This window comes from Microtus pennsylvanicus, chromosome 17, assembly GCF_037038515.1.
Source record: "Microtus pennsylvanicus isolate mMicPen1 chromosome 17, mMicPen1.hap1, whole genome shotgun sequence".
In the NCBI taxonomy this organism is placed as follows: Eukaryota; Metazoa; Chordata; class Mammalia; order Rodentia; family Cricetidae; genus Microtus; species Microtus pennsylvanicus.
This window is the reverse complement of record NC_134595.1, coordinates 2,288,983-2,361,071: the sequence shown is the minus strand read 5'-3', so window position 1 is coordinate 2,361,071 and position 72,089 is coordinate 2,288,983. Positions and strand designations below refer to the sequence as shown.

Here is a 72,089-nt window from a genome sequence, read left to right as displayed (position 1 = left end):
TTATCCGCTACTTCACGTGGATGTGGAAACTAAACTCTAGTCCTTTGCAAGACCTGCATGCGCCCTTAGCCACCGAGTCTTCTTCCCAGGCCTTCCTAAATACACATTTGTGGAAAAATGCACATAACATAAAGTTTATAAAAGTAATTAATTTTTAGTGTCCCACTTAGTGGCACTAGGCACACTCAAATATTGTGGAGCCATCACTACTGTATATGTCTACCTGAACAAGAAACTTTTTAGCCATTATACACTAATTCCGTGTCTCCCCATTTCCAGCTCTGAGAATCTCCATTACACTCTGGATAAAAGTGTCTGCCTTCATCCAGTAACTGATGGAATTAGATGCAGAGATCCACAGCCAAGCACTAGGCCGAGCTCTGGGAGACCAGTCGAAAAGAAGGAGGAGAGATTATATAAGCAAGGGGGTGTTGGAGGTCCTTCTGTCTATGTGTTGCTTCTGTTGGTTAATGAATAAAGAAACTCCTTGGCCTGTGATAGGGCAGAGTAGAGCTAGGCGGGGAAAACTAAACTGAATGCTGGGAGAAGGAAGGTGGAATCACAGAGATACCATGGAGCAGCCAGAGGAGAAAGACATAAGCCGTCAGCCAGAACCTTGCTGTAGGCCACAAGCCTCGTGTGGAATAATAGAATAATAATGGAAATAGGTTAATCTATATAATAGCTAGCTAGCAATACACTTAAGCTATTGATCAAGCAGTTTTAATTAATAAAGTTTCTAAGTGATTATTTGGGGAGTCTGGGCAGCTGGGAAATGAACAAGGGGTGTCAAGATCATGACGGGAACCCACAGAGACAGCTGACCTGAGCTAGTGGGAGCTCACAGACTCTCTGGATCGACAGCTAGGGAGCCTACGTGGGACTGACCTATGAGTCCTGCATGTGGTGATAGCTGTGTATCTTGGTCTGTGGGGCCGACTGGCAGTGGGATCATGGGGGCATGAACTGACTTTTTGGAACTTTTTCCCATAAAGGGATGCCTTGCCCAGCCTTGACGCAGGGGGAGGAACTTAGTCCTTCCTTAACTTGATATGCTATGCTTTGTTGACTCCCATGGGAGGCCTACCCCTTTCTGAATGGAGGAGGAGTGGATGGGGGGGGGCAGCAGGTAGACAGGAAGTGAGAAGAATGAACAGGAAGAGGAAGGGGAAACTGTGGTTGGTATTTAAAAAAATATATAAAAAATTAATTAGAAAGAAGTACCTGCTTTAGCTACCTTACATAAGTGAAACCACACAGTTTTTGTCCTTTTGTATATGGCTTATTTCACTTATCACAGAGTTTTTAGGTTCATCCATGCCTTAGAACATAATACAATTCCATTCCGTTTTGTAGTTGGGTAATAGTCTGCCATCTGCATGAACTTTGTTCATCCATTCATTTACTGGTGTGCTTTGAGTAGCTTCCATCTTTTGATAACATAATAAATGAATGTGCTTTGAATATCTACTCTGCTTATTGACTAGAATAACACGGGGACATTAGGAAATCGGTGCTACGTGGACCTTAAGTCAACCAAATTGGGCTCTCAGAAAATGTTCAAAAAGTTCTGCCAAATGATTCTGATTGAGCAGCCAGAAGTAACCTGCTATTATGCCAGTACAGGTTAAGGCACAGGTGAATTCCTTTCATGGTGAATTCCTTTAAGGATTAGTGTATAACAACTGTCACAGTGAGAATTGCTGTGAAATAGTGTCTTCTGAGAAGTGATAGGACCGCTGCACACACGAACCCATCACATCTGTAGTTGCCTGCATGAGAAAAAGCTGGAATCAGCATAGACTGGGGAGGGACTCGCAAGGCTCCATCCTTAGCTAAGGAGCTCTTGGCGGTTGATGGCTACAGCAGGAGGAAGAATTTTCTTGAAGGGTGTGGGCCCTTCTATGTTGCCCATGCTCCAGTGTATGGCCCTGCACCCATGCACTTATAGCAGCACTGACTTGCTCAATGTGTTATTTAAAAAAAAATGGAAGAGGAGGGATAGAAGTGGAGTTGGAAGATGAATGTGGTAATGATGGGATCCAAGAAGAATTGGAAAGAGGGGGAGTGGAGAGATACAACCACAATACACTGTACACCTGTGTAAAACTGCCTAAGAATAAAACATGGGTGTTTGCTGTTGTTGGTTTTTAAGATCTAGAATACAGAACAATCACTTGGAAATCATGTTGCAGAAGCCTACTAGATACCATTCTCAGTCTGGAGGAGTCGAATTTAATGAGATTTTTGTTAGGAGGCTGATATAAGTAGCCTAGAACTGGGCTTTGAAAGATATCGACTTCAGAACTGTCCAGGCTCTCACAGTAATATCGCGCATCTTTGGCTCATTTTTGAGAACCACATTTGAAATTAAGACTTCAAGAGGCATTTGCCACGGGTGAAACTGAGGAAGATCATGGAGGTGACTGAGAAAATTTGTTCTCTGTAATGGAGAAACAACAGAGACTGATGGAAACACCACATTGCATATGCTTGATAAATAGTCTTGTCTGTGTCGTCAGAGAATACTGGGACTCCCATCATGCTGTTATTTTTCTTGCTGCATTAATTTGGAATAATATTTGGAAATTATTACATCTACCAATGACTTCAAAGAAAGACTCAAAGATGATTAAGCACAAACCCTTAAGAAAACCTTTACCATGGCACTCTATGTCATCTGTGTGAGAACGCATGCCCTATAGTGGAGGCTCACTAAGCTGATGTTTGTTTTACAAGGTAATATTCTTCAGATCATGATATCTTAACCCTGAAACATGGATGTTTAACTTTTTGATAATTCATGTGTTTCTTTTTGTTATACTTTCAGGAGTGTTGATCATTTATTCCACACCTAAGTGTGTACGTAATGAAGTGGCAATCTATTTGTCAAATCCTCATGCTCACTATGATAAGCAAGCTTTTAGGCTCATCCAACCTTCTTCTGTGTTGTTGCACACAAGGTTGTTGGTATTTGATGTGTCCAAAATGAAGGAAATTCTATGTCTTCCCAAGTATGAATAAGAATGCATGTTACTTAATTAAAATTATGAATGATACAATTTTGTACTCAAACTTCAATTGCTATAATTCTTTTGATTAACATGCCCTGCTTCTTGTTTACTTATGCCTGGAAGACTTCTTTGTCCATAAGAATAAACAGAATTTTGCTATGTGTGCTCTGAAAAGGAAATAAATGTTGGCAGTTACAATATATTTTCTTATTTTTATTGCCCTATAAGTTTAACTCTTGTATTTTGACAGCTTTTAAAAGTCCCATGACATTGTTATACTCCCAGAATGACAGGGCCATGGGGGATTTTGTCTTGTACATGTTGCACAAGGACATGGATCCCCTTTCAAGAACCTATTGGTAGAAAAGCAGTCACGTGTCAACTTTGGCTATCTATACAGTGAGACAGTCATTTCTTTGGGGGTCCTATACTTGATGTACCCTATAGTGAAGATCTCAGTGTCCAGTCTTGGTTTGCGAATCCATAGCTCTACTTAGATGCTCGTGGATAGCTTAAAATATGTTAGCCATATTTGGGAATTAATACTAAATCAAAAATAGAATGGCACTCTTAGAGCATCTTCTAGGCATATCTTAAGCCAAAGCCAGATAGAATCTAAAAACCATCTCCTAAAAGGACAACTGACACATGGATGTTTAACCTAGAGGGAGAACTACTCCTGGGAGATCTGCCAGCTGTCTTTGAAGGTGTGAAAGAATGCCAGGTCTTGTTTATGTGCAGTAAGAACAGTCCCGTAACTCCTCAGCCCCTTGAGCTAATTTTTATTACCCAAAACTGAGTCCTTTCCCACTGTTTGAAGATCAGAGTTAACATTCAACAATTTCTCTGGAGGTCCACTGCCATTTTTTTTAATTTATTTTTTTAAATCAACACAGTTCTTTTATTGGTTCTTTGGGGATTTCATATTATGCACGCTCATCCCATTCACTTCCCAGTCCTTCTATGTCTGCCCTCCACCCTTGTAGCTTCCCCCACAAAACAGAAAAACAAAAACAAACATTTGCTCCTCTGTTTATCTTGCACATGTTTATCTTGCAATGGCTTTGGTAGCTGTGGTGTGCCATGAAGTATATCCTTTCTGTTCAACAGCTGTACTTGCAAATGTTCATTGCAAAGAGTTGTTAGTTTTGTTCAAGGTCTCAGATATCTGGTACACCAACAATACTGGATCCTCCCTGAAACTCCGGGAGTCATGGAGATCCTGTGGCTATGGTTCCCCACGACCAGTCCCTTCATGCACTCAAGCAGATCACAGATAGTAGAGATGTTGGGGTGGGCCAACTGAAAGCCCTGGATGTGGGCCTGGGTGGTAGCTGAGTTGGTCAGTCAGGGTTTTCACGGGGATCACCCATCTCAGGCTCTCCATCCCCCACACCGCTGGGGCCAGTTCTCCTGGAGAGGAGGGTACAGTTCTCCTGCTGAGGCAGGTAGCAAAAGGCATGGCCATCTCTCAGGTGCCCAGGCTACTCACCAGAGCCAGCTTTCCCATTGCCGCCAGTGGTAACATGAGCCATAGACATCAACATAAGACCAGAAACCCAGACAATGGCCCTAGGCTACAGCGCGGGCTGCGCGTCATCATTGCCTCCAATGGCAGTACAGGCCACTCAGATTAGTATGGCCCTAGTGGCAGTGTGGCCCTCAGACACCGGTGTGGCCTCAGGTGGCTTCCCATACCACAGGCATGCTCACAGCTTTTGGTGGTAACACGAGCCACGGGCATCATCACAGACCGTAACTGCAGCAGGGCCTTGGACCCAGATAAAGCTTTCGGTAGCATCGCAGGCCTGGACTTCACATAGCCGTAGCCCATATCAGCCTGTCCTCACTGCTGGACCATCTCCAGTTCCGCTTCTCTCCACACTGAATCAACCACTCTGCTTCTCCTTTGCTCCCATGTCTCCACACACACCTGTTCATCACAGTGGTGCCTGCCTGCCCAGGCTGCAGGGCGCTGGGCCTACAAGTCTAGCTGCAAGTTGTGACCCAACTCTGACGTCATTGTTCTGACATTTGTCTCAAACGATAGAATTCTGTGTGTGTGGGGGGGGGGGGATTATAGCTTAGAGAAAGAGGATCTTTTCTAATGGAAGCTTCTTGTAAAAGCAATGAATTCAGAAATATTATTAAATATTAAACTAATAAGACCAGGCGAAACATATCTGCCCCGTGGGGGTTCCCAACAGGAGTCTCTGAGAAGGATTTCTCACTGTTCCCAGCAAGTCTCTAGCAGATTCACTGACCTTTTGCTGGACTCTGACAACCCACGGGGTGCTTTCTGGATATTTATACTACCATGCTTATCAAATTATTGTCACTCACTGAACATAATGGATAATGCACAAAATAAATTATTTAAGTAGTATAAATAGAGCAAAAGGCGATATACATATTTTGTGGCTACAATATCGTTACTGAAATAAGCAGTTCCCTTAAGCCGCAGCAAATGTCAATAGTAAGGCCCTGGATGCATGTCTCTATGCATTTATTTAGTTCTCGGCCTGAAAGATAATATTGCACGGCCTCAGCCTTTTGTTAGTGTGCAGCCGTCATAACCTGCAGGACTCGAGACTAACAATAAACTCACCTCCTTTGCCTCTGCAGAGGTTCCATTTCACGAGTAAGTTCCTCCAGGGAATGCCTACTGCTTGCTCTAGTTTTTTTTTTTCCTCATCTGATGCAAAGCCCGCCCATGGATGGGGCATCTTGATGGATTTCTTCTATCGAAAGCCAGCACTGAATTTCAGTTCTGCAATATTCCTCAGAAAGAACCACACTGATCAGGCTCAACAAAATTATGCAGACACCAAATTAATCTTTCTTTCTTTCTTTCTTTCTTTTTTTCTTTCTTTCTTGTATCAAAGTACCTTCTTAAGATAGTCATTTCCTCAGATTATATACCTTGTTCCGTTAGACAAATCTACAAAGAAAGATGTTTGATAGTCAGAAGATCACATTCGCCACTTTGTCATCAGAGCATGGGGGTGTTAGTGATTAACGACATCCAGAAGTCATAGCTAACATTTATCGAGTACTTAATTATGTATTATTCACATCCTACAGGCATTTCTTGCCTTTATCTCCTGGCATCCTTCTGAGAGAGGCAGTTTGTTCTGAGTTTTTCTATATATCCACTTAATTTTGTTATCTATGAAATCAATGCCATTTTCACAATCTCATTTTATATAAGACAGGAAATAAGGCCAAAGGAATCGTGTGTTTTGACTGAATTCACCCATGGGTGGTAATGCTGAGAATGGATCCTAGGTTCAACTAGGTGTTTATATATCTTGGCTGCTACTTGCAGATAAAAAAAAAAAGTGCTTGCAAATACAGATTGATGGAACACTCCTCCCACAAGACTAAAACGGACTCCAAAAATGTTGCTTCTCAAATTCCTTTTCCAGATTTTTTTCTTGACTTAGACTGAGTATCCTATATTGCTAGCATATTCTTTTCTTTAAATATGTTAACTCCAGGGCTGAGGAGATGGCTCAGTGGTTAAGAGTACTTGCTGCTCTTTCAGAGGACCCAGATTTGGTTCTCAGCATTCATTTGGCAACTCACAATGACCTGTAACTCCAGTTCCAGAGGATCCAGTGCCTTTCTCTGGTCTTCATATGGTACAAATAAATGCACAAAGGTATACATACATACTGTAAAAATAAATAAATAATTTGAAAAGAATATGTTAACCCTATCTATTGACTAGTCATTGCTAGAGCTTAAATTTCCTTCCTATGCTGTGTCTCTTAAGGCAACTTTTCTATGTGTCTGATCTCACCCAACATATGCTCAGCCATCATGTCTTAGTGATAAATACGAAGTTATCACTAAGGGCCAGATGGTAAAGACTGCCACAAAAGCCTGGAAGACCTAAGTTAGATCTCAGAACCCAGACAAGAGTGAAAGGAGAGAACCAATTCCACAATTTGCCCTCTGACTTCCTCATGCATGCCATGGCACACATACTTCCCTCTCTCTACATACATGATGCATACACACCCATAACAATAATAAATATTAGAACAAGATGAATAAAATGGAACACATGTTTGAAAGTTAAAAAGTGTGAGGCATAATAGTGAAAATATGATGAGTGAAGTCACATCATTCTTTACATCGCTTATCTCTGGACTATGTACTATGGCGTGCCTCTCTTATTATTTATGTTTTCTAAGCACTGTGATTACTGACACGTAACTAGTAAGAAGCAGTAACTTATATTCTATCACATTATATTTATTTGTGTACATGTGGTTAGGAATCAGGAGGCTGTTCTCTATCTATCTACCTATCTATCTTTCTTTATCTATCTATCATATCTATCTATCTATCTATCTATCATCTAGCTATCATCTATCTATCATCTATCTGTCTGTCTGTCTATCTATCTATCTATCTATCTATCTATCTATCTATCTATCTATCTATCTATCTATCTATCTATCATCTCTCTATCTATATCTATCATCTCTCCCTATATCTATCTATCTATCTATCTATCTATCTATCTATCTATCTATCTATCATCTATCTCTCAATCTATCATCTCTATCACTCTACCATTCAGATTCTGGGAATTGAAATCAGGTTTGGCAGTAGGCACCATTACTTACTGAGCCATTTAAGCGAAGTCAAGAAATTGAAATTTGATATAAGTCTCATTAGGAGATAGAAGAATGAAGGGGATATGAAGCATTCATGGTAATAGAGAAAACTTAAATTATTCCTTCGTTACTCTGAGAGAAACAGTTGTACAGAATGGGTACTTGCTGTGGTGGAATCTTGTCAATAGCCGTGAGTGGATTGGTTCCTTTCGTTCTTGAATGCACCACTGATACCCAGAAGTTGCATCTGTGCCTAGATAATGGCATTCATCCTAAGCATCCTGGGATTTCCTAACATCTCAATATTTATTGTAATGCTGCGGGGAGTGGGGGAGTTATATTTACTGAAATATAAGGAAGCACAGGCTTCCTTATATTTCAGTAAAAGCAGTTTGTATTGTAAAGGCACTATTTGAATCGCTATCTCATGGCTCCTACAATTTGTATACATACATTACATTACATTACTCAATTTGAAGTTTCTAAAATAACCTTAATTGTATTTATTCCTGGCAATACCTTGACATTATCATTATCAGTACAAACTCAAGAATCACACTGAGATTCTTTATTGCACAAAGTAGTGAGGTTTGTAGGGCCATTTCTATTCATATGTATCATCTACTTTGATTGTATTCAGTCACCATTACTGCCCTGTACTCCTCTCTCACCTCCCTCTCCTTCATTTCTTCTTTCCAAGTAGACTATTTTTATGTTGTGTGCGTGTGCATGTGTGTATGTACGTATGGGTGTGTGTGTATAGTCTGGTTTCACATATGAAATACACCATGTAATGCTTGTCTTTTGCATTTAGCTTACATTACTTCACATGGTGAAGCAAAGTAATATGATTTGTTTTCCTGCAAGTGACATAATTTTGTTCTTCCTTATAATGGAGTAAAACTCCATTGACTATACATGCCACATTTTCTTTATCTTTTCATTAATCTGTTGATGGGTATCTATGTGCTTTTCTAACCTGTTTATTGTAAATAGTACCGCAGTGAACATGGAGAAACATGTGTCTCTGTGGTGTGCCAACAGTGAGAGCTTGGTGTATACATCCAGGCATAGTATATACCCCTGGATTATATGATTGATCAGCTTTGATGGGGAGCGTTTTCACTGGTTTATTGTCCTGTCAGCAGTGTATAAAAGACCAATTTTTCCATACAACTCTTTCAGAATTTGTTTCTATTTAATTATTTTTTATTTCTAAATTTATTTATTTCTATATGTCTGTTGCACAAAGTGTTGGGTTTCGGAAAGACAATTTCTTCACAGATACCATATATTTTCAATTTCTCCCTTCTTTCCTTCCTGCTAGTCTCATTCCTTTCTTCCGTCTCCCATTTCCATGTCACCTATATACATCAGTGGTTTTACATGTCTTCAAACATTCTAGGACCACAAATTAGAAGTCTTTCTGAGGTTGGTTTATTTCACTTAATACAATGAGTTTTATCTGTGTTACTTTTCTAGGAAATGAAATAATTTCATGCTTCTTTATGATTGAATAAAATTTCCTTGTGGATTGCATTCTCTTCCTTCTTCCCTCCCTCCTTCCCTCTCCTTCTCCCCTTTCTGGGGTGTGTGTGTGTGTGTGTGTGTGTGTGTGTGTGTGTGTGTGTGTTTCAAAGCCTAGAAAACTCATAGATGTTAGAATTGAGACTTTACTGATGCTGTTTGCCTCTTTTTTAGTCTTCTGCTACTTACACTGTCACGGCTTGCTCTCCTGTGTATGACAAAACAAAGGAAATCAACAAGGGAATGTATTTCAGAAACGGATGTTTCTTCTAAATGGAATTACACGATACGTCTCCAACACAACCCTGTGTGGAACTGCCTGGAAACACCATCTGAGAGCAAACACCAGGCCAAGATGCACAAGGCAAGAAGGAGAAGTCAATGCACATAAGGTCAGGAAACATCGCCGGAGCATTCATCATACTTGGCTGAGACGCGCTTAGAAAGCAGCCCCACCCATAGCCAGCCACAAATGGCCTGCCAAATGAAAAAGCCAAGTCGCAGCATATGCTGGAAATGTTGCTGTTTTCGTGATATGCAGAAAGACATTTTCTTTGATATATTCCCTTCTTTTTACGACTGAGAACTCAGCCTGCCATTTGCTGTGATTTCTCTCAGACTTTTTCTGGGCAAATTTTCCATTTTCTTCTCACCCTGCTCAGTGATCTTCAGCATCCAAGCTGAATGTGTCTGTTTGATATTTCAAAAATATACTTGCTTCGGCACAGCCTCTATTTCCAGCAGGCCCCTCCCTGGCCTCATCACCACCACTGCCGTTTACGGTGTACTGGCTGCTCTACGTATAGTCCCATTTGTTTCAGTAGCTGCTACTGTGGATATTAAAAATAGACTTTGGGAAGAAAACACGTAGGACCCTCCGTGCTGTGCATTTCTCCAGGAAACACAACACTGCATAATTTCCCAAATGCAACCCCATTTTCATCTCTCCAGCAATTTGGCAGTTCTCAAAAGGTTACCACTTCGAATTTGTTTTCTTTGTAATCTTGCAGGCCATTTGTTCTGTCTTAATGCTGCAAATCTATGTGAGAGCCTGACCTCCATCTGCCATACGCCAGTAGATTTACCCTTTTCTTGTTTCCCCACCCCCCGAAATGAGAAAAAGAATTCATTTCATATTTGCTAAAATGGCATATGGGTTAAATGTTTAAGGTCAAAATCAAGGGGACTTCAAACCTTAGGTAGGATTTAATTTACCTGTATGCCTCTGGGGACTGCTTTTTTTTTTTTAATTAAAAAAATTTAAGGATGAAAATATCTTTCTAAATTCCCAAGCCACATTTAAAAGAAAAAAATCTTCTATCTGAAAGGAAATGTGTAGTTAATGTGCCTGGCCTGGTAATTCCACTTTTATTTAAAATAAAAGGTAATTTCACTTTTATTTTAATGACCACATAAAAGAGAGTGATTATAAAATAACAAAACAAAAACCAAAAAAAAAATCAGCCCTACATACCAAATAATAGCAAGAAAAGTGCTTAAGTGACAGTTACATTTCTGCGTGTCTGGCCATGTCCTACTTATTTGTACATAGTTTTATTTTTCCAAAGAATTCAACATCATGCTACCTTCCATGGGCCAAAAGAGCCCTCAAGGCAGGCTCTCCTGCTGCAGAGATTTTTTCCCCCTAATAGTAAGACTTAAGATGAACACTGTCAAAATAGTTAGAAAACAGTAAATGCTAAATCACGTGACTCCCTATGTATTTGGAGAAGAGAGAGCTGCTGGGTTGAGAAGTTGATGCTTCAAAAGAAAGTGAGGAGAGAGGTGGGCATCAGAGTGGAAAGACAAGAAGAGCGCCGTGAGGTGGTGGCTGGGCACTGCACAGTATGCCAGACAGAGCAACACCCTGGCAAAGCCAAGAGTGGATGAGGTGAACGGTGGAAGTTTCAGTTGGCTGAGGCTGTAAGTCCAGACTCGTATGGCAAACACTGGGGACAGTCACTGGGGCTCTTCTTGAAGGCAGTGGTGCTATAGAAAGAACAGTTTGGGGTCTTTGTAAGCAAATTGGACCTACACTAACTCATGCCATGTTCCATGGTGAAAAAGAAAAAAGAGGCTTTTGAGGAAGGCTTCAAAGCTGGTCCAAGAGAACTTCCTGATCCTCCAGCTTTCAGTGGCTCCATGCAAGGGGCAGAGTTGGCGGACAGGTGCCATGGTGGCCCCAACAGACTCTTGTGTTTGAGTGCTTGGCCCATAGGGAGTGACACTATTAGGAAGTGTGGCCTTGTTGGAGGAAGTGTGTCACTGTGGAGGCAGGCTTTGATGTCTCATATATGCTCAACTCCACCCAGCTTCCTTCTACTGCCTACAGATCCAGATGTAGAACTCCCAGCTCCTTCTCCAGCACCATGTCTGTCTGCCCTCTGCCATGTCCCACCATGGTGATATTGGACTAAACCTCTGAAACTTGTCATGTGGCTGGTTCTCGTATGCATATTGAAGCACCAATCTCCAACAACACAGAAACCAACTGTATAGGAAGATAAGCCAGCCCCAATCAAATGTTTTCTTTTACAAGAGTTACCATGGTCGTGGTGTCTCTTCACAGGTGGAGGTGTGGGCTGTGCATTTGATCCTCGTCTTTATGGAAATCAGTACTCTTAGACATACTTTCAACACGACCCATGCATCATGTCTATAGCAAACTTAAAAATGAAAAGCTTTAAAAATGATGTCCCCACCAACCAATGGGTTAACTGTGGACAGAAGCTGTTCTCATTCCTGGCTGGTGTTGTCTGGTTATCCACGTAGATGCGTGCACACATGCATGCAGCCATACACCACTCAGATGCACACATCACAGTGTTCTTAATCAGCCAGTTTCTGCCTCCCAGAATCTTATGCTTTCGAGGCCAGGAACCGCTTTACCTCTTGCCCCACCCCCGCTCCCCCAATGAAGTCTTTGCCACTCTATCTCTCATTACTCCATGCCAGAAAGATCTGGCCTCTGCTTCTGCTTCTCATTTGTCAAGGTCCACTTCGAGATATTCTGCTGAGTCTTTCTTGAGTTGCTTCAGACTAAAGTCACCCCTGTCCTCTGCATGCTACCAGAGCTGTGTCCCCTGCTCTGTGATCCATCTTCCACACTTGTCGGGCTCAGCGAACCTGACTTGCAGGCAGAAGTGCGCCAGGGCTTTGCTGATGGCAGCCTGGTGTGGATTAATGCTGAGGGAGCTCACATTCACTAACAGGCCATCGGGCTTTGCAGGCGATTTCATAATTTATAGAAGTCATAGCCCTGCCCCTATAATATAGAGTGGTGGCGCTGTGCATACAAATAAGAACCTGCAAGCTAAATCACGCCGCAGAATCCTTGGAGGCCGCATATGTGCCAGTTGGTCAGGGGAACTTGGTGAAACAATCGGTAAACAGTGAAGAGGGGGGAATATATTTCTCTGAACTCTACCACGGACACATGGTTCTGCATTAGCCGTGCTGTGGGGAAATGCACTGCATTTAATGCAAGGACACACAGCAGGTGGAGAAAACAGAAGTTGGAAGGGATAATGTGGCAGGCAATGATCATGAACGTCCTATTGTCTCGTAAAATAAGGTTATCAGTCTTAACATGTGACCACAACGGATGACTGTCAGAAGCAAAGGTGCAGCCCTGCTATGTGTCACGTCCACAAAGACTGCTTTTGAAACTGTCAGCTGTTCAATTCTTCGGACAGATTCTTGTCTCTCAAAGGTTTGACAGGCTTGTTTGTTTGGTTTTAGAACAATGATGTGGACATGATATAAGGGAATTTTTAACGATTTATTTCATTCAAGCATGCAAAAATAATTGAACTATAGGAGTGCCAACATCTTTAAAAATTTGAAATACACTTTGTATGAATTTTTATGCTGATAAAATTTAGGATTGTAGTAATATGAGCTGTGGGGCTGCGTCCCCAGGACCCCGGTCGCCTGCTAGCTTATGCCTGGAAATAATTACACGGACACTGTATTTTTTTATTTTTTTTGTTTTTTTTGTTTTTTTTTTTTTGAAATTAAGTATGATAACATTTATTTTAAAATTGTCACAAATTTTTACATACACATAGCAGCTGCTCTGCTGTTTAGGAATATGCCTATTCCTCATTGTTCAAATTTGCTTTTCTTTTTTTTTAATTTATTTATTTATTAAAGATTTCTGTCTCTTCCCCGCCACCGCCTCCCATTTCCCTCTCCCTCCCCCAATTAAGTCCCCCCCCCTCAGCCCGAAAAGCAACCAGGGTTCCCTGTCCTGTGGGAAGTCCAAGGAACCCCCACCTCCATCCAGGTCTAGTAAGTTGAGCATCCAAACTGCCTAGGCTCCCACAAAGCCAGTGCGTGCAGTAGGATCAGAAACCCATTGCCATTGTTCTTGAGTTCTCAGTAGTCCTCATTGTCCTCATTGTCACTGTATTCTTTTAAACACTGCTTGGCCCATTATATCTAGCCTCTTCTCAGCTAATTCTCGCACCTGGACTAGCCCATTTCTAATAATGTGTCTAGCACCTAGGTGCGCTTACCTGGAAGATTCTAGCCTACGTCCATCCTGGGTCGGAATTTGATCTCATGTGCCTCAGAGAGCAGAGCTATCACGTCTGCCAGGGAGAGGGGAGCATGGGGTCTCTGAGCTCACTTCCTCCCAGCATTCTGTTCTGTTTACTCCTCCCACCTATGTTTTAACTTATGAGGGCCAGCCAAGCAGTTTCTTTATTTTTTAACTAATGACCTTCCTCCATCATAGGATTTTTCAATAAAACAAGGAGGAATATTCTCCAATCTGAGCATTAAAGTATTTAGGGGTGGAAAGGAATCTGAGTAATAGAGATAGCCAAGCAGCTAAAGAGAAGGGAAGTCGTGAGCATTGTCTAACTTGGGTACATAAATACATATGTGTCTGTATATGTAGTTGTTACGCATATTTGTGAAGTATAATAATTAAATACATGGATTCATGTATAAACTGAAAGTTGGGTATGTTGTGCATATCCAGCCCTACGGAAACAGAAGCAAGAGAATCAAGAGTTCAAGACCATCTTTAGCTACATAACAAGTCCAAAACCAACTCTTGCTTTATGAAACCCTGTCTCTAAACAAACAAACAAAAAAAAAATGTCAGCGGGAGGATGCAAACAGAAGAAAAGTGATTTTAAACTCACAATTGGGAAAGATCTTATGAGAAGGGGGTAGAATTTTAAAAAGCACAAAAGCCTCTATTTGAGAGCCAGGAAGGGAAAGCACTGGCCTGCAGGAAAACTAATCACAAGAGGCCAGCAACTGGGGAAGGGGAGCCTGAGCTCACAGAAGTGTCTCCTGAGCAGGCAGCCTTTCCAGAGGGCACTGGGATGTGTAACCCATACATCGCTCCTCTCATCTTTCTAATCTTATCTCTTTTACACTCAGCGAAACATCCACACCTCTGCACCTGGAGCTAGGGCTCTTATCTTCTGACCTGAATCACCTGGCTCAATACTAATTCAGAGCCGTGCCAAACGAAGGGCTGTCATGGCTCCGCCATGGATTCTACATGTTGAAGTACATCATGTAGCAACTCCATGTATTCTGTGTGGCAAACAAGTATAGCATCGGCAAAGTCGGACTTTGTGCTAGCAACATAAGGCAAAGATTGTACCAACAGTAACCAGAAGGTGCATGTCAATCTGATGTGCAAGCAGGTACCTGGAAGCTGCTCCACACCCTTGGCCCTTACCAGAGATAGTTGATGCACCACAATTCTTCAGGCAGGTCAACCAGGGGTCTAGTTTGTACTAGATAGGAGTGGAGTTGGGGATGATGAAGGGGAAGGACAAATCAAGTCAAAGGACTGAATCATCTTTAATTTGAGATCTACAGGAAGAACCAGATCATCCATTTCTGTAGTAGAGGGATCCATACCTTGTTCAAGGATTCAAGCTGGTCAAGAGCATGACTGTCTTGAGAATAAAAGGGCTTTGGAATGGGGGATGCTCTAGGAAATGCTCTGGGATCCTGAAGTGTGGGGTATGTTATCTGTGGGAACCTCGGATATCAGGCTCTTGCCATTGCGGAACTTTATTTTAAAGAATTTGCAGTCTGGGTTAAAATGAAGCACAGTGGGAACTGGGGTGCTTTAGCAGACTTTGCATCTCACCACCTCTTTCTGCCCCTCTAAACCAGTGGTGATTGACCTGTGATTCAAGAGCCGCTTGGGAGATGCATATCAGATATCCTACATATTAGATATTTACAATAAGATTCATAACAGTAGCAAAATGATTAAATAACAAAAAAAATCATTGTATGGCTGGGGTCACTACAACGTAAGGTTAGGAAGGCTGAGAACCACTGAACCAAATGTGGCAACTCTAAAATCCCAAAGAGGCCTTAATGCCATGCTTTGTCGCTTCATTGGTTCACACACAATGTCTAGTCCAATGACCTGACTCACATTCCTAATTTATAACGATGCTCAAGCCATCACCTCTGGTATACAAGGCCCTGACTTCTACTTTTTTCTGAGCCACCTGTCTGTCTTCTCATTCAAACACCCACCTTTTTCCTGGCCTACTCTAGACCCCCTCAAGACCAACTAGAACCAACTCCGAGGCCCATCTATTTGGGGAATTCTTTTGAGTACCATCTTGACTTTTCCCTTTTCATTTGTTCTTCTGAGACCTCTTAATCCTGCTGATAGAATTTGATTCCTGGAACATTCTTCCCTTTCTCTCAGCAAATAAGCAACTGCAACTGAAGAACCAGTGACTTGGACTCTTTATTAAGATGAGTAAAAAGGATCAACACAAACCAAGGGCAACATGCTGACTCACAGCCACAAGTTAAAACTGGCAATGATCTATAAGCAAGTGTTGAGAGGCTTAGATTGTGACAATGTGGTACTGATGTTAAACCCAAAAGACAAACTTTTAAAGCCTAAAATTTCAAAAGTCTAAATTTTGTGAAGTCTAAATTTTCCAGATACCAAATTCCAAAAGATGAAAATTTCAAATGTTAAAGCCAGGTGGTGGTGGCACATATGTTTAATCCCTGCACTCATCCCAGCACTCAGAAGGCAGAACCAGGCAGCAGCCAGGGCTTTTACACAGAGAAAGGCTGTCTCTAAATGACCATAAATAAATAAATAAATAAAATGTCAAATGTTGAAACACCAAAACCTGCAATTTTCAGTAGGAAAGTAAAAGAAAAAATAGAGGAAACAAAAGCTAGTTTAGAGGGGTAGAAAACCACATCTGAGGAGGGGTGAGCACACACTCAGCTCTGCATAGGACAGTTGTACCATGTTTGGCAGAATGAAGCCCTAGGATTCCAGTAAAGGATTTAGGGGAGATCCGTCTGCCAGAGTCTTTCCATTGGGCTAGGTGGAGAACCATTTTTCTCAGTTTTGGGAGGTACCAGCCTTAATATATTTTATTAAAATTATAAAATATATAATATTATTATACTATTATATATATTTATAAGTTATAAATAAAGAAATATAAGTGATAAATTTATATATAGTGATAGATATATATTTATATATATTTAAAAATTAAATATATTTATATTATATATGCATATATATATGTGTGTATATATATACATATACATACACACACACACACACACACACACACACACACACACACACACATATATATATAGAGAGAGAGGGGGGGCGGGGTTTCTGTCCTGCCTGATTTCTGTCCTTCCACCAGGTCCCACATCCTTTTAGCCCCAAAGAAATCACACAGAGGTCTATATTAATGATAAACTGATTGGCCCATTAGCTATTAGCTCATGCTTCTTATTAACTCTCATAACTTATATTAACCCATTGTTCTTATTTATGTTAGCCACATTGCTTGGTACCTTTTTCAGTGGGGCAATCACATCTTCCTTCAGTGGTTGGGACAGGACTGGGGAAGACTGGGCTTTCTTTTTCCGAGAATTCTCCTGTTTTCCTTGACCTGCCTCTACTTTCTGTCTGGTTGTCTCGCCTATACTTCTTGCCTGAATACTGGCCAATCAATGTTTATTAAAAACATAATTGACAGAATACAGAATTGTCCCATACCACTCCCCCCTCTTTTTTTTAAAAAAAGGAAAATATCCATAGTCCATTTTTGGGAAATGAGTGCATAGTTTTTTAGGGGTGCTGATAATCTTATGGGGACCTAAAGAATATTTAGAATTATGATCAAGTCTTGATCATCTCAGGCAGCATTCTTGAATGTGTTCTGGATGTAGAACTCAGACATCCACATCATCTGTTCCTACTGGAGATTTCTTGGGTGGTCTTCCTTGATCAAACCTGATTTTTCTTAACTTAGAATGAATCCATAGCCTCTCATTTCCTGTGGAAACAAAAGCAAAATATCTTCTCTAATGTAACATACCTTTTGACTACAATTTTGAAGTCGAGGTATTTTCAAAATACCTATCTTGAATTAATTTAGCAGTATTTATAAACAAATATTTTTTAGCAGCTGTTGCTCCTTCCCCAGCATTCAAACAATTCAAAGAGAGCATAATAACATACAGCATCCAGATTCTCTGTGTATTTTTCACTTTTATGTGGCTTTACTTTAACCTCTATTTCTCTTCTTTTTACTTTTACTTTTTGAGACAGGTTCTCTGTATATCTTTGGCTGTCCTGGAACTCCCTCTGTAGACCAGGCTGTCTTCCACCTGCCTCTGCCTCCCAAGCTTTGGAATTGAAGGAGTGTGCCACCACACCTTGAACTCAGAGAGGTCTCTCTGCCTCTGTCTACCAAGTGTTGGGATTAAAGGTGTGTGCCACCACACCCAACTACTCTCTTTCTTTCTTTTTTATTTTAAGGACTTTAACCTTTAACCTGAATATAATTTTTAACACACTGTAAAACATTTAGAGGTTTTCTTCATCTTTGACTCTCTCTTTACTGTATATCTCTCTTTTTTCTGAATGTATTATCCCATGTCTGAAATTGTCAAGCGGCAATAACAATCTATGTATGTGGTGTATATGGATGTTGTTGCCAAGTGTTCATTGTGTTTTATTTGTTTCTTAGAACAACTCCTGCCTTAAATGCAATCAACTGCCTTTTAAAGAGTTTTTCCTGGTTTGATGAGGAATTGTTTATTTTGAGAAACAGATCCCAAAATTTAGGCAGGTCACAAAAACAGACAAACAAACAAACAAAACCCCAAGGTATTAACTTTAGAAAATAGATATTAAAACCATTATATTATTTCCCCATAAGATGCATTTGACTTGACAACTCTTAGTCACTAAAATATATGGTCACAATTATGTTGATGAGCCTCACTCATCTGAGGGAAAACACACAGCTCAAATCAAAACCAACCATTCTCAGGGTTACAAGTCAGTGGGATGTCTCTGCAGTGAGGGAAGTAATTATTACTGCTGTAGGAATTTCTACAACTCGTAGCCTTTACGTTACATGCCCACTTGGGCATGGCCTCTTATATTATTTATGTCAAAATAAAATGAACATCTGGCCTCTTTTCTGGATTCAGGATTTGGTTTGTGAGTCTACCCCTAAATAAATAACCCTCTCTCTATTATTCTCAATTCTGAGCTAGTGTGGGATTTCTTTTAAGCATCCATCTTCATCTAGTGCTCCACATGGATCCGAACTCCTATTTGGTGGATAACCTAAAAGCCTAACCCATCCATGGCCCAGAAAATCTCCCATCCCTACCCACTTGACTTGCTTTTCCCTAGTAAGAGGTGTTTTGTTGAACCCCAGCCACAGCAGAGCTAACTGCTTATGGTGATTGGAAAATTCCCAAGGTCAAACATGCCTCCCTCACACGGCCACATTCCCTACCTTGTGGCAATTTATACTCCTGGCTCCTGAGTTCTTGGCTTCTTGCTCCATGTACAGAATTGATCTAATTGCTTTTACTTTGTCAAAGAAAATGCATTTCTCAGTATTTGACCAGCACCAACGTGGGGAAACCAAAGCTGCTCAGGACTGTTTGTGGCACCATGTTGCACCTCTAGTCACAACTCTGCAACAACAACACCTGCTGGACAATGAAAGATTATTACACCTAAAATAATTTACTAGATTTCATAATAAGTAATTAATAAATCAATAACTTAAAAGTTATATAATGGCAGACATTGAAAATTTTAGTAACTTTTCTGCTAATCATATGGATTATAGTCTATAAGGCTTATATGGTTATGGTGATACAACCATTTATTGGATATTGGGACTCAGTTTTTTTCCTTCATATTATATCCTTAAGAAATGGTTTGATAACAGAACCAAGAATGAGGCACTTTTAGAAATGATATAGTCTTTACAGACTAATAATGAACAGCTAGATGACAGGATTAATTCAAAATCAAAAGTTACCTGAAAACATTAAATACTATTGAAAAGGGTAACATTAATTTGATAGACAAAATTTAATCCATGTCAAAGGATACTGAGAAATTATCTGAAAGAATTTATACTATTGAATTTGACAATCAAAATTTATTAAAATGTAATGATAGGTTAACAAATAGAATATCTCTCCAGGATGGCAATCTGCATGCTATCCAAATAATGTCCAAGGATGAGGTGTTATCATTAAAGGATAAACTTCAGACCTTGGAGTCCTATGTGCAGAATGAGGACCAGAGACTAGGTGCCTCAATGAAATCACTAGAAATATATACCAACCAGGAAATTCAGGCTTTACAAAAGACAGTAGTAAAAAGATTTGAAATGACTGAGGAAATTATTGGAGCTGATGAGCAGGGAAAGAAGGCACAAGGACAGGATTCAACATCGCCAGTAGCTGTCAGAGATGGCTTACCCAGGCTTTTAGTTTCCTCCCCTGTAATCTACTCTGATAAAGCATCAAGTTTAAAGGCCCAAAATAATCCAAAGAAGTTAGATGGATACCTATAGAAATGAATGATCTTAAAGAAATTAAGCAAGCAATTGTAACTTTGGCTTGCATTCCACATTTGTTAGGGTGAATGGTAAAAACATGGGCTTCTAGCATTAAAGCCATGCCACATGACTGGCTTCAGTTAGTTTCAGTAGTCCTGGATGATGGGCCTCAAATGATATAAAAGTTAATAAGAAGCCCGAGCTTTGTGGCATAGGGACAAGATTTGTTCATCCCTAAAGAGCTTAAGCCTGTGGGTCAGCATAAGTTTTCTCACCAAGAATTTGATTCTGGGAATTCTCAAGTCCTTTTGCTTTTCCCTGTTGTTCTAAAGTTTTAGCATCTTCACTGAAATAGCATTTAAATATTGCACTTCCTGCTTACTCAAGTAATGTTATTTCCCTTCTCTGGTTTTCATTGGGGTTGAAGACTAGATAGTTGTAGTTACTTTCTTCTCATGACTTGGCCAAGTTATTTATATACAAGACTTAAACTCATTAGGATAGAATAATTATTGAAACATTTATTATTACATGTTTCTTGCTTGATATTGTTCATGCTGGTTGTAATTTTTATACCTAATAACATATATATATATATATATATATATATATATATAATATACCTAATTTTATACCTAATATTTGTTCTTATTGTATATAACTTTATATTAGGCTTAGAACTTTCTTATTTAAACAAAAGTGGGAGGTGCTGTAGGAATTCCTACTACAAGTAGCCTTTAAGTTACCCGCCCACTTGAGTGTGGCCTCTTATACTATATATGCCGACTGTAAAACATGTATCCAGCCTCTTTTCTGGCTGTGGGATTCCATTGCTGTTCCAGGTTCCAACAGAGGACTGTGATCTGTGAGTCTACCCCTAAAGAAATAACCCTCTATCATACTCAGTTCTGAGACAATGTGGGATTTCTTTTTGTCTTTATACTGCAACCGTATAAATGGGCAGAACTGTATTCTCTGCATAGCAAGAGACTATTTTGGAGACAGTTGGTAAAAACCATAGATCTTTATTATTAAATCCCAGAGTTATCAAAATTAAAAGCAAAACTTACAGAATAAGACTTAACAAAACTACTAAGGAGCATCAAAGGAAGTGAAAATGGAACTGGGCACAGGACAGTTATAAATGAATGAACACTGGAAGGATGGGGGGGGACAGTGAGAATGATCTGGAGATACCAGGGGGAGGGTCTGCTGTTACTTTGATCTCTTACAAGTACCCCAGTAAATGAATAATGGAACAAGAGTCTAAACTCCACTATGTGCTTAAGAGTCATCCTATGCATTGGCGCTGTCACTTTCTTCTTCCTTAGCCTCTTTTTCATCTTCCTTGATCAACTCCTGCTGGTCATCCCCCAATCTCCATTGTTGTCATCATCCAGCAGGTCACTGCCCTCAGAAGCATCCTCTGCACCTGCCTCAGACTCTACCTTCACGCCACTTCCATCTTTCTTCATAGAGGTGCTTCTCCGTTCCTCTTCACACAATTCAATCTTCATGTCTCTTGGGGACAAGAAGGACAAGGCAGCTTGTTTGTATTGTTCTTTTTCTTTTTTCCCCAGGTTTTTCAGCAGAGAATCCACTTTGGTTTTATCTGAGTCAGCTCCTTCTTAGCACCTTGGAGGTCATCACCTTTCAGCTTTCCAGACTTAGAAGAAGCTCCCCATTGTCCTCTCTCTGAATTGAATCCACTTTTGCCCCTTCATGAGGTGTTTACTGGCACATGCTGTCATTCGGAAGGCACCACAGCTTGAACAATAGGAGGAGGAGGAGGAACATGAGGTGACTACCTGTACAACATGTCATAACAAACTCATTGAAAGCCATAGTCCAAGTCAAGTGAAGAACAGGGTAGAGGGGATGGAGAAGGATGTACTGACTGTCTGGTACCGACTAGGACATCTCTGCTGCAGGTCATGTCACACTTGCTTTTCCTCAGTTTATGCTTTGTTCTGTAGTCAGTTTAGTATCTAAAGCCCGGGCAATAATCATTCTGCCATCCTCTCTGGCTACTGCAGCTCAGGCATTTCTTTCATTAACATACTAGACAAAGTCAAAACTCCTGTGCACAGAGTAACCCACAATTTTGCCACACTCTGAAAAGACTGCCACCACATCAGACTTCTTGAACATGGCTAGAGTGTTGAGATTACCAATGAATACATGGAAATTCATTAATCGAGGACCTGTCTTATTGGTAATGTTGATAGCCTTCTCCTTTTATGAAAAGGTTTCTCACAACGCTGAAAATAGACCTGTAGATTTAAAAATAAAATCTCACAAGAGGAAGTAGAGAGAGAAAAGACTGTCTCTCCTCCTGAAATCCTATGCCAAGATGCTCAAGTAGACAGACAAGTAGACAGCACACACTGTATGTTCTCCGTCTCTTCACAAAATGCCTTTTAAAGAACTGTTTAAATGAGTTTTTCCCTAGAATTATATTTTCAAGAATCTTTTGGGATTTTAGACCACAGGAGTTTTGATCTTTCAGGAATGTGAGATTGTAGCATTCAAGATAGCAGCCCCTAGGCTTAATAGCAGAAATCTAGGCTAAGCTTACAGCAAAGACGTGCAGTGAATCAGTGTGGCGCTAGGTGTAGGGACAGGTGAAGGGTATTGCTGGGGGGATATTTGATCACACTGTGAACCCTGAGTGTGCATTTGTGTTAATTAAATAAAATTAACCTTGGGTGAGGAGGCTGTATTAGCAAGTTGTTGACAGAAAGTAATCTTAGGGTCTCAGAGGGCTCTGGGAGAGAAAGAGAGGCACAGGAAGTGGTAGGGTGGTGTCTGGAATGACACAGCTTATTTGGGTTTGGCAAAGTAGAAGCATGGATCTTTCAGAGACGCCATCATAGAGGTTAGGTTACAACCTGGCCTCTCTGAGCTATCAGGTTTTTACCCCGGCCTTTGAATGTTGAGTCTTATTTATTAATAAAATGATAGAGATTTAATTGAAGCTACTTTTAGACAGCAACAGAGCCAGTGCCTGCAGGGAACAGAATTTCTGCCAGGTTGCGGCCTGAGTGGCCAGGCCACTGCTAGGGAAGCAGGTGGGCAACTGTAGAGTTGCAATTGCTGAATGAAATAGCAGTAGATTATAGCTCGTGCGCTGCCCAGATGTTAAAACAGCAGTGTAGCATTCAAGCATGCTGGAGATGAGGAAGAACTAGACTGCCACAGGCTCACAGACATACAGAGACACCCCTAGATTTGAACAAGAGCAGAGATCACCTCATGTTCTTCTGAATTCTGTGGGTCCCTCATTTGATCCCATGGTGATAGGGCTTGGCAGAACTGAAGACACAAAGGATTATGTGTCAGGATTTAAGCTCATTGTTGGGTACTGCACTTAAATTTTCTACTCACATGAAAGGAGAAACTGTGACTGTAGGCAAATGAGATAATTAGCCCGAGAAACTGGTCATCTGCTAGGCCAGTAGTTCTCAACCTATGGATCATGACCATCAGAAAATACGTATTTCCAATAGTTCTAAGAACTGAGACACTGCTTGGTAGCAACATTACAGTTATGAAGCAGCAATGAAAATAAATTTATGGTTGGGGGTTTCTAAGACCAGCAGAAATATGTGTTTTCTGATGGTCATGACCCACAGGTTGAGAACCACCATTCTATGCATACAAGGCCTTTCTTGTTCTAGTACTTCCTTCAGAAAAAAAAAAAGATTAATATAATCAAGGATGACATCATTTAATAGTAGGAAATTGAAACTTGAGTCACTGCATGGTGTGCGGCCAGCCGTTGCAATGTTGACCTAGTGATGAAGTTGCCGGGCTTCTGAGTTGCTCTGAGATAGATGATAACTCTTATTGGTCCAGCTCCAGACTAGCCCTGGAAGACTGCTTTGAGTAGGTGAAGCCTGAACAACAGCTTTCTCCCATGCTCCTTGGGGTGGTAGAAAGTGCTAGTCACTCACTGTTCATTTCCTTTCTGTAGGCTCCTTCGTTTGGGGAAACTGAAATGTCACGGAAGAGACCATGGCATTTCACTAGAAGCCCTGTGAATCGAAGGTTTGCGTGTTGATCTCAGTTTGGAACACAAAGTAAACACGTCTTTGGATACTAGAACTCTAAATTAGGTTGGTGAATCTAAACCATGTGATTCCCATTACAATCGACCAGCACCCTACTTAAGCATCACAATCGACCAGCACCCTACTTAAGCATTTATAACCAGGTGAGAGTAGGATGGATTCCAAAACTGTAACCCCCCCCCAGGAGATGCTGACACAACCATGGGCCTCAAGCAACACCCCAAACTACGAAACTTGGCTTACCAAAACTGTATCCACCATTTGACATTATTCATAGGACAGTTCAGGAAAACTCTAGGAAATTTCACCACAGACTTTCGTATTTAACAATTGTGAGGCATATTTTTCTTTTCTGGGAATTCAACCCATCAAATATGAGGAATATAACAACTTCGTATTAACGACTATCATAGCCAAACCAGTATTTCCCTCAAGATCCAAAAGGAAAGACTTGCAGTTAATAATACACGACACAACTCCCACCCTTGGCAAAGCAATATTTTAAAACTAAAATTATATTGTAATTAGCCTTTCAAAAAATGTGAACAATTCAATATAGGAGTCCATTAATAATCTAACTCTGCTGCAAAGCATGTTCCTCCCACACATGTAACTTAATTAAACTCGTCTTCTCATTCCAACCGTCAGACAGTCACGGCGAACAGGTGGCTCCCAGCTTGGAGATAATGGGAAGCTGGGTCTAGCTATGACTTCGCACACACAGATGAGATTATCTAAACATCTTCCCTGTTCTTTATTCTGGCAATTTCTACTTCAAGCACAGATTTGCCTTCTCTTTTAGAGGATTTAAAGTTCAAGTACTACCTAGGACGATTTTAATGAAGAGTAGATGTAAGCTTCTATAATTGCTGGGGCCATTCTTCATACAAAGATCATTCCAAAAATCATACTGTCTTATGAAGGTGAGAGGTTGGGAGAGTGCTAAGAAAATTACATGCTAGATAGTGCAGTTTCCAGAGCACTGATCGAGGATGGCAGTTAAAGGCAAAGATCTCTAAGAATTGTCTCTCCGTTCTCCAGTGCAATATAGATTATGCATCGTAAATTCAACACCCTGGAGGAGCAGAGGATGCCTGGAATGAGGACTCTGCTAGGGGAAAGGATGACAGGGATGTAGCTAACTGGAGGGAGATGCCTTGTGTGTGGTTGAGGGATGCGGCAACTTGCACTTGACTCTGCCAAGTCCTTCAGCAGGGCAGCTCGGAAGAAGCAATTTCCATTTTTAGTTAAAATTTAAGGTTACAATTACTATCTTTAAAAATTCCCTGCCGATTAAAAGCCTTAAGCTACACGTGAGTCAACCCAGATACACAGACCTAGAACTATCTCTGAAGATCACTGTGAATCAAGGTGCAAACCGGCTTTGCCTCCTAAGAAGTGAGATGTTTTAAGTTGTCAGTTATATATGCCTTTGGTATAAATCTGTAATCTAAAAGGAGACGCTGAAGAGGGGAAGGCTCCTTGTCACTAAGTGAAGGTGTAAGCCTCAGGGCTGACAGGAGAGGGGTCCATTGTCACTGAAAGACAAAAAGCCACGTTACATCAGAAAAGTCACTGGAGAGAAGGCAAGGCTGCGCAGCTCACCTGTCTTCTCATTGAGCAGGTTTGGCACTGTGTGCTGCAGGTGGCATTGGGTGATTTTGAAGACACAAGGTACCAGTGCCCTTGGGTTCTGATGTCATGACATGCCCCCGTGTTCTGAAAAAGCCCCTGAAACTCTGGGACCTTTTCCCTCATTTGAACAGAATGCTCAAGTTACTACCCCCTTGCCTTCAAAGGAAAGAATACCCATCATTAGGGTTATGAAACAGCAGTAGAACTAAAATGCATCCTCTGGGGGATCAGTCCACACTGTCTCCCAGAGCTCCCCACCATGACTAAACTCCCCTGACCTCCTTTTTGTCTCCCACTCCTGTCTGGTTTTAACTCCTCTCCTAGTACCTCCTTGGATCGGCTCTCAGGGAAATCCAAGCCAAACCTGTGTCTCAGGTTCTGCTTCAAAAAGGAGCTCAGGCTAAGTCAGACCTTACACCCCACTAGTTCACACGGTGCTGAGTGGCATTGAATTTGGAAGCCATTTTTGTTTGACATTTGTATGTAGTGCTGTGTTCTTTCCTTTACAGAATCATCACTTTAGAAGAACAACCACTCCAAGCTCAATGTGTAAGTGTGACGACACAATAAGGTAATGCACTCAAATGTGTTTCCTACCTTGTACAGCACCACATGCACGGTACTTTTATTGCTCTTATTGTGCTTAGCAACCAGCCATTTCCAGTGCTTCCAGCAGCAGAGGCGGGACTGGTGGTGGGAGGCGAACAAGCAAAATGCTTTTCTGCTCTGCCCACTAAGACTCAGAACAAAAGAACTGCCGGGCTGTAAATGGCAGCATTTCTTAGATGCCTTTGTGTTTATAACACCGCAACAAGGTCGATCAGTTCACTGAGGTGGTGCTGTGGAGGCCAGGACTTCACGACGTCCTTAATGTGCTTGGAAACTGAGTTATAGCCCCGAGACTGGTGGAAGGTGTGAGTGGCCTACAGAAGCCATGAAACCACAGCTTCCACTAGATTTCGTTTCTCTAAACGACAGCGACTAAGTCAAACAGTGATGTCTATGGTTCTTTATAGTAGAAACTAATGGGTCTTAGTACCTGATCGAGTGTCCATGTAAAGAGAAAAAAAATCATCATAGCACAATCGATGAAATGAGTAATATTTACAGATGAAATGATGACTAACTGGCAAAGAGGGACACATTCGTCCAAGCACATTCAATAGTTAAGTAAATAATTTTACTTCTTCTGGACTCTGTGTGTGTGTGTGTGTGTGTGTGTGTGTGTGTGTGTGTGTGTGTGTGTGTTTGAGAGAGAGAGGGAGGGAGAGAGAGAGAAAGAGAGAGCTTTAAAAAAGTTCTACATACGTATATCCTGTGACCCCTGGGCAGCTATGAGTATGACCCAACACAAATTGTTTATTGCACAAACTTATTTTTCAATTTAAAAGAATACATTATGCTGTTCTCAATATGAACTGTGTCATATGAAAAGATTGGATGCACCTGATAGGCAACAAATATGTGTTATGTATTGATTGATTGATTTGCTCGTTGTGGGTGAGTTTTTGTGGCTGCTTTGTTTTGTTTTCTCCTTTGCTAAACCACTTCTGAGAATTTTCTCTCCTAGAATTTCAGACTGATTCTCTTTTCTCCATATTTTGCAATATACTTTTATTTTTCATGTGTGTGAGCATTCTTTTCAGGAGGAGAGCTCCCAGGACATTTCAGCAATACATAAGTCTTTTTCCCTCTCTCCACTACTTTCCCCTTGTCCGTAAGAAAGGAATGCTTTTGAGGTATTTAAACATGAATACCCCTTTAAGAGACAGCCAGCCCTGTACCCAGGTTCACAACCACAGCACTATTGAGATCCTGGGACGAGTGCTTCTGTGTTTGTGTTTGTGTGTGTGTGTGTGTATGTGAGACTTTCTTGTGCCACATGGTTTAGCCATATGGTTGGCCTTTACCCACTAGCTGCCAGTTAAGAACCCCAATAATAATTTTTAAAAGGTCTGTTTGTGTTTGTGTGTGTGTGCAACACACCCTCCTTGAGAACCACTGAACTATGGATGAAACACAAGGTGTCAAAGTTACGTGTGAACTTGATATGACTGTTATCTTTTCCAGGTTCTATGGTTTCTAATAGTAGGAACTCTTATCTGCAAAACATCATGTGAAAATAATAATAAAAATATAATATCAGTTAAATACCAACTACATCCCAGGCCTTATTCTATATAGTGGTAAGTAAATTCATTGACTCCTTAGGACTAACCTCTGTGATCGGTGCTATAGTTGTCCTGATTTTATAGCAGAAATAACTGAGACAGAGGGTTTCGTCATTCCCCCAAGGCCACGCATCTGGTGAGTGATGGCACTAGAATATCAATCCAGGTCTTTTAGTCTCCCTTTTTGCCTCCACTACTTCTTTAAAATTGAGTACACAAAAGCACTTTATAAATACTAACACAGGACAGTCAACAACTTTCCAATTCATGGACAGGCGTGCTCACTGTGGCCAAGTCCTCTAAGCATTTCACCAAACACCTTGTTCATTGTAGTATTTTCCGTCTGTCCTGTGAACATTTCATCTTTTCAGGTTTATATAGCCCACATTCTTTTAGGCCTGGCTCAAATGCCAGCAGCTCCCAGGAGATGAGTCCTCCTAGAAAGGCCTTCATTCTTTTCATTGTCCTCGCAGCAAGTGACATGGATGTGACTTGTTCCTTCACTGGCACGCTCGTGGGGAGAGCACAGTGATAATCCCTCCAGGGTACAACACAAAGTGCGGCCAGTGTACACAAAGAATGTCTAAGCCACTGAGCAAGTTGAGTTGATTACCACATTGAAGAGTAACAATTTCATCTGATGTTGGGGTGTGGAAACAGTTATGCAATAGAGATCATTGGATCCTTTTGATTCCCCCAAAGAAGCCCAGATACAACAAACTCACAGCTTCCTTCTGGGTTCTTAACCACAGACCCAATGTTCATAACTACAGAGCTAAATCAAACAAAGCCACCTGCATAAAATAGTGACAGAATTCTTGCTGGATAAGCAACAGCGAAGAAGTCCTATGTGTTTTAATATTCCTTATGAAGTGAGTGGTCCCTTCAAAGTGGAGACCATTTCTTGCCTTTTCATCTTCCTTTTAACTACTCCCAGCAGCAGCTTGACTATTTGTCCTAGATGTTGAAAAATATCTCATGGGTCAGATTCTACCAGCTGTCCAGGCACGAGATCAGGAAAGAAGGGACTAACTGACACAGGCCTGATTACTGTGCTTATGGAAGCTTTTTGTAGCTGTCATTACTTTGCTCCTGTATTCTACCGTGTCAGTTTCTTAGACAGACTGAGCAGGGCTGCCAAAGGCATTCTTCTTTGTCAAATGTTTCACTTATTATTGAGTTTATACCCAGGGAAACATTTATCTTTTTGGAAGCAATGCCGCCATGCTTGCTCCCATGCCAAGTTCAGTCCCAGGGATGTTTAAGGAGCTCTTGTCAAAGCAGAAAGGATGGATGTTGAGGGAATGTGAGCAATTAGCTTGAAGATGTGTGATCAGTGTGTCAGCAGAGTAAATTGCCACAAGGATGGGAGCCAGCGGCCATCACAGCTGGGGATTACCAGACTTTGATAGCTTGACATTCATCCCCATGTTTTTCTTACCCACACCTCTGGCTGACCTTTATTCCAAATTCTGTCTTCAAAAGAGGTAATTCCACAGCATTCTTTACTAATGAGAAGCAATATTAGTGTCTGATTTATCATTGATATAAAGAGAATTTTCTCACAATCTCGATGCATTAGAATCTATGTTTCTATCATCATGGCATGCATTATAATCAGAGATGCTGTGGTTAAAATGGCATTGCCTCATGGACTTTCTCCTCCTTTCTATCTACTTTTATAGTAATCATGGGATCAGGACATTCCCCAGAGAAGCAACAGTATCTATCTATTGCAATATCAATTACTAAGTGCTATGTGGGACCAGAGTTTATGATACAAGGGGAGACAGGCTGTAATTTATGTATTTGATGCAAGAGGAAGAAAAGGCCCATCTTTGATGAATGTTCCATGTTTAAGCATGCAACAACAACAACAACAATAAAACCCTTTCTCTCACCTGTGAGACGAGCAGGCATGACACAGATACATTCAAGGAAGACAGATAACCAGCCTTTCAGTGTTGATTGCCTCGGCAGGCCACTTAGTCTAGGGTTAGTAGCCCGCCTGGCAGGTCAGTTATTCCAGGGTCACGGAGAGGCACTACCTGGAAGATAATGGGCTAAGAAAGAGGAAGAAGGCTATGCAAAGTTTGTCAAAGCCTCCGTTTATTAGGGACGAGATACAACCTTTTATAGGGTAAGGAGTTGGGGGGATGGGGCACAGGGTTCTGGGCTCTTGCCGCGTGGTTCACGTTGGTCACATGGTCCTCGTTGGTCACGTAGGCAGGAGGTTATCTTCGGTCAAGTCACAGTAGGTCTGGAAGTTGACACACCTAGTTCTCTAGATAGTTTAGAATGCGGGGTGGGTTCCGCTAACAGATAGCTCTCATTAACAGCCAATTTGGGTGTGGGGTAGGCTCTGTCAATAGAACCATTCTTAACACAATTAGGGGTGTGGGGTTCTCTGCAGACTCCCCAGGGTGATGGTTCCTGTAATGATTTTAGGAGGAAATTGGCTCCTGACAGATCCCCCTTTCTTTTATAAAGACAGGCAGCTATTAAGTGAAGGGCATCAGGTCAGAGTCCAACCAAGGTGTCAGATCTAAAAGAGAAGGGACTGGGACAAGGAAAGACCCTCCTCTCGAATGGTGAAGCAATTTACCTCTCCTGGGAACAGAGGGGTGCCTTATGATTCTTAGGTCTAGTGGGGACCAGGTCTTTATCCCCCTTACCCGTCTTAGGATTCCCAGTATCCTGTCTTAGGTTGGGGGATTTCCTGCCACAAGTCACCCATCCTTGGAGCTCCTCAAATGAAAGGTATCTAGCGAGATTTAAAGTAAACAGATCACAGGTCACCCTGTCTTAGGCCATGTGGAGGGCACTCCTCGTGCCTGGCACCATGCCATGTTGAGCCGGTTTCTACAACCTCTGTATGGTGTGCTGTTCAGGCGAGGATCCACACTAACTCCCGTCATTGGGCCCCTGTGTCTATCACTAATGAAAAGACTGTGAGTAGCTCCTCAAACAAGATATAATGATATAATTTTGGGCACCAATAACTCCATCTTCCAGACAAGAAGAAAGGGCATTTTCCAAACCCAGTATTCACCTTTTTATCTGGCCTTAGGTATCCTCCTTCCTATATGCCTACTCCACAATAAGATTATGAGTGCTGCCTGCCAATAATTAGGGCAGTGTAAAAGGGATCTAAATCTAAAATTTTTAACATATGCATTAAACCCAAACATTTTACAGCGTGTGTCAGACTTTTCCCAACATCTATAAGCAGTTATAAGTATCAGGTCAATTGCAGTAAGGGCACAATGACATACATTGTTGTTATCAAAAACCACCAGTTCCAGTCTCTGAACAACAGTGACAGGAACCCTAATCTTTCCCCTTCTTAAGTGAAGAGAGGTTAATATTTTCATTAAAATGAGTTTTGTGTCCCAAAGATTAACTGTCTGATGTTTAGTCCGCATCTTAGTTTCAAAGCAAACCAGAATTCAAACTGCAGAAGGAGCTCAGCATTAGTGCTTCAGGACAGGTAGGATTTCTGAGTGAGGTGAGCTGGATTCAGCTATCAGAAGCACATCCTAGCACTTATCTCAGGCGGGCCTCCCTGGACTCTCTAGGGGCAGAATTGACACCCTGCAGAGTAGGGTAGCAGCTTGTGTTATCAGGCACTCCTCTCCTTGGGGGCAGGAAAGGCCGGACCAAGGACCTCTCCCCAGTCTCCTCTGGAACTCCTCTGTGGGATGTCCGCAGCCTCGACTGCATCAGATCCAGCTTTTATTTTCTTTCTGTGAAAAAAGCATAAACATATCCTCGACCCCAAATATAAATAGGTCGGGTTTTTTCATAATGCATTGCAAGGGCTTTTCCACCTTGCCTTAGCAAAGGTCAGCTTGGTGTTATCATGCCAGATCCATTTGCATCAAGATCTGCTTGCAACTTTTATGAGTTGCTTTCAAGGAGCCTTGTTACACTCCACAATTTTTTTTTTATTAGCCATATATGCAGCTCTTCCATTGGAAAAGCCATTTGTAAAATTTAGCATAAAATCCTTTAAGGGATTTTTTTTTTTTGCTATAACATTAGCAAAATACAGTTGTGTGAATTGTAGCAATGATCTTGGAAAAGATTATTGTTTTTGCCTTTGAATTGAGCAAAGACAATTGTCCAGGAATCAATCTTAAAATTATCAATGAATCTATTGTTTAGTATAAGAAGTATTGATCATAGTCAATATTTTGTCAAGCCATTATCCAGCTTTTATCCTGCCCTTTTGTATCAGACAGGCTTTAAATTAAGAGTTTAATATCTTAACTAGCAAAACTGTGAAGGTTTAGCCATAAACAGCATTTTTTATAAAACTGCTGTAAAATAAGTTTTACATTTAATATACACACTTGTCATAGCTGAATTATAATTAATATACTGTATTTGTTGATTATTGTATACTTTACCTGTTGGTTTATATTTTTTACCTGCTTGAGTACCTGTTAGGCAGCTTGTTTAAGCTTTTTATTGGAAATTGTTTTTTGTAAGAATTTTACCTAGCGGCTCAAGGTCTTCAATAAGAATATTATAACTAGGGCTTTAACCATTGTATATCTAATTAAAAGTTTTTAAGCTATCCTCCTCTTAAGTTTTAAGTCTGCCTTGCAGATAGGAAAATGGAAAAATGAAGCATTTTTTAACTAATAATGCTGGCCTCATTAGACACCAACATGTAGAAGAATGAAAATAAATCTATATCCATCTCCATGTACAAAACTTAAGTTTAAATGAGCCAAAGGCCTCAGCATATAAAAATTATGTTGAACCTCACAGAGAAAAATTTTTGAAGCACACTTTGCCACATCTCAAACACAGCCTCAGTGGCATAAACATTTGGAGAAACCATAAATCTCCTGAACTAAGAAACTTTTGTATAACAAGGCTATATAGTGGGAAAAGATCTTTACTTATCATAAATCCTTTCCAAAAATATATGAAGAACTCAGGAACTTAGTTATTAAAAATTTTAATCCAAAAAATATTTGTTATAGACGTAAACTGAAAACTCTCAACAGACGAACTTAAAAATGACTGAGAGACATTTAAAAAATTCTCAAACATAACAACCTTTAGCCCTCAGAGAAATGCAAACCAAAACTTTGAGATTTTATCTTATCCTTGTAAAAATGACCAAGATTAAAAATTATTATTAACAATTTATGCTTAAGAAAATGTGGTTAAAGAAAAAACTTTATTGCTGGAAGTGCAAACCGACAGTCACCTTTGGATCACACAAGTATTGAAAAACCTGGATGAATCCAGACTCTCCCAGCAGGAAGAGAAGAATCAAAAATCCAGGGCTAGCTGCTTCAGCCCTAGGAACTGCCCTAGGAACCATCTGAAGACAAAGCCAGACCTTAACCTGGAAAAACAGGTTTTCCAGCTGCAATTATCACAGCACTGTTTTAGGAACTAGGGGATTAGAACCTTGGGAGTGGTCCCGAGGCAGGAGAGCTGTCCTCCTGCAACCACCACAGGATTTTTGGAATTTATGACCCTTCTGGACCACTGGGGTGTGGCCCCTTTCCTCAAAAAATTCTTTCTCCTGGTCGTGGGGGTCGAACTCCTCCCCCACCAACCAAGGCCACATGTGTGACCTCAGCAAGGATGGTCTCAGGGCTCATGCCATCCCTAGACTCGAGTGAGAGTCTCCCCAGCACTGAGGGACCCTCATTCTGTCTATTTTTTAAAATTAGGCAAATATCTACCTCAAAACTTAGCAATACCCCTTTTGGGCCTAAATACAAAGATGTTTGACCAAACCACAAGGACACGTGCTCAGCCATGCCCATAGCAGAACCATTTTATCATAGCCTAGAATCTGAAAATAACCCAGATGTACCTCTTTTACACCTAGGATAAATGAGACATTATCCTTTTAAATATCCATGAATACCACAAAATATCTTGGAGTAACTCCAAGCAAGCAGGACAGAAGTTTTTGGGTCCTGTCATCTCTACCTGTGAAGGCGGAAATGTTTTTTATTTTTAACCATTATCACTTGTTAGAGTATAACTCTGGCCCTTGATAAAGTTAATTAAGAGGCCTGAGTCTCAGCATTTCACCCTGAAGCCACACCTGGCAGCAGGAAAGGACCTCAAGCTGAAACAATACGACTCCCACCCAAGAGCGGGCCGTACAAATGGAAAAACTTGTATAAGAACTTTAAATCTTGAAAGATCCCCTACTTTCTTGCGAAAGTAGAAGAAACACAGCAAAAATGACAATTTCACTGAAAGCAGTTTACAGATTCAGTGTAAATGTCCATTAAAAATTATAGCAACATTCCTCACAGAACTCACAGATTTAATGTAAATGTTCATTAAAATTATAGCAAAACTTTTCACAGAACTCAAAAGAACAATATAGAACTCAAAAGAACAATCCTCAACCTTATACGAAAGAAATAAAAACTCAGGATAGCCTAAACAATTCTAAAAATCCTCTGAATATATCACAATCTTTGATTTTAAAACTTTTCTACAGAAACAAAGTACTGAAATTAATCTACCTTAGATATAAACTTATATATCTACAAACTAAAGATTTTTGACCAAGAAGCAAGATTTTTAAAATGGAAAAGAAGCATATTTACTGTCCTAAATGAAGCTGCAGCTTTTTGAGTCTAGATTCCTGTATAGCAAACCTGCCTGTCAGCTTTTGCTCCATATGGCAGAGGGTTAAAGACATAGGCTCTCTAGCCCTAGCAGCCAGCCTGCTTGGCAGGCGTAGCTGTGTGGATTGTACCCTAACTTCTCGCATCTCGAGGGACTCCCTTTTGAGTCCGCAAGCAAACACATAAAGCAAACACATGAAGCAAACACATAAATCTCTGTTTTTGACTCTTACTCCTCTCTCCCTGAGTGATTGATTAAATTCCTGTATGAATTTTTCTTCCCTTGAAAGTCCCATATCTTTTTGGACGACGGTGATCCTGCGCCTACCTTGTCCTGCAGATCTGTCCGAGTTCTACAGCCGCAGAACCTTCTGTTTTCTTCTTGTTGTCCCGGGACTGCGCGTTGTCGTCCGATAGTTGACCGTGCTCCGAGTCGCTGGTTCGGGCGCCACTGTCGATTGCCTAGGCGGGCCACTTAGTCTAGGGTTAGTAGCCCGCCTGGCAGGTCAGTTATTCCAGGGTCACGGAGAGGCACTACCTGGAAGATAATGGGCTAAGAAAGAGGAAGAAGGCTATGCAAAGTTTGTCAAAGCCTCCGTTTATTAGGGACGAGATACAACCTTTTATAGGGTAAGGAGTTGGGGGGATGGGGCACAGGGTTCTGGGCTCTTGCCGCGTGGTTCACGTTGGTCACATGGTCCTCGTTGGTCACGTAGGCAGGAGGTTATCTTCGGTCAAGTCACAGTAGGTCTGGAAGTTGACACACCTAGTTCTCTAGATAGTTTAGAATGCGGGGTGGGTTCCGCTAACAGATAGCTCTCATTAACAGCCAATTTGGGTGTGGGGTAGGCTCTGTCAATAGAACCATTCTTAACACAATTAGGGGTGTGGGGTTCTCTGCAGACTCCCCAGGGTGATGGTTCCTGTAATGATTTTAGGAGGAAATTGGCTCCTGACATTTCAGTATACTAAAGAACTCCACTTAACTCCCTCCACTCCCAGGACCACAGACTAGTGGACAAGGGAAGCTCAGAAACTTGACAACTTCTTTATGTTGCAAGGAGCCTACTCCCCACTTCCTATCTCTGGCTTTTCTCACGTGAATTCAGAATGCAGACTCTGTTTAAAATTTCTTCAAAACAGAAACATGAACTTGCCTGTAGATGGCACATTTCCCAAGAAAGAACAAGAACAAACAAGATTTCAATTTCAGGTGGAATGCAGACCTTTTGGGCTATATTTAATTGCAGAAAAAGGAACCTTCCTATCTAGTACTCTAGCAATTATCATCCAAGGTATTTTGTTTGAAGAAGACAAGTTAAGATCAGGTTATTTATTTGAAGAGGGAATGGGTGATTAACGATATACAAAATGCAGCTGTGTTTAGCAGTTTTCAGAAGTCAAGGAGCTGGGGAAATTTTCTTCACCCTCTTGTGCTTCCGGTTTGTGCTGTCTTCCCAAGCGGCTTTAGTGTGCCTTCAACATAAACCTGAAAACCCAAAGAGCTGCTCCTCACCAGGCCCTGTGAAGTGTTTGTATCAGCTTCCAAACTGCTTGAGAGTTAATCCCTGTGCACCGTGCCTTTGACTTCCTATTCCACAGAGCAAGAGTCTGGCATCTTCCATTTTACACACTTCTGGGTTTTGAAAATTGGAAGCACATTGTTCAATTAAGATCCAATTAATATGACGTTCCTGCATGGAAGAAGTATTGGGCAAGAGGAACTCGCTGCACACTAATCAGTGAAGTTTCATGGACTCATGATCCACTGCTTCTCAAAGGCTTGAAAATGTGATGCTTCTCCGTCACCTCCAGCTCATGTAACTTGACTGAGTTCCCAAATGAGGAAAAGTCAAGTTGAGTCAAGATCACATGGCGACCTTCCCAGGGTAGCCCAATTTCTGCAAAATATGTGCACACCATGGGTGTGCCCTTTCTCTTACATTCGTCCTAAGTTATTGCTGTAGCTGAATGTCCCGATTGCCATGTGACTCAAAAGATAAATAGCAATCAGAAACTCAGAAGGCACGCAACGCAATCACATTCTCTTAAGTACAGTTTGTGCCTGTGAGCTTCTGATTCCTCATCTCTTAAATGGAAACAACGGGGTCTATTCAATAAAATCTGCCAGGAAGGAATAGAACAAGTCCTGTTTTAAACACATGCCAGCCTCAGCAATTAGTCCATTAACTTAAATCCTTCTTGCAGTTTCAATTAGATTGAGCACTCAGGCTGTTGTATAGCATTTCTGCAAGGCAAAACAGCTGTCTTATCCTACCCCAGAGAGAGCTCTGTTTCAGCTACTCCTGTATTCCTAGTTCATAAAGCACTCTAAGATCCAGTGGGTGGAAGACACTCATTAGCACCACAAGATGATATGTGTTGGTAATAAATAAGCGTTGGGAAAAGGCAGCAGTGATCACACTCTTGCTAACAAGTCACTCAACACCCTAGTTGGATCCCTCACCACGTGGCTGAGAAATGAAGACCATTGAGTGACATACTTTACAGAAGATAGTTGTTGTTGCTTTGAGAAATAGAATGAAGTGGGGGAGTTCACAATCTGTCAGCATCGCCTCCCACTTCAAAATGAACATTCTAGGAGATTCTCTATATAGTCTGTTCTTGAATGGGCTTGTTAGATTTAATACTTTTGTAACATCATTTAAGGATGTTGTCCAAACAACAAAAAGAGAAAGGCTTTGTTAAAATTCTATAAAGTTCCAGTCTACACTGGGTTATCATTTCCTTTATCTCCGACTTTACATCTTATTCCTACTCCACCCAATTTTATCTCCTTCTGCTTATGAGAGTCTTTAAATATGGCCTCCAGCAAATCTCCACATCACTTGTTTTCCTGTTTCCTGTTCATCTGCAACCCTGCCCTTCCATTTCCTTGTCTATCCTGCTCTGGGCTGAGGATGCTGACCTCATGTCTAGTCACTAGACTTTCTAGGCAGGCAGCATGAGCAAAATACCGCATTCCTTCCCAGCCTACCTTGTAGCAATGCTTCTCTGCAGCTTTACCCCTAAGTGATTGAACTCCTGCTGTCTGCTCCTAGGCCAGAAAGGCCAGAGCCCCAGTACTCCTGGACCTGATGGCAATCTCTCTCTCTCTCTCTCTCTCTCTCTCTCTCTCTCTCTCTTTTCTACCTGGAGGAATATAGCAAATCTCTGCTGTTGCCGGTCTTTGGCCACACTTGTTCTCTCTTCCTGTTGATGCTTTTACAGGTTTTCTATGCATCAAACCATCCCAGTTGGTGTCTGCATCTCTGTGAGACTCTGGTGTTCCTGCCTCCCACTTCCCACAGGCACATAAAAAAGTAGCAAAAATGAAAATGCATAATTATGTTGAGTGCCTGTGGGGCTTTTCACCTGATCTGAATGGATTTGTTATTTATGAGGTATCTCTTTGTTCTTATCTCCTAGAATAAAAAAATTAGACAAGAGGCATAAATCGTGAGAGCAAAAGTTTATTCAGTAAAGTGAATACTCCAAATAAACTGCAATGACTGCTCCAAGGCGGGGAACAGCTAAGTGCTTTCTGTGTTGTTGATTATATATAAAACAAATATAAACGTATTATATATTAGTTCTATAATGTATATTTGTGTACACTATATAGGTCCCAGTGGTTCTTTCCTTCCCCTTCATGTGAACTCCAGGTACGGAATTCACACTGTCAATCTTTCACAGCGAGCTGATTTACTCACTGAGTCCAGGATTTTATTTTTCATTATTTTCTTTTCCTTTTAGACAAGGTCTCATCTCACTGTATAGCCTTGACTAGGTAGATAAAGCTGGCTTCCACCTTACAAAGATTCACCTGCCTCTGCCTACCAAGTGCTGCATTTAAATGCTAGTGTCATTATGCCTTGCTTTGCTGTTGATATTAAAGAAGTTTTATGAATTTTTATGAGATAGGTGGGATTTTCATGGACTAAGGTGACACTTTTGTTAACTCTTCCCCCGTCTTAATCATGTTGTATCCCTCTTGAGGGGTTGCAGACCCTTCCTAAGTACACACGTGTGAGAGAGTGCTCTGTGTCTTTGTTTCTCATATATAGGGAGCAACATAACTGCAACCTCAAGGATGTTTAACCACAAAAGAGCATTTCTGACTGCCAGGAGACACGGATCCCAAGATGCAGATAGAGCCTTCCTCACCTGTCTCTAACTTCTTGCCTGCTAGGTATCAGATTTGCTGCCTGAGATCGCTCTGTACCTGAGTCTCTGAGTCCTTATTCTGTTCTGATAGTTATACAATGAAACTGCTACCAGATGGAAGAACATCACAAAATAACCCTACTTTTTTGGGGGGCTGCATTGGCAACAAAGTAAAAATTGAATAACTCAATTTAACATGGCAAGAAGATTATAATTAGTTCAACTACTTTAATGACAGTGAAATATGACACAAAATAAAGTTTCAGTTAATTTATATTTCCGTAATAAAAATCTTTTATATTTATTTACTCTAACCTGGTTATATTAGTAGCTCTCTGGAGGACTAAGCCTAATTGCAGAAGGCTCAAAAGAATTCTATTCACTTAAAAGGCAATCAGTATTTAGTGAGAGGACTCAGCTTTAGGAAGGATAAATTTACTCTCATTATGTTATAAAAGATATAAGATACTTTTAAATCTGTAGCCAAATATTTGTAGCTTCTGTATTTTTCTTTCTCATTACAATATTTGTCATGAAGATGAATTAGTGTTGTGCCATTTTCTGCTCTCATTACAGTCTTGGTCCTGAGATGAAATATTGGAAGTTTAATGTCTTTATGAATTATAGCTGGAAGCTGTATGATGCTGACCTTTTCAATATTCTGGTTTCTGACTGGCTGGCATTTCCACTCCTCCTCTTCCTCAAACAATTGCTAGGAATATAGAAGAAAGGTTGGGGCTGGTAGCCAATGAGAGAACAGAATATTAAAAAGGTCAGCAGCACAGTCTTTTCTATAAATTCAAAAAATATATTAAGGCCTTAAAATTCAAATACTATAACTTATGAACAAAATATGCAATTCATAGTTGTAAGAAATCACTTCGTCTTAAGACTTCCTCCCTACTGTGATAGAATGCAACACAATTGTTCAGCACTAAAGCGAATCTCTTCAATACTTTATGGATAATGAAGAATTCTTCTAAAATCATAAAGTTGTTAACTTGGACATAAAGATCATCTTTTCTTTATAAAAATTGAATTATTTTGTCTACAATAGCAGTAACACCAACAGATTAATTGTAGGCATGTCTGCTTCTTTCTAGTAATTGCAATGTCATTTATTGTTTTAGAATTAAATCCTAGATATTGCTAAGTAAAAACAAAAATCACTTAAGAGGTTAGATTCATATTCACCACTTTATCTGGCTCATTTTAATTATTCAGTAAATATTTTCCAAATGATATATGCTGGACAGGTAAGGTGCTAATTATAACAGCTGTCTGTTATTTTTTGAAGGTATATGTGAGCCCTGCAAACAGCAACATGTAAAAGATTGTAAGACTTAGGCTTTGTAGTTCACAAGTCTGTCTAGCTCAACTCAAGAAATACGCATGGATGACGTAAGGAAAAAGAAGGAGAAAGGAGATTATTGTTTGCAGCTTCTAAATGGCATCAGGACCCACTTGCCGCTCTTTACCTGGCTAGGATTCGACCTTTTCTGAATTAACCGTTTCTAGTTATACTCCACACCTCTACCCTCCCTCATGTGGTCGACACATGATCTTCATTGACCAGTCAAGTTTCTTCCTCCCTAGATACTACTGTGGTTGGGGATGATTTGTGGACTGGGTCACGGCCAATGCCAACCAAAAGCAGGAGAAGCCACTGGAGAGGCTGCAGGCAGAGGAGCCAGGAAATGTATGGACCTGGCAACACCGTCTGAAAGGCTGGTTCGGGTCTTATTTTAAACCCGTGCTGCCTCTCGAATGTTTAATTAATTAATTAATTCTCCTTTCGCCCATGCTAATTTGAGTAGAGTATCTGTCATTTATAACTAAGTGGAATTGTAAAGAGTTCTGAGATTCATATGGATTCCAAGTCTCCAATGATGACTATGTAATAATATGACTGTTTTGAATGAATGCAGATGCCTTCATTAATAAATTATAAATAGATGCAAATTCAGAATAAATTTTTGCCATATCTTAATTAGTGTATATCAAAGCTATTAGTATGTTAACTCCTTAAAGATGTTCTACAACCACCATAGATCTATATTTGAGATCACTACATAAAATACTTTATTTGGGATCAAGGAGTTGGTTCAGTGTGTAAGAGCACTTGCTCTGCTAGCATGGAGACCCAAGTTCAAATCTCCAGCATGCACATAAAAGTTAGGCATGGTTGCTTATGCCTATAACTCAGCATTGAGGAACAGATCCTAAGAGCTTGTTGGCCAGTCAGTCTAGCTAAAACAGGGAGCTTCCTGTTTGCTGACACATCCTGTCTCAAGGCAATAGAGGGAAAAGATAAAGAAAGACATTCATGCCCTGGTCTTACCTCCACATGTGGGCATATCAGCTCACAAAACTAAACATTCACATTCATGCAACACACACACACACACACCTTTGCAATTGATATTGGATCTCTTCCTCCATAGATGAACTAGCCATAACAAGTTATAATAGGAGTAAGCTCCTCTGATAAAAAGCATACAAATGCAAATTTTACCCTGTCTATGAATCATCAATAAATAACTACCATTATATATCTTACCAGAGTACTTTCCCACGTTCTAATATGACTCCAACCCCATTGCTGCCTCCAAGAAACCAAGATCTAAGGTTGGGGGAGCATGCACACACAATAAAGAATTTCTGAGATGTGAGACTGCTTTCTGCTTTGATTTGTCCTCCTTCCTCTGCCTAGCTTGCCCTCAGCTTTTCTACAGTGTCCTATAGACACGTTTTTATCCTCTTTCTCTCCTCCTGTTACAAGGTCATCCCTAGCTCTGTACATTTCTGAATACTATTTTTCATGATAACTGTCTGTCCTGCTTGTGCCTAGACTCATCAGTTGTACCTTTTGGTCCCTCTCTTTACGTTAGGTTTGACAACTGAAGTGTTAATCTAATTAATATTTATCAATAAAAAGGTAGGAAGTCAGATATGGGGGTAAGAACCTGAAATATCAGAGAAGCAGGGGAGTGGCCACCAGTGACTTCCTACCTTTTCTGTTCCTCAGCCCAAAAGGGGCCGAGATCCTCCCTCAGCCCCCTTATGGCTTTCTATATGCTCTCTGTCCTCAATACTTCAAACCTCTATGGTCAGCTAGTGCCTGGCTTTGCCCTCTGACTCCAAGTAAGTTGTATTAGTGAGAACACAATGAAAATATCACACAACAGACAAAGGTAGATGGAGGAGAGTCACCTGTTAGGTCATCTGTCATGGTAGTACAGCTTCATCTTCTACCATCGACCATAGAGACTTTCTCTGGATCCTAGAGGCAACCCTTCCATTTGGCACTCCTTGTCCCAGGGGTCGCAAAGGGTTCTTGTAGTTGTATCATAGTAGGTGGCTCCCGCACTGCTGCTGGTTTCCTAGGGCATCTTTCACTGGATTACTTTTCACGCCACCTCCTGAGGGTGCCACACCTTTCTTGTCAGCATCTTAGCTGACCTGTTGCCCTTTGAATCCTGCCTTATGTCCTTTCTCCAACGACCTGTTGAAGAGGTCACTACTTCTTTTGTTCCCCTCTTAGCTGTGTCTCTCTTTGAGTTTTGCTCTTTGTCCTGTGTTGCCCACACTGGTTGTCCTGTTCATAGCTGCTATGGTCTGGAAGTTGCTTGGGAGCAGGCACCTCTGCTCAGTCCTGGGGCTCACCTGTAGGGTGGATGGGTCAACTGCCAGCGCACATGTCAGGACTGTGTACATGAATACCAGAGCAGCTGGAATGTCACTCTGCTAACAGTTGTAATTAACCTCATCATGGCCCTACTCTAGTCAAAGGCTAATTATTCAAATTCATCAGATTTAGATAGAAATCCATTCTGTATCTCAGTCTGTTTGAAATTTACTATAGTCAAAAGATAAGCATTTTGTAACAGCTAAAGCATTCTGACTACAAAACTGTAAACCGTAATAGTAGATGATAAAACTACAATGAGTTGCTACTGTAAATGTAAAAACAGTATTTTGAGAAAATAGAACATCTTTTTATTTACTATGTAGGTTTACAAATTACGGCATTTTTATACTTCTATCTTCAACAACCAAGGTTCATTTGTACATCATACATATATGTATGTGTGTGATATATATTTTTTCAAACTATTATATGTGTTATAAACATTATATGTAATATATTACATACATTTATATATATATATAATAGTTTGAAAATAATCCCAAGCATCATCAACCACTGACTCCTATACACTCCTGCATACATTTATTTTCAAAACTGGGCTTATTCTCCTTTTCCAGTAGCATTTCTAGGAATACCAGCAACTATTGCCTGATAGTATCTAATGCACAGTGAGGCAATTGTGTTGTCTGCCAGACTTGAGTAGTACAGGCACCTTTATACCAATTGTTGCTCTGGTCTATATCAATTTTCATCTAGCCTGCAGCACAGTTACTAATATCTTTCAGGTTCAACTGCAGCTATGGAGATCAACACATTTAACTATGCACGGATCTGAGAGTCTAGCAGTAAAAGGAGTCTCTTCTGGAAGTGCCTTTTCTGGGAGAAGGACCAAGGACCAGTCCTGTTGAGAAGAGGAGGAGGTCAGGGTTCAGCTGGAACTTGAGAGTATTCTCTTTTTACTTTATCTCGATGTTTTTAATCCCAGTTCAAAATATTTAATCCTGGGCCAGAAATAAATTCTGTTTTTGTTTGTTTGTTTTTAAGGGAAGAGAAAAATGTACATACAAAAGATGGTCTCAATAAATACCTTGTAAAATAACTCACACAGCTCCATAACTCTTGCTGAAGACCACTCTGGACCTTCTTCCCTCGCCGAAACACAAGCTTTATGGACTAGACACCCCAGGGCCTCTGGGAGGGATGAATTGTCAGTCTTTATTTTTTTTTTCTCTGATAAACGCCATCATCAAAAGTTACCTAGGGAAGGAAGGGGTTTGTTTTCTTATAGCTTACTGTATTGCTTTAAAGAAGCAAAGGCAGAAATTTGGGACAGGAACCCAAAGTCAGGAACCAAAGCAGAAAATGGAAGAACGATGTTTACCCATTTGTCTCCTGGGGCTTGTTCAGTTATCTTCTTATACAGCCAAGGCCAGCCTGCCCAGGGGTGGTAGTGCCCACGGTGGGCTTGGTCCTCTGGCACTAATAATAAAGCAAGACATTGTCCCTACAGACTTGCCCACAAGCCAATCTTATGAAAGTATTTTCTCAATTGAGATACTGTCTTCCGAAATGAACCTAGCTATGTCAAGTTGACAAGGAACTAACTAACCAGCAGTTAGAAAGCAACATAACCCAGAATAACACACATTACCATCTGAGAGTCAGTTCAGAGGCTCGAGTAGAAAAGAAAGTGGGCCTCAGTGTTGAGGTTTGTACCCCTTGATGGGATGTATTTACCTCACATGTTTTTCACTTAGTTACTCAGACATATTTTTTTAATTAAAATATAGTTACGCCATTGAGGTTTTATCTGAGTTACAACAAAGCAGTTTCTGTGAGGACCTAAGAAGAAAGCAGCCACCTAGATAAACTTGGAAAGTAGATTCACATAACAACTGAGCAGTTCAGACACACTGATGATTTTTCGGTTCCTGTAGTCTTTCTTAAAATAAGTTGAATTCAGTTAAACCTCTTGCACTTGAACACTGAGTTCTTGTTACTTTATAACAACTTAATCTCTTTGGGACAATTGCTTATGGCATCAGACTAAGTGAAGGGCCTTGTAAAAATGGTTTCTGTGGAGGAAGAATGGTTTATCTTCTCACTGTGGACAAGCAGCAAGATTCTGAGTTAGCTATGAAGCAGACAAGGAAAATGGTAACTGTGTCTTGGTAGTTATGTATCCCGGTGAACGTGCTGCTTTGTGGTTAATTATTGAAGCCGTACTTGGTTGTTTCTGCTCCATCAAAGGCCAAGGTCTCAGGGCACTTTCCCACACATGGGCATTGGTGAAGAATCTAAATCTTCACAAGACCATGAGTTTGTTATAATATTGTATACATTGTGATTTTGACCTCTTCTTCCCGTAGACTTTTCTAGCAGATTATATGAAGATAAATCCTAACGGGAGATCCTGTCCAGTTCCCCAACATTTTGGAAGGGAAAAGTATTACCTTACTCCATGAACATGCCACCCACCCCATAAACAGCGACAAAAACATCTTTAAAAATCTATAATGCAGAACCTAATGGGATGCTCCCTCTTCTGGGCAGCCACCACAATCTCTCTTAGGAACATAGCCTTTGCTTTGCTAAGTAAACTTCTGTCCAAACTGTTTGTGTCTCTCAGCAGAATTCGTTCCTTTGATAAAACCAGGATGGAGAGATTCCAGGAGCAAGGACATGGTCTGTCCAGTCTCAGCGTAAGAGCAGAAGGAAGGGTCGTGGAGGTACAGCGGTGAAGAGTGGAGGCAGCTGTTTCTCTACCGAGGTGTAAAGAAAGAAGAAATCTTCACTGGAGGACCACAGTCACGTGGTGTATTTTAAGGTGTGTTTTCAAAGGAAGGACATGGCCATATTGTTCTCAAGAGGTTTATAACTGAAATATGAAGTACTTTAAAAAAAAAGACTTGCAGATAGGGACAAAATACACATCAGCTTTATTGAGCAATTAACACAAAACCAGGTTTCGATTCTGAAGCAAACTGGATTTTACACACAGCAGGTTCACCCCCTGACAGGAAACCCGCAGCATTTGACGGCATCTTCTGCGATGCTGCTGTGTTGTGTGTGGTTTCTATGGCTTCCCATTGTCCCTCATTGTGGGCACAGAATGTGGATTTCATCTCACAGGAAGCCCTGGCTATTATCACCCAATTCTCTCTGGGCTTGTGCTGAGAATGGAAGAGACTCCATTGGCTGCCCTTGCCTTTCCCACAGTACTAGAATCTGTGTCCCTTACTTCCTGGCAGTGATCAGCTGCTGGGATTCCTATGTTTCTTTTGTGGTGTAGGAAACACAGGCGGTGCCTAGGAGACTGAGACCAACTTTACCAGCAGCAGAGCTGGCCCCTACTCCACCCACTCCCCATAGCCCCATCTTGGGCACTCTGCCAAGCAGCTCCTGGCAGCCAAGTGATTCTCAGAAACACTAGAATCTCCCATTCCCACCCTAGCTGCAGCAGGACAACTCCACAGGGGTCCATTCTGCAAGTGGATGCTAACTGTTGAGTCTTCTGTGACAGTCCAGGTATAAAAGGCCAGGGAAGACACATTAGTGTCCTGTGCAAGCTGGTGTCCTCAGCAAAGGAAGATTCACAAATTTAGCTTCTAATTGGTTTTGTTTGCTCTTAGCCATAACCTCATTTCAATACACAGAAAGCAGAAAGTATCTGTTAAAAAGGGTAAGCTAGACTTTATATAACAGAACATCCCAAAGATATGGTCTGCATATAGCATAAGTGTAATATTTTCACATAGAAAGAACGCTGAGATTAATGTGGCACTTTGTACCCTACATATGGGTCAAGGCCGCTTTTCAAGACTGTTGATTTCAGGATCTTTTTCTCTTCTCCCATTTAAAAATCACCAAGCCTGTCCAACAAAGAACTTTGCCTTAGGTAGTTTACCACATTAGAAATTGAAACTGAGATGTTTTTACATGTTTAATTCATTTAAAATAATTTATATCCATACCATTGGAACAAAAATAGATGTATAAAAATAATAGTATTTTACAGGGTAAACTATTGAGAGGAGTAACACTATTTTATATTTTTACCAACTTCCATCTGGTTTAGTAGCAAACAATTTGAATATTATATATGCTACTAAATATACTCTGTTGCATAGTATTGTTTGGTTCAAATGCACTAAAGAATTCATAAAGAATACATATGTGATTAGAAAAAGGAGACTCCTGTGGATTTTTCTGGACAAGCCTCCTGTTTCCTCAGCCTATATTTAAAGAATTGTTGCTATATGTCTCACAGCTTATAACAGCTGCTGACACACCAGCTATTGTGCTCAACCGAGGTATCATGACAGAGGGAAAGTCGGAAGAAAGATTGGTGCCCACCTTTCTTTTAAGAACTCCTGAATGGCACACACAACATTCCAGCCTAATCTCTCTGGGTGAACATCTGCATGGCAGCATTAAGGTGCAAAGTAAAGTTGTAGCAATGTGCTCAGCTCAAACTTTCTCTGAAAGGACAGGGGAAAGGCTAGTGAGAAGCAATTAGCAGCCTTGGCCCCTAGAAGCACAAGTTCAAAGCATTCCAGTGGCCAGTGCACTTCACCAGTTGTTTCCATGGCTGCAGATGGCCCCAACGCCACAGGACCCAGGAGGCCCCCACAAGGGATTTACTGTTTACTGCACTCTGTGATTGCTGTGTGCTCAAGCGGTTTCTAAAGTTATCTTCTGAGGAGTAAGGTTTGGGAAACAAGAGCATAATTTGGGTGCCCCAAAGACTGACCAGAACTGCAGTGTAAAATAGAAATGAAAGTTCCCAGCAATGAAAGACTCTCCTGGCAAAGAATGACTGCATTGAAGGACATTCCTCCCGTGTGAAAGACGTTGAGTAGTACTCAGGAAATAGCTGGGGGGGGGGGGCAGAACCTGCTGGGAGAACACGAAAATGCTTTCTCTCAGTCAAGAGCAGACGTGCAGGAATTCTTGGAGTCCATAAATAAGTGTTATGGAACAATTTAAAATAATTCCACTCAGTGTTTGCTTTGTGCCAGTCATGGTTCAAAGGTCTTTGCCTATATCGCTGGCATCTTTGATCCTCCCAGCAAATTTAGGGTCAAGGTAAGTGACCAGAAGGTGAGATGGCTTGGGAGCTAGCAGTTCAGGACTCGAGTTCACTGCTGAATTCCATGTGATCAAAGCAGAGACTCGACTCCGCTAAGTTGTCCTCCACCCTCCACAAGCATGTGAGTGTCTCTCCTCCCACACACACGAAATTAGTTAGTTTAAAATGTTACCGTATTTTTTTTCTTAAAAAAATGGACCCGAGAGGAATTGTGTGCAGATTTCTGTCCATCCTAATAAAAAGGACACAGTGCAATGTCTCATGTGCGGCAGTGGGAGCAAGAGGCAAAAGCTGTTCACATCAAGGTAGACCAGGAGCCAGACTAGCCGTTCCAAGGCCTTCCTGCAGCTTAGACCTACTGCCATCATCTCCAGGCTCCACCACCTGGAAGTCCTACCACATCCCCAAATAAGGCCACCAACTGGAGGACAAGTGTTCCAAACATGACCTATAGGAGACATATTAGATCAAATACTAACCCGTGCATTTGGCCCAGAGGTCTGTAATCTGAAACCACTGTGCTCTACCTGCATGATGCTGAACTTAACCCCTAAAGAAGTCCATTGAATGAGAAAAACTCATCATTCTGTTGTCTGGGGAGCTGAGGTTTTGTCGTGAGTGCTGCTGGTCTGTAACTGGATGCTGGCGGTCACTTGTGCGGACCTTTCCACTTTGGTCAGTATTTAGGAGAGAGCGGTTAGGAAAGCAAGCCTTTAAATTTGTTAGGGATGTTTCTCTGGAAGGTCTGTCCTCCGAGGTGAGCTTTATGCGCTCCTTTCATCTCTCTGGGTAATCCAAACGCGGCAGAGCATCCGCGCACACAGCCTGCAGCATCGCATGCACCTCCATCATTAACCCCGTGGCAGCTACCTGAAGCGCGAGCACAGCGCCTGGCAGGAGTAATCAGCCTCATGGGATCTATGTTAATAACTCGAACCTTTTCAGCAGAGGGTGCAAATTGGTAGCCTGTAGGCGGAATTCTGCTTATGGATATGCCTTATTTGGTTCATACGGTGTAATTTTAAGTTCACGGCATGATTTTTGAAAATGTACTTTCCTTTTGTTGGGGGGGGGGATTCAAATTAAAGGTTTTACGTAAGAACCCAGAGATGTTCCATTAGTGGGGTGATGTCGTGAGTTCTGCTTTACACCCAGTGCTCTGGCTTCTTACACCTGGCCTCTTCAGGCAATTACGCTACCTACCTATCTGTCCCCTCAAGGTGTTCACACTGGCAGCCCTGCCTTACAGGCATTAAATCACATTAAACTCCACATCCCATTGTGGAAGAGTCTATTCAGGAACGACGGCTCCTGCAGTCTCCACTTGAGCTGATTACACGGCCCCCAGCTCATCTGCATGGTGGACTCAGCAATCAGTGGAACTCACAGCCCTGATTCAGAACAGCCTCCTGAAAGAGGAATAACAGGCTGAATCAACAGGCCTGAGCAAACCCATCAAATGATCAGATCAATCTCTGCAGCAGGATGATATGGTCCAGCCGCAGAGCAGGGGTTAAACGTTTACTGCCTCGCCTTGCCGGTGCTGAGGCTCAGATCCACTAAAGCTGCAGGGATTTCTATTCTGCCTGGATTTTCATCTTGCTTATCACCAAGGTCATCGTGCTGTTCACTGAGGATTTCTGCCTTTCTGGTGCACGGTGAGCAGCAGGATGGCACTTCCTGACCTTGAAGTCAGTGGGGTCACATGACTACTTATGTCCAGTAAGCTGTGATCAGAACTCATCTGATCACAGAATTCCAAGAGCTTAATCCCCCTAAAGCAGTGCTTCTCACCCTTCCTAATTCTTCAACCCTTTAAACAGTTCCTCATGCTGTGGTGACCCCCAATCATAAAATTATTTTCATTGCTACTTCATAACTGAAATGTTTCCACTGTTATGAATTTTAATGTAAATATCTGGCATGCAGAATATCTGATGTGTGACCCTGTGAAAGCGTCATTCACCCTAAAGAGGCCTCAACCCTCAGGTTGAGAACCACTGCCCTAGATCATTCTTCTAGCTTGGAGACCAGCAGAGCTGGACCTAGTGCACCCATTCCACCGGCTGGAACAGTGGCTTCTGCCACCCTACAATAGGTAAGTTTCATGAATGAGAACGAGATCCTAGCTAGAGTAACCTACTAAAATATTTGGAGGGGTTGCTTGTTTGTCTGTTTGTTTTATTTTTTCACCTTAGCAATGTAACTACTACATTCCCGATTTAAACAGTGTCTTAGTTAGAGTTCTCATTGCTGTGGTGCAATATTATGACCAAAAAGCAACTTGCGGAGGAAAAGGTTTGTTGACCGAGGTTTCTGTTGACAGAGGTTTCTGTCCCACCTAGTCCTGCAGCTGTTCAGTCCCAATGAAATACACAGAGGTCTACATTACTTATAAACTGGCTGACCTAGTAGCTCAGACTTCTTATTAATTAATTCTAATAGCTTATATTAGCCCATAATTCTTGTCTGTGTTAGCCATGTGGCTTGCTACCTTTTTCGGAGAGACAGTCACATCTTGCTTGCTCTGTGTCTGGCTTACCTCTCTGTCCAGGTGACCACTGCAGACCGAAGCTTCCCTCTTCCCAGAATTCTCTCTACCCCGCCTTTACTTCCTGCCTGGTCATCCCGCCTATGCTTCCTTCCTGGCTACTGTCCAATCAGTCATTATTTAAAATACAAGTGACAAGGTACCCACCATTGTCCCATAGCAAAGGTTTATTTGGCTTATACTTCCACATTACTGCTTATCATCAAAGGAAATCAGGACAAGAACTCAAACAGGGCAGGAATCTGGAGGCAGGAACTGATATAAAGGCCATAGAGGGGTGCTGCTTACTGACTTGTTTCTCAGAGCTTGCTCAGCCTGATTTCTTATAGAACCTAAGATCACTAGCCCAGGGATGGTACCGCCCACAATGAGTTGGACCCTTCAATACAATATCAATCACTAATTAAGAAAATGTCTTACAGACTTGCATTACAGATCATCTTAGGTAGGCATTTTCTTAATCGAGATTCCCTTCTCTCAGGTGACTTCAGCATGTGCCAAGTTGACATAAAACTATCCAGCATAAACAGTCACTAAGGATACATGAACAAGATCAATATGAAGGCCTGACGGAACTGGAGAGATGCTCCACTGTTAGAGCACATACTGTCCTTGCAGAGGCCCTACGTTTGGTTTCTAGCACCCACATGGATGCTCACAACTGCCTTTAACTCCCGCTCTGGGGACTTAATGCCACACTGGCCTGTGTGGGCACTGCACTTCCGTGGTACACACACATTCATGCATACAAAGACTCATATACATAAAAGAATAGAAATAAAACTTTAATAAAAGGATTTGGGAAACATCTGAATTCAGTGACCTAAGCCACAATTGGTAATAGTGTTTATTTAGGCCCTGTCTGCATGCAGAATTGGTTCTTGAACTCTTTTCTCCAGGCTTCAACTTTGATCTCTGAGACTGTCTTTTTATTTAAACAGAAAAGCTTATAAAGCATCTAGACTTAGGTCATGTACAGTGTCACCCCAAAGCCCATAAAGCATCTAGACGACTTAGGGGATGTACAGTGTCACCCCAAAGCTGCACCTCAGAGCACCATCATAGCCACAATGTAGCAAATCCTTTGCTTCCTGGCTGTGCTGAGCACAACTCCTTCTGCTCAAATGGTGCTCCTGTGTGTGTGAGTGTGTGCGTGTGAGTGTGTGTGTGTGTGTGAGTGTGTGAGTCTGTGAGTCTGTGTGTGTGAGTGTATGAGTGTGTGCTCGTGTGTGCGCATGTGTGTGCGCGCATGTATGTGTGAGTGTGTGTGTGTGTGTGTGAGTGTGTGAGTCTGTGTGTGTGTGTGTGTGTGTGTAGAGAGAGAGAGAGAGAAGCTCTACTTTCCACTGATGTTTAAAAGATATGGACTTGATTTATTCCTCCTGTAGAGTGATGTCTGTTCCCTCGTGTTCGTTTCCAGCTGCCCAGAACAGAAATAATCACACAAAAACTATATTATTTGCAATACTATTTGACCAATAGCTTAAGCATATTTCTGGCTTACTCTTTTTTTTAAATTTATTTTTAAAAATTTCCACCTCCTCCCCTCCTCGATTTCCCTCCCACTCCCCTTTCTCCCCCTCCCTCTCCAGTCCAAAGAGCAGTCAGGGTTTCCTGCCCTGTGGGAAGTCCAAGGTCCTCCCCCCTCCATCCAGGTCTAGGAAGGTGAGCATCCAAACAGGCTAGGCTCCCACAAAGCCAGTCCATGCAGTAGAATCAAAACCCAGTGTCTGGCTTACTCTTGTATCTAAATTGACCCATTTCTACTGATCTGTGTATTGCCACATGGATGTGGCTTACCAGGTAAAGTTCCTCCCCTGGCGTCTGTCTCTGGTGGGGCTACATGGCTTCTCCCTGACTCGGCCTACTCTCTCCTCCTCTAACAGCTTTGAACTCCCACCTTGCCCTATTCTGCTAATCCACTGGCCGAAACAGCTCAATTCATTAACCAATAAAAGCAACACATATACAGAAAAACTTCCTACATCAGATCTATTTTCTGTAAATTTCTTCCTTCATGTGAACATGTCCATCTTTGAATTTACCCTGTAAGCTATGGGTGCGTTTTCTTGCTGCTGTTGTGGCTGCTGCTGTTATTGTCGCTGCTGCTGCTGTCAATATGTTACAAATAAACTCTCTTTTAAGTTTATTTTTCCATGAACTTGGAAACACATGATCTTATTTGTCAGTGAAAAGCAATGGCCTGGGTGGTAAGTTTTATTGAATGTGATTTCAGACATGTTTGTTCTGAAAAATAGAAGTTTGCCAGTGACCATTAGTGATCTCAATACATAGCTGGAAATGTTGGTGTCTGTTCAGCTTTCACTACAGGTTACAATTTAAAATATGTTTTTTAAAGTATTTAGGTAAATCTTGTGCTGTTAACTAGGCAGAACAAGCCTGTTCTGGTTTCACGATCCATTTACTTAATCAGTGAGGAATTTATTGAGCATCTATTAGACTGTGACTCGCCTTCTCGGTGGAAGAGAAAATGCCTATTTCACCGTTTATCTCTCCTGCCTGCTGCCTTTGATGGAATGGATGCCTAATATGTTTTCATAATTAGCTCTTCAGAGCTCCACAGCAATGCTTCCTGAGAACTAAGAGAAACCCCTCACACTTTAGGAGCTAACGTTCTGGTGGGTCTGATAAAATAAAGATGCAGCTGCACTTTGTAACAGTAAGAAAAGCATTGTTTGCTGTGAAGTATGATCAAAGGAGAAGGAATATTTGATGGGTCTCACAATACAGGAATTTGAATCTGGGCTTTATTGAGTCCTCAGTGATTATTTGTGTGACTGACAAATTGTCTCAACTTTTGGGGACTCCTGGATTTTAACAGTTACAGGAAGGAATTAAGAAGAGACTGAGAGGAGCTGGAGAAACACACTGCTTAGAACCAAATTTGATTTCCAGCACCCATACAGGGCAGTGACAACCACCTATAACTACTGTTCTTGAGGACCTGGTACCCTCTTCCAGCCACTACTGGAGCCTTAAGTTACATGCACATACCCTCATACTGACACACATATATACACATAATTGTTTTTAATCTTAAAAAAATGGATGCTTTTCAAATTATTCCTAGATGCATTCTTAAAGTTTCAAACAACTTAGGGAGAGAAAGGTTTCCAAATGTTTTTGTTGGATATATTTCATTTTTGTTCAACTCAAAATGCTTTCTAGTTTTCCATGCTTTTTTTCTTTGATCTGTTAGTTTTGGGGAGTATATACTGAATTTTCAGATATTTGGGAATGTCTCCCATTTTCTCCGGTTTTTATGTTTGTTTCTACTTTAATTCCATGGCAACCGAGGAGTGTTCTCTGTAACATTGAAATCATTTTAAGTTCACTGAGACTTGTTTTATGGATAACTCTATGTTCTATCCTGAAGATTGTTCTGGGAGTACTGGAGAAAAACGTTGCTTCTGATGTTGATTGTTCTATAGTTTTCTGTTAGGACTGGCTGGTAGAGCTTTTGTCAAGCGTTCCAGTGTCTTGTTGTGGCACCATCCATTATCAGGAGTAGTATATTGAAATCTCCTGTTATTATTGCTGAATTGTGTATTTCTTCCCTTCTGTGAGAATTTTGTCTCATGTATTTTGAGTCTATATTAGGTGAATATTGTTTTAATTATTTTATATTCTACATAAAATGGTTCTTTATCATTGTAAAATGTTTTCTTTTAGCTTTTTTTCAGGTATAGTTGGTATGGGAACATAGCTACTCTAGGGCTTTATACTAATACATATGGCATACTTTCATTAATTTATTTTCAACCTTTCATATCTCATAATCTAAAGTCTGTCTCTAACAGATAGTATATAGTTATATCATGCAATTTTAAAAATGTTTTTGTTGATCATTGTTTTTTGATCAAAATGATTATTCACACTTACTATCGATGGTAAAATAAGACTTATACCCATTGTTCTCCATGTATATGACATCTTTTTATTCCTCTCTTACTCCATTATTGTCATCTTCTGTATTAAATGAATATTATCTATGTATCATTTAAATTTTCTTGTCATTTTCTTTGCTATATATTTTTGGATTAATTTCTTAGTAGTTACCCTAAAAGTTACAATTAACATTTTAATTTTAAAATGTCTAGTTTGGATTAATTACAACTTAATAGTACATTAAAAGCTACATTCCTATAAAGTATCTTTTACTGTTATTGTTATGAAAAATTGCCACTATAATCTATGTGGCCATCTACACAAATTTATTGATTTATGTAATTTTTCTTCACTAATATTTGAGTGAAAAGTTACAAAAATGAGGTAATTATATATTCATTTTTCGTGAGAAAAAAATCTAGAATTCTTCTTTTATTATTACTTTTGCAGAGTTCCCAAGTTCAGTTTCAAGTACCTCCATGGCAGCTAACAACCATGTGTAGCTTCAGTTCCAGAGGCTCTGACATCCTCTTCCGTCTTCTGTAGACACTGAATTCATTGGGGTACACAAGCATACATGCAAACAAAGCATCCATACACACAAAATAAAAAGGAATAATTTTCTTTTTTGTTTTATTACTTTATAATAATACCAATCAAAATTTCTACTTCCTCCCATCCTCCCACTCAGTGGGAAGTCCAAGGCCCTCCCTCCTCCATCCAGGCTTAGGAAGGTATGCATCCAAATAGAATAGGATCCCAAAAAGCCAGTACATGCAGTAGAGACAAATCCCAGTGCCATTATCATTGGCTTCTCAGTCTGCCCCAATTTCCAGCCACATTCAGAGGGTCCAGTTTGATCCCATGCTCATTCAGTTCCAGTCCAGCTGGATTTGGTGAGAAAAAGAAGTTATTATTTTATTTTTAGGTAGTTATATAACAGTATGCTTCATATAACTTTTTTTTAATTGAAAAAATTTCTGCCTCCTCCCCGCATCCCACCACCCTCCCCCTCCCCCCACTCCCCTTCCCCTCTCTCTCCCATCCAAAGAGCAGTCAGGGTTCCCTGCCCTGTGGGAAGTCCAAGGTCCTCCCCTCTCCATCCAGGTCTAGGAAGGTGAGCATCCAAACAGGCTAGGCTCCCACAAAGCCAGTCCATGCAGCAGGATCAAAACCCAGTGTCATTGTCCTTGGCCTCTAACTTTTTATGAAATTTTTCCATCTTGGCCAATAATGCTTCCTCCAAGAGGCAAAGACCGTCTAACAAAAACCCCATCACCCAGGGACAATGGGCCCTCTTTCAAGCTGTTAGTCAGGGTTGTCTAAGAGACTCCTAAAACAGTATAGGACATTGCTATTTCCTCTGGCTCCCCCCAAATGCAGAAAGTAAGTCCCTATTGCTGGAGACACTGGACTGCAGATGCAGGACCCCAAGGCCCCTGAGCTGGAACTGACCTGAAAGCCTCCTACTTAAGGACTATCTTACATGGTCCCAGAGAGCACCACACAAGCTTCCAAAGGAGGGAGGCAACCAACAGTCCTATCCAGCTATGATGCCTATAAATGACAACAATGACCAGCATAGCATGATAACCCGTAGGGTGCAATAGTGATACGCATATCTTAGCAGTAACCAGCAGCTCTCTAATTGAACTTAAGACCCACCGAGCAAGAGGGAAACGATGCCTGGTACCAGAAACCTAGCCAACTACCCAGGCTTAGTGAAGCCATGGATCTTGGAGAAGACTCAGCAATCACCACTTTACTAAACAAGTACAATCCCTATATTCTAAATGTTTGTCTTTATGACCACAGATAAGTATAGTACTCACCCCTCATAAAAGAAAATTCTCTTTGCAACAGACATAGACCATTACAAACAACCACAACCAATCAAAATATGGTCATGTGGAGCCCAGTCCGAACTGATAGATCTACAAAGCAACACTCACCCCTAAGGAATCGTTGTAGAAGAGAAAGACTGTAAGACCCCGAGGATCTCAGAGTTTGCAGTGAGATTGTGTCTTCTAGGATTGTCAGAAGCTACACACAAATTCTCACTTGCATGATTGCCTAAACACAATCCGAACAAGAAAAACAATGAGCTAACGTGGACAGGGGAAAGGCCACACATTGCACAAAGAACTAGAGGCAGCTAAGGAATGTTGAGAGTGGGAGAAAGTTGATTCTTCAAAACCAAACAGTAAGCCCTGACAACATTTATACAGGTAACATTACACAGACTGAGCAGGATGCACTTACGTATGTAGAAATGTATCCAGCTACATATACATATACAGTTGTACCAACAATTAATGAAAGAAAAGGCCATGAATTTGAAGAAGAACAAGGAAGGGTAGTTATGGTACATGGGATATTATGTATGGAGGAAAAGGAAGGAGGAAATGATGCAATTATGTTATAATCTAAAAAAATAAAGAAATAATTAAAAGCTGTTTTTTTCTGATACAAACTTTTTTGTTGAAATAATCTTTCACTGTTTCTAGTTTCTCAGTTTAAACAAATTTGTGGAGAGCTTCTTGCCTGTGAAGAGTGGCCACTTCCGTGCTATTTTTCCTTCTTTTATGACTTTAGATAGGTTGGTTGCACTGTCCACCTCAGATTCTGAGTTTTCCCGGTGTAAGATTTATTGAGCTTCTTGAATGTATACACTAATATTTTTCATCAAATTGGTGTAGTTTTCAGCCATTATTTCTCAGCATGTCTCCCTCTCTTTGAGACCTGTTATACATGTCTATATGCTTGATGCTTTAGTACAGATCTCTTGAGACTTTGTTCATACTTATATTCCTTGAGCAAAGCTTCATGGTTAGCTGCTGATTTGTCAGAGAAAAGGGATAGCTGAGGAGCCTCTCAAGTCTTTTTTGATCATAGATATGGTCCATGTCAATAACTCTATGCTACATATAAAGTAATCGGAAGTATACAATTTACATGCCAAAACTTCTGTATTCAAATGTAGTTCATTATTACCAAAAAAAAAAAAAGTGGAAGCCCCACATAAAATTCGCTCAGTTGTCTAGTTCTGTGTGGGTTGATTTTGGCATCCTGGGAGCTGAACCTTGGACCTCACACATGCTATGCCCGTATCCTGTCACTACCCTACATTATCGTCTGCAGCTGCTTTTATTTCACACTTTGATATATGAACATTTTACCATCTCTCTTTCCTTACAGTCTGGCGATAAAGAAAATTGAACTTAGGATGGTATATCTTCCTTTATGGGATTATAATAGAAAAGTCTTAAAATTTACCAAGAACAGAGGTCCTCAACCTTCCTAATGTTGCGATCTTTTAAGACAGTTCCTTATGTTAGGGTGACCCCCCAAACATAAAATTATTTTCATTGCTACTTCATAACTGTAATTATGCTACTGTTATGATTCATAATGTAAATATCTGTGTTCTCCAATGGTCTTTGGTGACCCCTGAGAAAGGCCCATTCGATTTCCAAAAGGGGTCGCAAACCACATGTTCAAGACCACTGACCTAGAGCAAAGAAGACAGAAGTTAGTAAGAAAGCAAACCACGTGTTCAGGACCACTGACCTAGAGCTAAGAAGAGTGAAGTTAGTAAGAAAGCAAACCACGTGTTGAGGACCACTGACCTAGAGAGCTACAAAAAGTGAAGTTACTAAGAAACACTAGAGTAGCTTGGAGGCCATTTGCATTTCTTCAGCACTATTGCCTTCTTTTCTTGTTTGGAGCTAACTTCTGGTTTACTAGAAAGGAAAGTGATGTGGGAGAGTCTTCTGTTTTGTGTTGATTTCATTGGTTAATAAAGAAACTGCCTGGGCCCTTTAATAGGACAGAAAATTATGTAGGCTGAGTAGACAGAATGCTGGGAGAAAGAAGCAGAGTCAGGCAGTCGCCATGATTCTCCTCTCTGACACAGACGCAGGTTAAGATCTTTCCTGGTAAGCTACCACTTCGTGGTGCTACACAGATTATTAGAAATGGGTTAATTGAGATGTGAGAGTTAGCCAATAAGAGGCTAGAGCTAATGAGCCAAGCAGTGTTTAAAAGAATACAGTTTCCATGTAATTATTTCTGGTAAAGCTAGCCGTGTGGAGCCAGGTGGCGGGAAGTGGCCCAATGCTCCTACTAGAGAGTGGCGGAGCTGGGCAGGAATGTAGCCCACCGCTCCCTACAACAGCAAAGTCTCGAGGTTTCCAGTGTTGATACTTGCTCATATCTATATGCAACTAGCTTTAAATCTCACTGACATCCATGCACCAAGAGTCCACCAAAATTCTTTGCTATTAGAGCATCATGAATACTGCATACGATTGAAGCAGCGTGGACCAGGAGTGTGTACAATGTACATCTCTCCTCGGATTATGTGTAAATTTCATGTGCCTCACTGCTCCTAATTATAAAACTTTCAAAGATAAAGTACTAAGATTCTTATGAAATCCCTACAAGGGCATTAAACCATCCATGAAATCCCTGTGACTACATTGATCTCACATCTACGAATCTGGCCTTCTGGACCAAATGCTCTTAAGTACTCACCCAGTTAAGTTCCCTTTCCTTTCCATGAAGAAGACAAAAGATACATAGTTTATTATGGCAATGTGTCAAACTGAAAATCTGCACAAAATTTCATTTTCTTTTGTCTATACTTAAATGAAAAGTTGTTTATAATATATAACATGTTGTTAGAAATTATATATTAAATATATTATATATAAATTATATATATATTAAAGAATGGCTACAATGAACAAATTAAGATGCGTTGCTGTTTGGATGGAAGCTTCACCCTAGCCCTTGACATCCATATATCTAAAGAGCCTAGAATATTTGGATAGAAGCCACACCCAGCCCCTGGTATCCACATCTCCAAAGAGGCTGGAATGTTCATATATAAGTTCTGCTCCAAGTTTCCTCCCCTGGGAGGTTTCTCAGTCCAGACTCCACCCCTGAGAAGGCCTGCCAAATGATGACCCATCCCCAGAGATGCTCAAGACAGCTCCCACAGGGTATTTAAATTGCCCCCCAGAGAACAAACATGTGTTGCATCCATTAAGCCTGGGCTTTTTCTAATTCGGTTTGATTTGGTCTGGTATGGATTATTGCAGCAGCAGAGAGGCTTATTGGGGTGTAGAAACTTTTCGATTACTTTACATATTTGTGGGTATTTTTGTGTTAACAGCCACACACACACACAGTAGATAGATAGATGATAGATAGATATATAGATAGATAGATAGATAGATAGATAGATAGATAGATAGATAGATAGAATCTATAATAACTTTCCAGAATGAAATAGTCACCATGTTGTGTCATAGGTTTCTTGAATCTGTTCCTCCACACAACTATGGTTTACCATGCTTGGATTTGCAACTTCACAACCTCTCCCCATTCCATCCTTTCTCATTGCTCAAGGGGCAGCAGGACAGTTCTGACCCCTGAATAGGTAGTGGAAGTCTGAGTCCTGCTTTGATTTCTTAAGAGATTCTACAAACAACACATACCTGCTCCTCTTTTTGTGCGTGTCCTTGAAGTAGACTAGAGGCGGCAGCAGGGTGCATAGGCATACTGTGTTTGAAGGCTGGAATTTAGGCAAAGGGCTAGAATAGAAAAATGAACAAAGAATAAATCACCCAAGACTTTGCTCAACCCAGGACTGACTTCCTGTTACAAGAAGAAAATTATTCGCTGCTTGTTTAAGTTACAGTTTTTCAGATGTCTGTGACTAATTGTTGAACACAGTCATAACTTACATGGATTAATACCTCCTTTGTCATGTACTAAATTCTAATAGAGACGTGATTTTCTTTCTGTAGTGCTGCTGTCTCACTGATTTTAAAAATAATTTTATGTGCTAAAAATCACACCATTTTAATCGTTATAGTTATAGTATGGTCCTCAATCTGTCCAAGCAATACCTCTTTGTTCTTTTTTGCTTAAGTATTAGTTATTTTTGTCCCTATTCATTTCCATGAAAATTTAGAGCATGCTTGTTAGATTCCACGAAAATGAGTAGAATTTTGATTAGAATCATGATGAATTTATGGACTAATTTGGGAAGACTCAAACTTTAACATTTTAATGACTTCCATCCAGGAATAGTACATAACCCTCCATTTATTTTGGTCCCCTTCAGTAGATTTTAGTTTCATTGACTTAGGTCCTGCAAATTATTCTTAGATTTATTGGTAGGTGCCCTATCTTCAATTACTGGTTAGGACTAGGAATTATCCATACTGTATTGTCAAATTCATTTTTTTTCTAACTCATAAAAAGCTGGTTTTAGAATTAGCCTTGATTTTTTTTTTCAGCCATCTGGATAGATTTCTGATATTTTTCTGACACTTTGCAGCATCTCTTTTCAGCTCTGAGAATGCAACAACACAGCTCTGTCACACAACTCTGTTGCTGAAAAAGTTCCATTTGGGTCAAGGAACAAGCAACGTGGAATGAGTGAGCTGCCAGCACCCCCTTTATTCAAGGCTATCTAGTTCATTTGGTGCCAACGTCACATCCCTTCCTGTTTAGTGATATCTTACCTATCACTAGATAGTACCTCAGACTATTTTGTCATTTAATTTCAGACATTTATTTATTGTTTAATTTTCCATGGTTGCTCCCAAAGGTGGTATGACATAAAAAGCTGTAGGACCCAGCCATGACAAGCTTAACAGAGGCCTGAGTCTAAGGAGTTTACACTAAGGCAATACCTGGTTCCAAGAAAGACCACAAACTAAGACTACTTAGGCACCACCTAGGAACAGATCATCCAAAGGAAATTCCTAACATTCCAACCATTGTAGATAGGATCACCTGCCAGCACACACCCATTGCTTTTCATCAGGACACTCCTAGACAAATGTCAGGCTATCAGGGGTCCTGAACCTTAGAAAACACTAACCCCCACTTTTGCTACTATAAAAACCCAATGCTAACTGAGCTTGGGGCTCTCCAATTGCTCCAATACACTGGAAACATGGAGAGTCCAAATTTGCAAACTTGTGTGAGAATAAAGGCTCTTTGCTTTTACATACAGGACTTGGTCTCATTGTTATCTGTTAACCTCCTAAAGGCTATAGTCTCCTATTTAAAGGAGAAGAGGATCGCCTGAGTTGAAAATGTTTTTTAGCTAATTTAGAGCACCACTTAAATTTTTGGCATTGTATCAAAATCTAAAATTTTTTAAAATACGCATTAAACCTAAAGGTTTACAGGGTGGTAAACCTTTTTCAACATTTATAACCAGTTACAACATTATCAGGTCAATACCATAATTCTCAGCATTATTGGTCAATACCAACTTTTCTCAACATCTTATAAACAGTTACAATTATTATCAGGTCATTACCACAATTAGCAATAAATCCACAATTAAACATTATCAGGTCAATACCATAATTAACAATAAATCAACAATTAAACATATCACAATTTTCTTTTCTTAAATCCACATTAATCAAAAGACAAGAAAAGTTCTTCTGATGGGAAAGAGTACAGTGACATTGCTATTATCTGTCAGGAGCCAATTTCCTCCTAAAATCATTACAGGAACCATCACCCTGGGGAGTCTGCAGAGAACCCCACACCCATAATTGTGTTAGGAATCAAAGCCTACCCCACACCCAAATTGGCTGTTTAAGGAGAGCTATCTGTTAGCGGAACCCACCCCACATTCCAAACTATCTAAAGAACTAGGTGTGTCATCATCTCCTAGTTGTGACTTCTTGGCCTACAGTGACCTGACCGAAGGTAACCTGGCTACGTGACCAACGAGGACCACGTGACCAATGTGAACCACATGGCAAGAGCCCAGGCCCCTGTGCCCATCCCCCAACTCTTTGCCATATATAAAGCTGTACCCCATCTGTAATAAATGGAGGCTCTGACAAACTTAGCATGGCCTTCTTCCTGTCTCCTAGCCCATATCTTACAGGTAGTGCCTCTCCGGGACCCTGGAATAACTGATTGCAGGGTGGGTTACAACCCCTAGACTGAGTAACCCCCCAAAGGCAATCAACAATTATCAAATACCAGTTCCAGTCTCTGAGCAGCAGTTAAGCCCTTACTCTGCCCCCTTCTTAAGTGATGAAGGGTTTCAGTCATTTATTATTTTGAGTCTTTCTTTTCTGAAGGGGAAAGCTTAGGTTTTAGTTCTTAGGTTCAATATTTTAATCAAAATGAGTTCTATGACTCAAAGATTAAAACAGTCAGATGTCCAGTCTGTATCTCAGCTCCAAAGCAAGCAGGATTTAAACTGAAGAAAATTGTAGTCACTGTGGTCAGGTCATCTCAGCAGGGCCTCTGGGTCTCTGTCCCAAGCCTGGAAGCAGCTCAGCATCTGTTCCTCAGCATGGCACCCTGCAGTGGAGAGTGGTGGTAGCAGGTCCTGGGATCAGGCACTCCTCTCTGTGGGGGCAGGGGAGACTGGATCAGGGATTCCTCTCCAACTCCTTTCTTGAACTCCTCTATGGGGGTCTTTGCAGCTAAGATATCATCAGGTCTGCCACTCCTTTACTGTATATGCAGTCATTTTATCCAGCTTTATTTTCTTTTTGTGAATAAAGAACAAACACATCCTTGACCCCAAATTAATAAAGGCCGGGTCTTTTTATAATTTTTTGCAAGGGCTTTTTTACCTTGCCTTGGCAAAGGTCACCTTGGTGCCATCATGCCAGATCTGTCTGCAGCAGATCTGTCTGCAACTTTTTTTTCTTCTAAGCTGTTTTTAAGGAGCAATGTCACGTTCCATAATTTTTTTTATTTTTTTATTATTAACCACATATGCAGCTCTTCCATTGGGAGAGCCATTTGTAAAATTTAGTATAACATCCTTTAAGGAATCTTAAGCTATAATATTAGCAAATTATAGTTGTGTGAATCATCTGGGAAAAGATTACTACTCTGGCTTTTGAGTTGAGCAAACAAAATCGTCCAAGAATCACTATCTTAAAATGATCAGTTAATCTATTGCTTAATATAAGAAACATTGATAGAAGTCAGTTATCTGCTAAACTATCCCCTAGATTTCATCCTTACTTTTATATTAGACAAGCTACTATTTTAAATTAAGAGTTTAATATCTTAACTGGTAAAACTGGTAAGGCAGTCATAAAAAGCATTTTGGTTTTTTTTTTTATAAAACTGTTGTAGAGTAACTTTTGTATTTAATGCACATACCTGCTATAGCTGAATCATATTTAATATATTCTACTTGCTGATTGTTGTATACTCTACCTATTGATCTATACTCTACCTGCTTGAGTACCTGTTTGGAAACTTCTATAAGTTCTCTGTTGGAAATTGGCTCATTGCTCCTTTTAAGAATCTTGCTTAGTAGTTCAATATCTCCCTTAAGAATATTATAACTAAGGTTTTAACCATTAACCATTTAACCATCTAATTAAAACGTTGTAAACTATCCTCCTCTTAAGTTGCGAGTCTGCCTAGCTAACAGGAAACTGGAAGAAAGCATATGCAACTAATGATGCTGGCCTAATTAGACATCAACACGTAAAAGAAGGAAAACAGATCCATATTTATCACTGTGCACACAACTGAAGTTTAAATGAATCAAAGACCTCAACATAAGACCAACCACATTGAGCCTCACAAAAGAAAGAAATAGAAGTACACGAATGCATTGGCACATCTCAGACACAGTCTCAGTGGCACAGACATTGAGAGAAACACTTAATGAGATCTCCTGAACTGAGAAACTTCTGTATAACAAAGGACATAGTCAACAAGACAAGATATCAGCTTATAGAATGAGAAAAGATATTTACTTATCATTAATCCCCTTTAAAAATATAAAAAGAACTCAGGAAGTTAGTAATCAATAGAACAAATAATCCAATAAAATTATATGGTACAGACCTAAACTGAAAACTCTCAACAGATGAACTTAAGACGACTGAAAGACACTAAAAACAATGCTCAAACATAACATCCTTTAGCCATTAGAGAAATGCAAATCAAAACTCTGAGACTTCATTTTATCCTTGTAAGAACGACCAAGATTAAATATACTGCTAACAATTTATGCTGAAGAGAATGTGGGGTAAAGAAAAAAAAAACTCCTTCACTGCTGGTGGAAGTGCTAACTGGCATAGCTGCTTTGGATACTAGTATGGCGAATTCTCAGGAAATTAGGCAACAATCTACCTTAAAACTCAGCAATGCCTTTTGAGCCTATATATAAAAGATGCTCAACCATACCATAAGGACATGTGCTCAACTATGCTTACAGCAGAATTACTTTGTCATAGGCAGAATCTGAAAACAACCCAAAATGCACCTCTTTTACACCATTGATAAATGAGAGACCTCATCCTTTACAATAGCCATAAATACCATAAAATGTCTTGGAGTAACTCTAACCACACAAATGGAAAAACTTGTATGATAAGAACTTTAAATCTTTTAAGAAGGAAATTTAACACACCAGAAAATGGAAAAATCTCTTGGGAAAATACAGCAAACATAGCAAAAATGACAATCTTACTGAAATCAATCTACAGATTTAATGCAAATGCTCATTAAAATTATAAAAAAATTCTTTACAGACCTCGAAAGAACAAGCCTCAACTTTATAAGAAAAGATAAAAACTTGGGACAGCCTAAACAATATTAAAATCCTATACAATCAAGGAACTTCTGCATGCATCACAATCTCTGACTTTAAAACTTTACTACAGAGCCACAGTACTAAAAAAAATAGTTAAAACCGGATATGAAGATCAAAGGAACTGATTATCAATCCACCTTGGATATGAATTCACTTGCCTACAAACAGCAGACTTATGACAAAGAAGCAAAATTGTGAGATGCAAAAGAAGCATATATAACCTGCTTATTTATTTTTTAATTGTCCTGAAGCTGCAATTCTCTGAGGCTACCTTTTATGCAAACCTGCCTTTCAGCTTCCAGCAGACACTAAGCCATAGGACACAGGCAGGACATAGTCTCTCTCCCTTTGCAGCCTGCCCTCACAAAGCTCTGGTGGGCCTAACTGCATCAGTTTTTAACTATCTTTTTTATTCTAATTTGTAATCATAAAATTAAGAAAATTTCTGAATCCTCTCTTCTGTTCTACTCTGGGCTGACTGTGTGGGGTTAAATTTCCTCTCTAAACTTCACTGTTGCTCCTCCTTGCCTTTTCCCCATAGGTGGGTTAGTTTTAGCTGGCTACTGCGTCTTCATGTGATGCCTCAATCTCAGTGGTAACCTAGGCGATTCCTTCACTTTTCCTACCCGTTTAGCAAGCAATATAAGTTTTATTTCTGTTTCTATCATGTGTACAAATTCTAAATATCTCTGCCATTGTTTCTGCTCCACTCTGACGTCTTTTAGCTATCAACATATATAACTGAAAACTTTGTTCTTATCCCATATTTATATATAACTTATTATATACAAATTTTTACTCCTGATTTAAATTTTGTTCTGCTTCTCTATACTTTTTTAAAATCTATTTCTGAGCACTCATTACTCACGTATAAACCTGTGGTGAATTTTTTTCTTACGGGTTCCTCACATTCTCCTCTGTACTTCTTCCTGTTTTTGGGGGAGGGGGGTTCACAGATCAGCCCCATGTTGGGTGCCATTATGTTGTGGTCTGTTGGTAGCTCAGACCATAAATTATTTCTCTGGACCGGCATGGAGGTGCAGGAATAAAGATATAACTCACATGGCTTTATCGGGAGGGAGATATTCCATAATTCCTCATGAAATTCTGAATTTACATCCTGAAAATGCCTCTGCTTTATTCTCCAAGTAGCCTTATATATCAAAACATAAACGGAGGGGGAAATTCATTAGCATTCTGTTTCCTAGGTAACTAGGTGAATGGCTTTTAGTCAGGTCCACATCTACCTGTGCTTGCTGTCAGTCTTCCTAGTCAGTATGCTAACTCAGTCATCTAGGCTTGAATCAGCATCTCTATTCAGGCATCTTCCAAATTACAAAGAAAGAAGCAAAACAACATCCTGATCTTTTGTTAGGGCAGCAATAGCCTGTCTGGAAGGGTTTGTGACCACTTCAGGTATGAACTATGGCTTGAGCCTGCCTGCCATACCATATAGAAATATGGGCCTACAATACCCCAGCTCCCTCTGTGTGGAGTCTGTCTCTCACCAGCTGTGGTCTCCCACCAGCCAAGGCCTCCACTGCCCCTTGGGGAGCCTCTTGGGACAGGCCTCGAACATCCTACCTCTTTGTAAATGATAACAGGTCTCTTAGTTGGTTTTGGGGGAGACTCCATAAACTGGGCATAACAGTTGCCACCAAAATTTCTAGACATCACCAGCATTGTTCTGTGCTCATTCCCAATACAAAAAAAAAAAATTTTAAATTTAGATTCTTCCCTGATTAGTTTTTATTGTCAACCTCAAGTCACCTGAGAAGAAGGAACTTTAGTTGAAGAAGTCTCTGGATCCCATTGGCCTGAGCATGTGTGTCTGGGGGTGGGGGGTGTCATTTATTATTGCTAATTGGTGGAACAGGGTTCTCTCCATGTGGACAGCACCATCCCTAGGCAGGTGGGCCTGGGCTAAATAAGAAGTTAGCTGATCAGAGAGAGTTGATAAGAAACATTCCTGCTTGGTTTCTGTTTCGGTTCTTGCTTGAGTTCCTGTCCTGAGGTCCCTTGATGATGTGAGCTACAAGTGTAAACTGCAGTCAAACCTCCCCTCCCTAGCTTCCCTTTGATCATCGTGTTATACAACAAACCATCAAACTAGAAGAAATTCCCTTCTGAGGGAATGGACTGAAAGGCTGTAGACACTGCTTCTATTACATAATAAGTGGTTTGTGCTTACTCAATTAAAATAGAGCTTCATATGCCTGTGAAGTCATATCTCTTCACTTCACATTCCCAAGTCCTTAAGAAATGTATCTCTGATCAATGACTATTTTTTAAACTCAGCACTTAACACCAATGTCTTGTTTTTGATTGTGGGACTAGGCATTGTTTAACGGAGCTTGGAGAACTTAGACTTGAACTTCCAGAGATAAACGAAGATGTGACGCATCTTCATTTTCATAGTTGTAACATTAGGTTTGTATATCGCAAACAGGCAATGAAAGAACAAAGTAAAGAGGAAGGAGATTCTTTGTTACCCAAATATGTTAATCCTTGCAGTTTTGAAGTTGATTTTTCATTTGTTTGTTTTTTAATCTTTAAGGTACCTGTTAGAGTGTTGCCAACTTGATATAATTAGCCTCACCTGGGATGTTTCAGTAAAGAATTATCTAGATCTTCTTGTCCAGTAGGGATTGTCTGAACTGACCTAGTTGATGTGGGAAGAATGGGCCTGAAAGTGAGTTTGGGACCCTGGGCTGTGTGAGAGCAGAGAGAGCTTATCCCCTTCTGGTACAGCTTTAGATGTGGGGTGTCTACCTGCCTCAAGCTTCTGCCTTGACTTCCCTACAACGATGGGCTGGAACCTGAAATTGCAAGGTGGCTAAACTTTTTTCTCTCCTAAATCGTTTTCTATCAGAGTATGGTATTACCAAAATGAAAATAGAACAGAAATTGGTACTGGAAGTATGAATTTGCTTTTCTCAGGATATTTTATCAAAGCAATCGGAAACCAAACCAGAGCAGGGACTCTGAAAGATTTTCACTGTACAATCTGGAGGTTTGTGTGATCCTGGCTCTCGCTGACAGTCTATGCCAAACTCATCTTAACCCATGTCTAGGTTTATGCTCAGGGATGTTGCTAGAATAAAGTAGGCTGAGATCTACAAAATGCTATGTAAACTGTAAAGTGCATTTAATACATGAGTTGTCACAGTTAAGGAACGTTGAACACTTCTCCTTACCTGCTACAAGTCTGGGAGAGTACAACTTCAAAATGGTCTCAGTATATGAGAAAGTCACATTCAAGCATGGCGAAAGCCTTACAAAATATATAATTAAACTAAAACTCATAAGTTCATAATAAAATATTAATGAAAATACTCAAAAACCAGTCATAAAATATAAATGCAAAGCAGTTAGCATTGTTTTGATGTCTGAAGGTGTCGCTTGGAAATCTACAGAAGAAGAACCACAGAGGCAGGATTGAATCCATCACACAAAACCATTTTATTGTCATCAAGGCCCCTCTCTGATGCAACAGCCTAGGGCTGGAGCACAGGGTTGCTTGATTGCAGGCGAGAATTGCTGATTATCAGCAGTAATAGCCACATCTGCATCACGGCGTTAGATCTCTACTGCTGTAGTCATTGCTTAGCAAGAAGTCACTGAGATTTCTTATTTCCTACGCTGGAGATCAGATTCAAAATGGGTCTAGAGGAGTATGTTTCTTCTGGGTCTCAGGAGGCAAATCTGGTTTTGTTTTTGTGGGGTGTAGAGACCTCCTGCATACCCCAGCCGTTGTTTCTTTCTTAAGTTACTCCGAGCTCTACCTTAGCGCTGATGTCTACTCTAACCTAAGCACCCAGTCTTTCCTTGACCCAGCCGCTCCCATCTCAAGAACTGTAACTGAGTTGGAAAGGTGGCTCAGTGGTTAAGGAGACGTACTTCTCTTTCAGAGGCCCCAAGTGCAGTTCCAAGCAGTATATCACTTAACTCACAATTACCTGCAACAACTTCAGGTGATCTGACACAGTCTTCTGGACTCTGCGGACACCTGCACACATGTATGCGAATGCCTCCCCCACCCCATGTACATACAACTTAAAAGAATAAAAGAAACTGTGTGCTAGGAAAACAGCTCTGATATTAAGTGCATATACTGCTCTTGCAGAAGATCTGAGTTTAGTTCTCAGGACCCATATGAACTGACTCACAACCTTCTGTATCCCCAACTCCAGGATGTCTGAGTCCTCTGGACTCTATAAGCACCTGCATAAATAAATACACAGCAATGCATATACACAGTTAAAATGATAAAACAAATATTTTTTAAAATAAATAAATATAAAAAATATTCTTAATCATATACGCAAAGTATCTCTAGTCACATAAAGATAGCATATTCACAGATACTTGGGGATATGGACATTGTTCAGCCTTACATTCATCAACAGTTGATGCTGGACATTTGTTATATTTCAAGACCTGCTGTAAGCACAGCATGCAAGAATACATTAGCATTTTCTTTACTTTAAGGCCCTCGCACTGAAGCCTGGAGAGGTTAAGGAACTTGTCCAAGGTCACATAGCTAAGGTTTATACTAGGACTGACTGCAGAGTCCAAATGCTGTCCCAGTGTTCTTGACTCAGGGTGTCAGGAGGATGCAGAGTCCCTAACTTTTCCCTTTGAAGAGAAACTGACTTCCAAGGAGAAGCACCAATGGGTATTATTCAAAGTGGTTTATAATGTGTAAAGCCCATTATATTTTCCATGAACCTTCCCCGTAACTCTGTAGTTTAAGACAATTTTCCCTGTACTCAATCCTTTGCTTCCAATTAAATGACAAGTATTCATCACAAGCTTTTCACTAGAGTTTATATGTTCATCTGTGAACTTTAGTACAAATAGACAAGCCACACACACACAGAGTACACTGAATGTTAAACATCTTCAATAAATCTGTAGTTTGAATTGAATTAATTGAAATGGATACCTGTAACAGAGTATTGCTTTAATAACACTACAAAACCTCCAATAATTTTTTAAAAGAATGGTGTATTTGGTGTTGCTGTGTGTATGTGTGCGTCCACATGCCACAGTGTGAGCTGTAGAGGTATTAAGTCAATCTGTGTTGGCTCTCTCCTTCCACCATGTGAGCTCCAGGCATGGAATTCAGTCTTCAGTCTTGTTGACGATGCATTTCACTGGTCCTCATCTACATTTTTGCTGACTTCCAATGAACTTCAGGTATTTGTGCGTTGTGCGATTCTTCTTCCATTGACTCTAAACTGAACCTAGAACTATTGTAACCAACTGGATAAAGCTTATGCAATAGTCCTGGGCTAGTCCTGTTAGGTCTAGTTGTTCCGAGTCCTGGCACTCTCACTAAGGGAATACTGTTTTAGGAACTCAACTGCCCAAGGAGGCAATCCCAGGAGTTACATAGAGAGGTTTAAACAGAGGGGAGTAAGCCTCATAAATGGCTCAGAATTTTAGTAAAGCCTGCAGATGTCTGCACATCTGATTCCGCCTACAGAACTGTTGGGAAAAACAGTCACTGTTCCTGAGCTTCTAGGTTAGGGAGTGTTTGTGATGCAGCAGTAGATAATTGGGAGATCATGGCAGAGTGTATCTCAGGGAGTCCATGCTCTCATCTCTTCCTTACAAAGTACTGTCAGTGACATTATGGCTTCTGGGTCAGGAAGTAGAGACTCTGCCATCTACTAGCCCATAGAATGGCTCCTACCCTTCCATTCCGTTTTTCTTCTTGCTAAAGTAAAGTCTATTCTGCACTAGCATTGAGTTAATGGGAGGACTGGGATTGGACCATACATAAGTAATTATCTAAAGTAACAGCGGAGACCACCACAGGAATAGCAGAGCCCAACTTGGAGGCTGCTTGGAATAAAAGGGACATCAGGAAGGTAGTAGAAATCACTATACTAAAAGATAAGTAGATCTCTTATTCCGAAAACTTTCACTTGTGTGTTTATAAAACAAAGCACATACATTTGTCAACGTAAAGCCCATGTAGACAGCCGGAAAAGATGATTAGGTAGATGTCCTTTTATTTAACAATTATCTATTCACACTTCTCATCTTCCAAGTTCTGTTCTAAGCACTTTATAAAATATTGGTTCTATGTAACAATTCTGGAAGGTAGAGATTCAGTGTGTGTGTGTGTGTGTGTGTCCATGTTACAAATAAAGAAACTGAGGCCCAGATGGATTCAAAGTACAAGATAGGGTCACCGGTTTGGCAAATACAACCAAAGCTCCTGCTGAAATTGAATTTCTGATAGCGATTGATGTGCCCTAGTGTGCGTGTTTCACATGTCCCCTGCTCACAAACTCCCTTTAACAAACCGAGTACTGTATGCCACATCTGGATTGATCTTGAACTAAAACTAGCTGTTCATCTGAAATTCAAGCACAGTCAGACATCTAATATTTTATCTGGCCCTCTCAGCTTCCAGAACATACTTCCAGCAAGTGCTGACTTGAGAATTGAATTTTGACAGCAAAGTATTTGAGTCCACTGGACCCTGGAAGCCATGAGGCTGAATTCCTAAAGGTTTTCCCCAAAACTGAGGGCATTAGGAGGGTCTGAGAACTCACTAGGCTGGGGGGGGAGAGGGAGGGTTGCTCTCAGAAGCCAGGCACCCATGGATCTGGAGTGTCTAGACCCTACTTGCCATACTCAAAACTACAGCCAAGTCCTACAACCCTAGGATGGCACAGTGGTACCTTCCAGTGGACCAAGAGGGTTTTAGGTGAACTTAGGAAAGCTGTATCTTTATCTTGGTTCTGCTTGAACCATACAATTCACAAATGACTTCAAAGGGAGAAAGGAGAAGATTTTATCTGTAGTGTATAAAAACCCACCCCAGTTGTGGGCACAGTAATCTATTATGTAAGAATCTATTATGTAAGTAGTTACTAAATGCCTTCCACTTACATATGATGCTTTCTCAGCAGAGCCTTCCATCATCCTTACTAGCATTAGGACCAAAGGATTAAGCTAGGGAACATTTGTACTTATAAACACAGACTATCACCATCTAAAACTCAGGGTCTTACCATCCCCTTTGTACCAACTTTTCCAGTTCAATCTCTAATTTAAAACTTGAGCTAAATTTAGCAAATTCACCCCCAAAGCCTAGTGTGCCTGTTGAGAACCAAGTTTACAACCATTTTTCTTCTTGGACTCTACAGACGAAAATCTCGCATAAACACAGAGTGCCATCAGCGAAAATATTCTACTTTAGAACTGCAAACTTTTCAAACCAAATGCTCTCCCCTTCAAAACTCCTGGCACAGACCCCTGAGACAAGATCTGGAGCAACAACTGAGTTGACTTCTCTGCACAGCACATACTGGGGGGTTAACTGTAGAGCTCTGGTCTACTATGGGCATGGCTTCAGCCACATGGGCTCCATGACTGAACTTCTCTGGCACAGTTATGGCTGAGTCACCATTTCTTGACTGACAGGGCTCCACTGGACCACAGAAAAGTCCCCTAGGGGACCAGAAATGCAGTGCACTCACAAGATTAAAAAATGTTTACAATGTGAGTCAGCAATTAATAG

General features: G+C 40.7%; 1 pseudogene; it reads right to left on the bottom strand.

Annotated features, from left to right (window-relative positions):
* Positions 1-21,330: 21,330 nt before the first annotated feature.
* Positions 21,331-68,565, bottom strand: LOC142837138 (heterogeneous nuclear ribonucleoprotein C-like; annotated as a pseudogene).
* Positions 68,566-72,089: the final 3,524 nt, after the last annotated feature.